General features: G+C 44.8%; 1 protein-coding gene across 4 annotated transcripts; it reads left to right on the top strand.

Moving 5' to 3' along the window:
* The first annotated feature begins 40077 nt into the window (after window positions 1-40077).
* Window positions 40078-45035, top strand: Myc (MYC proto-oncogene, bHLH transcription factor). 4 transcript variants are annotated; one of them, XM_006989008.3, is made up of 3 exons: window positions 40078-40593; window positions 42171-42939; window positions 43985-45035. In XM_006989008.3, the coding sequence occupies exons 2-3, from the start codon at window positions 42183-42185 to the stop codon at window positions 44542-44544; spliced, it is 1317 nt and encodes a 438-aa protein (XP_006989070.1). In that variant the 5' UTR covers window positions 40078-40593; window positions 42171-42182; the 3' UTR covers window positions 44545-45035. The 4 variants fall into 4 exon arrangements, with proteins under 4 accessions (XP_006989070.1, XP_006989069.1, XP_042120832.1 ...); XM_006989007.3 differs by having other exon boundaries at window positions 40081-40593; window positions 42168-42939; XM_042264898.2 differs by lacking the exon at window positions 40078-40593 and adding an exon at window positions 41822-41945.
* The last annotated feature ends 27054 nt before the right edge of the window (window positions 45036-72089 follow it).

Here is a 72089-nt window from a genome sequence, read left to right as displayed (position 1 = left end):
ACTAATTGCATTTCAGAATTCATATATGCACTCACTATCTCATTTAATCTTAACCTCTGTCATACAGGTTCATACTGGAAACCACCCCCAAATCCTCACTTCACATGAAGATTGCAGAGGCTGAGAGATAGCCCAGCATAGTCTCCCTTGTTCGAGGCTGGGTCTGAGTCCATACTCAGCGCTTTGGGACTCTCTCTAAAGAGTCACGGTACCTACCACCTGATATCTGCTTGTGGTTTGAATTCTGTGCATCTGCACCTGAGAGGACACATCAAGGTTGACTGAGTCCGTGGGTGTCTGAAGAGGCTTCTTCCTAGCTGCTTGTTAATTCCCCTTAGATGTTTCCTCCCCCCATTAAAAGGATGGTGGGTTCCTGGAGTGATGAGACAGTATCTCATGAATGTGTGCTAAATTGCCATGCAATTTCTATAGAATTAAATTATACATTCAACGAATAAGCAAATAATTCATCAAGACTAATGTTACTTCTGTGAATGCCAAGGTGAGATGGGGCCCTTTATTTATCAAATGTTGATTTTAAAAAAGAAAAACTCATCATGAAATAATAAATAAATAAATCAACTCAAAATTTAAGCTCAATCAGGAAACCATGCACAGTTCTAACTCTTTCCTTAGACATTTTTTTCCATATAAGATGATGCTCAGGAAAATAAGCCCATGCATACTGAAGTACATACACTTACATTATATAGAAATTCTCTCTCCTTCACATATGCACATACAGAGAGAGGGGGAAAGAGAGAGAAAGGGAAATATAACATCTGTACTACACTATGCTAAACATCTGCAAGGGCAGGAAAAACATTGAAAATTGTACAGACCCTGCCTGGCTGAGTGCCAGTACCTGCGGATAAGGGTCACCCCAGTGCTCTGGGGCCCTGCAGCTTTGGCATCACCAGAGAACCTGCTAGAAAGCTCTTCTCAGCGCCCCATCCCCTGTCAAGAACTGCTGACTTAGAGACTCTGGGGCCAAGGTGGTTTTTTCTAGGTGATTCTGATACTGCTAATGTTTGAGTCATTCTTAGACGTGAAAAAGAGGCAAGGATGTCTCTTGTACAAACGAAAATTTTAATGGATAAACCTCAGTTCAAGGCCCCTGGGCCAATTATTTAATTTCTCTGAGCCTAAATTTCATTACCTGTTTTTGAAAGATGAGTGGTATTGATTTCAAAAGAAACAAAAACAAAAAAATAGCTAGGAGTTTCTCAAGATAACCTGGGTATGCCACCACAGTAGTGACCCACAGAGACCTCACTGGACAGTTGGTAGTGCATCCGCCATCTCTCCCACTGTCTGCTTACTTCATAGAACTCATTCTTCATGATCTTCTTCTGTGGGCGATTGCTCATCAGGATCTGGCACACAGAAGTAATGGTGTTCTGGATTACAGGTGGATGCCAGCTAGCCCATGAGATTCAAAACAGTTCCGGGAAGGGCTCCTCAGATAGCTGGGATGCCCTCTGAGAGAGAGTCGGGAGGAGATAGTAAGAGAAAGTGTGAGAACCACTGTGCCTGCCTGCAGGCAAGAAAACCAGGCCACTATCCCTGACCTTCAGCTCTCCCCAAAAGCCCTACATGGCCTTAATCCTTTTGGATATGTCTGCTGTTCATTGTTTGGCATGGTAGCAAATGCCTACAGTTTTAGTGTTTCGAAGGCTGTAGTAGCATCAAAGCAAAGACAGCCTGGATATGAGAAGAGGTTCAAGACCAGACTGGGCTATGTAGGGAGAGCATATCTCAAAAACAAATAACCATATAATTAATAATAAATAAATAGACCATGCCTGAATCTCTAGAATCCATGAAGTAGCTTCTAGTCTCCAAGTAGACCCTGACTTTGCATATCTACTCACCTCCTTTATTCAGAGACTCTGGCTCCCACAACAAAGAGAAAGATTCTAATTCCTCCAAGTCTGGTTGAAGGCCCTGGTGCCCAAGCCTCTCCCTTCAAAACACCAGTGTACTCACCGTCAGGTTTCATACTCACCCATGACCCACTTCGGGGGTTCTAAATGACTGCTTGAAGATATGCCGCACTTCTCCGGGTGATTTTTGCTTTGTTGCAAGCCACCTGCCCACATGGAAACCAATCATCATATTTTATGCAAATCAATGGGAAAAATGATTCAATTAACAGAAAATTACTTAACAGTCATCATGCATCGGCTTGTTTTTTATTTGAATTTTAATGTTTCTATAATGTCACATAAGCCGTTTTTCTCCTCTCTTCTAGAAAATGACTAAACATAAAAGAGAAAATAATAATGAAACTCAAACAGGTAAAGCATTTACTGTGCTTCAAAGTCCTCTGATACTTTATCTCAGGTCAACAGATATTCTCAGACTCATTCAGATGAGGAGAGCAAGGCAGAGCATGTTCACACATGTACAGGGTCACACAAGCCGTTAGAGAAAAGCTGTAACTGGTACCAGATCCTTCCAAATGCACCCACCAAGAAATCTTTTCCTTTTTGGATAGAAGTCTGTGATTAAATGTTTAATAAATGATCTAATCCTCACAAGTAAATTCCTTACTAGCAGAATTAGGTCACTGCTACAAATGTGGGCCCCCCCTCCTTTTTCCATGCCTTCCTCACACCACCCTCTCTCTCTTTCCCTCTAAAATAGAGAAACTGTTTTTGGAACTTTACCCACTCAAATCTGAACAGGGATTTGAATTATTTGGTGAGAAGCTTTTCCAAGAGCATGGGTAGGTTTCCAGACTTCTGCTTTCTAATGAATATTCCTACTATTTCTGATTTCTCTTTTTTTTCCCCAAGGCCATGACTACCCAACCTGGCTTGGATATCATTTCACTAAATCAACTGAGCTCTGCCATGCGGCTTTCTCAGAAGCGATTCACGGAGATACTATTATTCCCGGGATATAGAGGAGGGAAGTGTCTTAGACCAAGACACTGGTCCCATTGACTTCCAAAGTTTGGTAAAGAAAACATATACATAATGAACGATGGCAACAGAAGCCAGCATTCATTCTAATGAGGTATTAGGAAAAGGCACAAAAATTAAAAATTGAAAAGGGTAGCAAAGATCTGTATCACCTTTTCTAAATCTTTCATGCTACTTTTTGGTTTTTTGTTTTTTCTTTTCTTTCTTTTTTCATTTTTGAGACAAGTTCTCAAATAGACCAGAATGGCCTCTGACTTGCTCTGTAGCCAATGATCGTCTGGAACTCCTGTCCTCTTGAATTCCTCCATGCTTGGCTCATGTCAAGTGTGGGTGTGTCTGTCTGACTGTCTGTGTCTGTGTGACCCAAGTGAGCACAGATGTATGTAGGGGTTCGGGAGTGTTATGTACCAATCTCCCCTACAATTAAAGCATTCCATCCTGCAGGGAGGTGAACAACAAAATAACAACAACAACAACACAAATAGCTTCAAGAACTCCTTGAAACTGACTGGACACACTAGAACCTTCCCTGCCAGAGGAAGCAGAGCCCAGCTGCAAAGAAGACTCTGAGATTAGACCAGAAGTCTGGAAGAAGCAGAAACCAGCTGAGCTGCCTACAAGAGATTTAGACTAACTGAGGCACCTGCAAAGGACATTCTCTGACCTACTGAGCTGCCTGAAAGCTGAACAGTGCTGCTCCAGGTTTCCTAACTTTCGTGAGTTGTCACCCGTGCTGGGGTGGGCCTTGATGATGCAGTTGTCTTTGAGTCATTTCTGCTCCTGTAAGTAATCCCTCCCTCCTATTCTTATAAGTCACCCCATCACCCATATTCCTGTAAGTAACCCCAATAAAATTCATCGGTTCACTAAGTGGGATTTGAGTGGTTATCCATATGGTGATCTATCATGGGTTCCCTATCTGGGGTGAGTTCCCTATCTGGTGTGTTTCATGTCCCCAAGAAAAGTTTTGTTATACAATAAGGGGGTGCACTTCCATTCAGAAGCCAGAGGATCACGCCAGGTGTCACACCTCAAGAGACATCTACGCCGGGCGGTGGTGGCGCACGCCTTTAATCCCAGCACTCGGGAGGCAGAGCCAGGCGGATCTCTGTGAGTTTGAGGCCAGCCTGGGCTACCAAGTGAGCTCCAGGAAAGGCGCAAAGCTATGCAGAGAAACCCTGTCTCGAAAAACCAAAAAAAAAAAAAAGAGACATCTACTTTGTATTTTGGAAATAATGGTCTCTCATTAGATTGGCACTCACTGATTGGGCCAGGCTCACAGGCCAGTGAGCCCCAAGGATTCTCCTCATCTCCACCCCTCTGACACTGGGATTACAAGTACAAGACACCAAACTAGGTCTTTTTTTATGTAGGTTCTGGGGATGGTCCTTGGGGCCTCATGCTTGCAGGACAAGCACATTATCACCAGAGCTAACTCCCTAGCCCCATCATGCTAATTTTTATTCCTACAAATTGCAGAAATAAAAAGAGGGATCAGCCGGGCTGTGGTGCCGCACACCTTTAATCCCAGCACTCGGGAGGCAGAGGCAGTCGGATCTCTGTGAGTTTGAGGCCAGCCTGGTCTACAGAGTGAGATCCAGGAAAGGCGTAAAGCTACACAGAGAAACCCTGTCTTGAAAAACCGAAAAAAAAGGGGGGGGGGGTCAACAATACCCATACCCAGAAATCGGCAGCTTTTCTTTTCTTGGGTTAGTTGATTCCTCCAAGAAGAAGCCTTTTTGATCATGACCCACATGAGGAAGTTTTCTCCAAGTGCTGGCAACACACATCTGGTCCATGGCAAGTATGGAAATCAAGTGAGGATGTTTTGATTTCTTTAGAAAGAGTTGTTCCCCCATCCAAAAGAAGATATTTTCTCTTCTCTTTTTTTTTCTTTTATGCCATTCCTTTCTTCTTTTGTTTTGGTTTTTGAGATAGATCTCACCATGATATCCTCAAGCCAAAGGTATCCTCAAACTCAAAAACTTTCTGCCTCCACCTCCTGGGAGCTGGGAGTTACAGGCCTGTGTCAGCACACTCAGCCAGACAGGCTTGCTTTGTGAACCTTACTCATTATCCTTTTGATTCATAACATATTGCAACAATCACAGAGTATCGCATCCCATTACAACTGAGAGACTCAGACTAACAGCCACTATATGCAGTGGTTTTCAACCTGTGGGTCATGGCCCCTTTGAGTCCTGGATATCCTACATATCAGATACCTACTTTCCAATTCCTAACAGTAGCAAAATTACAGTTATGAAGTAGAATCAAAATAATGTTATGATTGGGGGTCACCACAACATGAGGAACTGTATTAAAGAGTCACAGCATTAGGAAGGGAGAGAACCACTGCTCTGGCAGCTTATGGCTTTGTGCCTATGGAATTAGGATTGGCTCCTCTGGCCAGCTCTGGCTTAGGATCTCATTAAAGGCTACAGTCAAACGTCTTCCAGGACCACGGTTATCATAATGCCTGACTTTGGCTGGAAAATCTATGCCAAAGAGGACTGTGTACATATGTGGCAAGTTGCTGCTGACTTTGGCCAGTTCTGTATAATGTGGTCTCTCAAGGGCTCCTTGCGTATCCTGATAACGTGGCAGCTGGCTTCCCCAGAGCAAGAAAACCCAGAGACCAAAGCCAGACAGTCACAGTGGTGCATGCCTTTAGTCCCAGCACTTCAGAGGTAGAAGCATGCTGATCTCTGTGAGTTTTAGGCCAGCCTGGTCTGTATAGCGATTTCCAGGACAGCCAGAGCATAAGGAGAGAGAGAGAGAGAGAGAGACTAAGTTATAGTATTTTACCTTTCCTGAGAAGCCACACTCTGTCATTCTGTAGCGCTCCAGATAATCAACCCTGATTCTCCACTTGAAATCATACAGGACCAGATTATTCAATTCCTTTGCTGAGATTCTACTTAATATTAAAAATGAAAAGAACTAAAAAGCATTGGGGTCTCCTTAAGATTTTTTTCCCCTAGGGCCATGCAAACTAGTAGACCTCCAGAGTGTAGAGTTACAAAAGATATCAAAACTTGCTATGAACACCTGTGTTGACTATATATATATATTGCTTTTGGCCATATCACTGTAAGAGTGAGTGATGAACTACTTTCAAAATAAAAATAGCATTAGTGCTCATGTTAAGGTAACGGGGAAGGAAAGAACAACTTTCTTGAGGTTGACAGCCATCTTTAGGTTGTGTGGTCATGTCCAACAGAAATTAAGGAGAGATAATGTCCCCACAGCGGTGGTGTCTGATCTCGTCTTTCTGTAGTCATTAACCCAAGCCTACTGTGCTGGATACAGAAGGCAAGGCAGCAAACAAGACACATGCCCTGTCTCCAAAGAAACTGCCGCCTAACTGAAATTGCTCATTCAAATTCTAATTGTTTCTCTTATTTAAAAAAAATTATCAGGACCAGGGACATGACTGAGCAGGTAGAAGTGCTAGCCAGACACACAAGCCTGACCCCCAAGTCTGATCCTGGAAATCCCCATAAAAAGCTTGCTATGGTAGCATGCACCTGAAATCCCAGGATTCCTGGTGTGAGGAGTAAGGCAGAGACAGCAGAATCAGCCAGAGGCATACGGAACAAGCGAACCTAGGGTATACAGCACAGCAGAGAAAAATGTGAAGATAGACTCTACCTCACAATAAGGTAGAAGTTGAGAACTGGCTCCCAAAAGTTGTCCTCTTACCTACACACACACACACACACACACACTTAGCTGCCATATACCCAAGTCAAAGTTCACACCAAGATTTATCACACTGCCCCCTTTGCCAAGGAGATGTGTTTAAGTGAAAACTAATGATGGCATGAATTCTCAGGAGAAAGAGGCAAGGCTTCCTGAAGTTGTATCCACTGTAGTTGGTGGAAGATGCCCCACCCACAGTCTTCAGTAGCTTTATGGTACAAAGTATTCAGTACTTCAGGAGGATTTCTGAAATATAGAATGAAAAAAAAAATGGGTGACAAGTTGTAACCCGTTACCCACACTTGACTTAAGTAAAAACACACTCATCCCTTGCCCTGCTCACTCAACCAGGACAAGCCTCTCCATGGTGTGACTACATTCTCTCTCTCTCTCTCTCTCTCTCTCTCTCTCTCTCTCTCTCTCTCTCTCTCTCTCTCTCTCTGCTATGAGTCTAAAGCTGATGTGCATGTTTTCAAAGAGTAAGTTGGCAATGTGCCCATCTCAATGTAAATATCTTTTATTAAGTATAAACTATGCAGGATCTCAAAATGTATCTAAATGTGCTCCTACAGATACTAGACCAGTTTTTAAAAATTCCCAAATCAAAGCAGCTACCCACTTCTAGAAGGCCAAGGAGAGGACTATCAGGCGAGGTTTCCGTTCAATAGCCGGTATCTGCACAGGGCATCTTACTGTGGGTATTGGCATAATTCGAGGAGAGCGGTGCTCTTCTGATTTTTATTTTTGGTTCACTCAAAAGGAAAACATTACTTTTAGCCTTAAGTTTCTCTGCCCTGGTCTCTAGTCTGAAGACCACATCCTCTTTGAGGACTTGGAGAGTTTCTGTGGAGCCATGTTTAAATTGAGTGAGTGAAAATCTAACTGCCTTTCATAAAAGTAGCATTGTTTTGCAGTCAGGTAATTCCAAGCCGGTTCAGCTTTTACTTTCCATGGGAATAGTCATTGAAGGAAAAAAGGACCTTTGTTGAATTTTGTTTTGTTTTGAGACTAGTCAATTGGTTCTTTCTACCTTTCATTTGGGGGTGCCAATCTTTCTGAAAACAACCACAAAATTCAGGCAGAAGTACTGAAAATGGAAAGAAAGACAGAATCTGTACACAAATCCAATTTGTCATTATCTGGAATTGATTTGTGTTTCCTGCCCCCAAACCTAGTATATAGTGGGATCCTGCCCAAGTTCTTATTTTATACGTTCTCAGTGATCTGGATGCAGGGGAGCACTGAGGGAGCCGTGGTGCCAAAGTCCTCTTTCCCAGCAGACACTGGGAACTCTGCTCCCTGGATTTCTTCTCAGGTGACTTCTTACCTGCAGACTTTCTGTGCCTATTCCTGTTTGGTTTCAGATAAGCCACTGAGGTGGCGATTGCTCTCAATTGGTCTGTTTATCAGTGCAGCTGTTTCAGCTTTCTGTAAGACACAGGGTAGGTTCTCCGTTTATCTGTATATTGGAGTGTGTTCTTCAGGTGTGGACTTAACTTTGCCCTCCATTTCTGGCAGCAGATCACCTTCCTTAACTTGGGTGTACATTGTTTGAGCCTGCTCTCTCTCTCTCTCTCTCTCTCTCACACACACACACACACACACACACACACAGAGAGAGAGAGAGAGAGAGAGAGAGAGAGAGAGAGAGAGAGAGAGAGAGAAGGGGAGAGAGAGAGGTGCTCTCTCAGAGCTCAGCTTCAAAGTTTCTCTTTTCCCAGCTCACAAGCTCAACCACAGAAAGAGTTTAGGTTCCCTTAAAAGGAAAGGCATCCTAGACTGAGTACAGTCTGGGGAAGGAAAAGGCAAGGAATAAAGACAGAGAGACAGTGAGAATAGGGGAGCTCAGTAAATCAGAGAGACAAACAAGGAACTGAGTGAATGACCACAGTGGTCCAGCGTAGGGCTTTGCTCTTCCATCAGCCATTTACCTTCAAAGTCCAGTGGCACTTGAGAGCAACGGTTGTTGGTCTATCTGCCTCAAAAGACAGCCTCCAGTTTTCCTTCAGTCTGAAGTGCAAGGATTCCAGAAGACAGCTTGGCATCAAGTGACTAAAATAACACGTGCTGTAAATAAATAGTATTGCCATTAGTGAATAAAAGCTGCAATTGAAGACAAAGTGAGCCTGACGGTGGTGGTGCACACCTTTAATCCCAGCACTCAGGAGGCAGAGGCAGGCCAATCTCTGTGAGTTTGAGGCCGTCTGGGCTACAAAAGTGAGTTCCAGGAAAGGCTCCGAAGCTACACAGAGGAAACCCTGTCTCGAAAAAAAAAAAAATAAGTGAACAAATATTGATACGTAATCCCTACAGGAATGTCAAGATGTTTAAGGATAAATATATAAAGTCTGGGCATTAATTGTCAGAGGAGTTGTTTCTGTCTTCAGGAATTGATATTCACTCTCCTAAGAGACTCTTAATTAAAGCAACATATAGAAACACAAAATAAGTAAAAATGAAATATTAAAAAAAAAGGAAATGCATAAATAAAGACAGAGTATGTGCTGTAAAATAAATTCTCTTACTTTCCCAAGTGTGGGATATGGGGAACGTTATTTTCTCTTCCTAACTGGAGAGGAGATTGGCATTTGGACAATGAAGAGCTTGCTTAAAATTATATGAGTGTTTAGTAATAGATTCTCTTGTGACACCCACTCACTTTTCAATTAAAAAAAATGTTTTCATGTGATTGTTATCACCATGGTGCGCAGGTGAAGAACAGATTTGTGTACTCAGTTCTCTCCATCACCTTTACACTGCTTCCCAGAACCAAACTCAGACTGTCATTCGCACACAGCAAGTATCTTTACCGACGGAGCCATCTCGCTGGCCCCGTTTGCCATTTCTTCCAAATGAATGGGAATCGGACACTGTAGAGCAACTCCCTCCAGGCTAGTGAGTGAACTAGTAGCAGAACTCTCTGACTCAAGCGACGCCCGTTGTGCCAAAATGATTTCATGGCTGCACTGAAAACTCAGAAGTCAAAAGATAAATAAATGCATAGAATGAGATGATCATGTCTTCATTTAAACACATCTAGGCCATCAGCCATGCAAGTCCTCAAGTGCAAAGGAAATACACATTTCTATTAGCCCAGGTAAGCCAAACTCTGCAGCAGCACTAAATACATTGAGATCTCCATGGCTTCACACAAATTCTTGATTCTTATTGACAAAACATAAATTGGAGGCCAAGCAACTCTAAACAATAGTTTTATTTGGTAGCTAGAGATCCTCCCATCCTTGGAATGAGTTCATGTTGAACCTAAATATGAAGAGAACAGAGGAAGGCCTGTGCTTTTCTTTACCTGGACTTGGAAATGGCCTGCTGGCCAAGGCTAATCGCTGGCCCCTGCCTTTCTGTGAGGGAAATTGGAGCACATGCAAAGCCTCAAATACCAGCTGAGAAGGAATGCTCTCTGTGTTGTATTCTGGCTTTCCTTTCCATCACTGTTAAACATTTAGTATCTGTGAAAAATGGACACTATGGAATTCCCTAGTAGCCACTGGGAGGGACCACTGCTAAACCAGTTACAAACACTTTCCACAGCTCAGATTCGTCACATAGGAATGATTCGTCACATCTACAGAGCCTGCAGGGTCACCATTGCAACCTCAGAGATAAGGAAATGCAGGGCTTCCCATCACATTTTGTTTTGTTTTTCAAGACAAGGTTTCTCTCTTGACTGCCCTGGAACTTGCTTTGCAGCCCAGGCTGGCCTCAAACTTTCAGAGATCTCCCTGCCTTTGCCTCCTGAGTGCTGGGTTTACAGGCATGGGTCACCACACTCAGTTTCCCTCTCTACTCAGAAAAAGTGATCACATCTGCCTTTTCAATCCATTGTACCTGATGATTCCCAGACAGGAAAATTCTCATTTAAATTGTTTTAAAACTTTTTACTACTAATATTTTCAATTCCCAGTCACCTACCTTCCTTTGTCAAGTCAGATATGCCCAGGGAGGGTCTCCAAGAATATTTTTCATGTATTCATTGATAATTTCATACATGTATGCAATGTATCTCAGTCATATCTAAGACAAGGCACCCACTCTCACTCTGCGATTTTCTGCAATGTCTCCTCCTCCCAGAGAAGGATCTTAGTAAGTCCTTGGGATGATGTGTATCCAGTTTCAAGGGTCAAGCCACTGTAGAGGGTAGTACTTCTCTGCCTTGCTGACTTGATGCTCTGGAGATTCATAAGGGACTTGTAAAAGCCCTCTGGAAACCATGACAGATGAGCACAAGCTGCTAGCACAGAAAACACACCCACACTGTCATGAGAAGACATGAAGAAGGGGTCTTAGAAGAAATAATTTCAAGAGTAACAGCTTGAAGCCATTTGGCTCTGCATTAAAAAAGATGAGCCCCCAAGACTGGAGAGATAGCTCAGTGTTTAAAGCACTTGTCATCTAAGAGTGAAGGAGAATTCAGATTCCCAGAATCCATGTCAAACATGCTAGATGGGTGTGGCAGCCCACCTGTACTTCTAGCCTCAGAAAACAGAGACAGAAGGTCCTCAGAACAAGCTGACTAGTGGGATGAGCCATCCTGGTGAGCTCTGGGTTAGATTAAGAGACCTGCCTCAATGAATAAGATGAAAGAAATTGAGGATGATTCCGAACATCAACCTCTGGCTTCCACAAGCACACTCACATATAGGCATGTGCACCTACATATGCATGTGTTCATGCAAACATACACACACACACACACACACACACACACACACACACACATGAAAATGGAAAAAGAAAATAATGAGGCACCCCTTCCCAACAAAACATGAAACAAACAGAAAGAAGAAAGAATATGTAAGTGAACATGTGAATGGATTTGGGGACTCCTTAAGACAGAATTCACAGATGGTTCACAATGGAGCAATGACAACAGACAGACAGGAAATAAGGGAAGAAACTGCAGTTGCTTTAAAGAAAGTCAGGTGGAAGGAAGATGATTGTAAAGAAAACTGGGATGGTAAGTTTCCATTGTGGAAACCTGGCCATGGAATTGCTGATTGGCTAGCTGATCTTGAAAATCAGGATACAGCACTGGAGTGTGTCACTTACCAGTGTGGGTCCACAGAGCATGAGACAACCAGGTGCAGAGCTAAGGGAGCCCCAGCTCTTGGAGGATTTCCTTTTACAGACGTTTTGTGTGTGGGAGATGAGAGATTGTTTCACACCCTGTCCCGGTAACCCTGAGAGCGTTTATGCTGGTGGTGGCGGTTCTGTGGAATAGTTTAAGACAGATTATCCTGGAGATAGAATTCAGATACAGTGGTCACAGTTGGCCACTTGGCAAAGGGAATGCACTAAGAAAAGAAAGAAATTTTGGATGGGCTTACACTGCAGAAACTTAATGCAAAAGATCCCCAAAGATGTTCATTGTTTACAATGGTAGTACTATTGCTAACTACAAACTCATTGTTCCTTTCCAAAATAGACCACCTCTACAAGATGGAGCTGAGCTTAGAGACAAGACTGTGGTGTATATTCTGCTCTGATGCTGGCGGAAAAATTCAGGCTCCTACATTCTATCAAGGAGAACTTTACCACTGTTTGGAGGAAAGTATGGGATGATTCAACTGCACTCTCTAGAAAAACATTTTATTTGGGGGCATTCTCCATATATCATTCAGTCTGACTTCAAACTCACAGTCCTTCTGCCTCAGGCTCCTAGGTGCTGAGATTATAGGCATGTATTTCTGTTTTTATTTCCTTTCTAATATTGTCATAGAATGGTCTGACCAAAACATACTTGGGGAGGGAAAGACTTATTTGACTCACAATTCAAAGTCACGATCCATCATTAAGGGAAATCAGGGAAGGAACCTGGAAGCAAGAACCACAAAGGAATTCTGATTGCTGGATCACTCTTTGGCTCACTTAAAGGCTCATACTGAGCTAGTGTTCTAATATAGCCTAGGATTCCCCTGTTTAGGGATGGTGCTGCCCACAATGGGCTGAGCCCTCCTAGTATGTTAATAATCAACATAATCCCACATAGACAAGGCCACATCTCAGGCTGATCTAGGCAATTTTTTCATCAAAGTTTTCTCACTAAATGACTATAGGCTATTTCAGTCTGCCAAAGCTAACCAAAACAACCTCCACGCCTGTCTAAAAATATAATTTATGGGTGGCAAGCTATCTCAGTGAATAAAGGCCCTTGCCTTCAAGACTGACAGCTTAATTTTGATTCCCTGAACCCACACTGTAGAAAGTGAGAACCAGCTCAAGTTGGAGAACCACATCCACTTGTACACTATGGCACATGCCCACAAACACACGCAGACAGACACACACACATACACACACACACACACACAAATATATAAACATGTCATCTTTTTAAAAGTCAAATTATGTCTTGAAGTGTACTATCCCTAAACAAAGCATGCAGTTTTGCATTTATAGGTATAAATTTGCATTTATAATTTATTATTAAAGTGTATTTGGTTATATTGCTTTCTTGATCAGAGTATCAATTTACTATAACAGAAATATATTTATAAGTTGCTACAAAATCTGCAATTTTTAAATTACATTTTCTATTTTCTTTTTATTTATATATTTTCATTACCTGAATTGGTGTTTTGCCATGGGGGTTGGGTCCCCTGGAACTGAAATTACAGAGAGTTGTGAGCTGCCATGTGGGCTCTGGGACTTGAACCCGGTCCTCTGGAAGAGCAGTCAGTGCTCTTAACCACTGAGTCATCTCTCCAGCCTCCTACATTTGCTATTTTCTTATTTTTCCAGAAAAGGTAAGTCCTTAGACCAGGGCTTCAGGGTCAAGTGGTCAGTGATGAAGAAAAGCAGAAGATGAAGAATTGCCTCCCACCCCCGGAAGCTTCACCATTTTCATTTACCCACATATAGCCAGGCTCCAGTTAGGAGAGAGACCTCCAGTACTATTTCATTGTTTGCAGGCAACAAAATGCTCCAACTGGCTTTAACTATTTTGGCTCAGGTAACCAGAAACAACCACATAAGAAGAGTTTGTCTAGGGAGGAGGCCAACTCACAGGTCTGGGAGGAGAGGCAGAGTTTTGATGAGCTGACCACACACCTTGATCCATCTGTGCCTGAAGGAAATATATGATTGTGTGAGCAATGAATCCGAAGGCTTTTTAGTGTGTTGTATCATGTGCTGTTTGCTTGGACAAGCTAGATGTTAGTTTCTATTGTTTACAGCTAAAAGAACCCTGGCCAGCCATAGACTGAAGTGTTTCTGCTTGGCTTACAGGCCAGGAGGAGCCATGGAAAAACAAGACTCTGAACCAAAGAAGGACAAAATCAAATGTTCCCATTAAAGCATCAGGGTTCTTGGTTTCTTGGTCTTTCTGAAATGGCATTCGTTTATTTATTCCACTAATATGCGCCATCTACTACATTAGTGGGGTCAGGTGGAGACACTTGAGAAGCAACAGTCAGGAAAGGTCTCTGTAGTGAGGTTTATATTTTAGGGTGGGAAATAAAGACATTAGGGTTGGGGAGGTGGTTCAATGGGGAAGAGTGCTTACTGCACAAGCGTAAAGACCTAAGTTCAAATTCCTGAAATCTGCATAAAATAAAAGGTCAGGCAAGCCTTCGACCTCGGTGCTGGGGGAGGCAGAGACAAGAGGATCCCTGGGGCTTGCTTGACCATTAGCCCAACTTCAGATTCCATGAGAGACCCTGCCTCAAGGGAATGAGGTAGACAGTAACAGAACACCACACCTGACATCCTCTTCTGGTCTCTATGCCTGTATGCCCACATGAGCACCCACATATATACATGCTCATACACCACACATACGTAACACCACACACACACACACACACACACACACACACACCACAGAGAAAGGGGGGGGGAGGGAGGGAGAGCAGTCAAATTATAAGAAGTCTGAACATTGACCAAATGAGAAAGTTTGGTGAGTACAACTCCAACTTTCCAGGGGAAACCAGTTAGCTCCATAGTGATAAACCCTGAAAGAGAATCAAGCTCTTCCTGGATGCTATCTGTTTTCCTAGCACCAGTCCTGAAGGAGTGAATTTCCACTTGCCATTGAGGTAGGTACGCCATTGATTTTCATTAGCTAAGACATCAATAGACAGACTGAAAAGAGCTGAAGGAAAGATGGAGTTCCAGCTCTACCACCACTGAACTACTCACCCCTCAGTGCTCCTGAGTCATAATACTTCAACAACAGAAGGGGTTAGACAAGCAACACCTGCTTTCAGTGACTCCAAGAGCAACCAAGAGCATCATCCAGGTCTCCACTGTAGACACTGACCACAATTTCTCTCTCTCTCTCTCTCTCTCTCTCTCTCTCTCTCTCTCTCTCTCTCTCTCTCTCTCTCTCTCTCTGTGTGTGTGTGTGTGTGTGTGTGTGTGTGCTGAATTTGTTCTTGACTAATTCCATAGCTAAGATTTGTGAAACAATTCCAATCCATGAATATAGTTCTATCACATGAATATGCTCATCAGAGAAGAAGGTATTTCTTTTTTACTATTAGGCTTACTATTCATTTCCCCCGGCTAGATTATAGAGAACAGGGGTTCTATCTGGTCCATCTCCTGGCCCAGGGTCTTGAAAATAGTCAGGCTCTTAGTTAGTGCTCAGTAAAATGAAGAATGAATAAATGGATTTCTAAAGTGTGTACAGGGGAATCCAGGTAAAGTTATTAAAAACAGACATTTGATCAGAACTCAAGTGGGTTCTAAGAACTACAAAAATGGCATTAGAACAGCACAATTTGTATGGATTGGTGATGGATTGTCAAAGTAAGAGACTGCAGTCAGAAGAGAAACGGAGAACCAGATTTAAGGCAGCATGGGAACACTCCAGAATAACCATCTAACAAGACGGTTGCCACCAAGCCTGATGATGGAATTTCAGTCCTTAGACCCCACATGGAGGAAGCAAAGAGTTGACACCTGCAAGCTGTCCTCTGACAACCAGCCAATCCACCAGTCTAAAAAATAGTCATTAAAATCATCTGCAGTCGGCAGTGGTGCACGCCTTTAATCCCAGCACTAGGGGGGGCAGAGCCAGGCGGATCTTTGAGAGTTTGAGGCCAGCCTGGGCTACAGAGCAAGATCCAGCAAAGGCACCAAAACTAAACAGAGAAACCCTGTCTCAAAAAAAAAAAAAAAATCATCTACTGTACACGGCATCCCATCCCCAAGCACAGGGTTCTGGAGAAATGCAACACAGGACAAACCAGACAAGCACTTCTCTAACCAGGTGTTCAAACTCAGCATCATCAGACACAAGTGCACTCAGGTGTATGAGAACAGAACTTCATATCCACAGTGTATTTTCCAAAACCTCACTATTGCACTTTAATTGTGGGGAAAAAAGAAACATAAGAGTGGTGGGAAACTCTACAAAGTACTCCTTGAAACTAAAATTCACTTAAAAAAAAAAAAAAACTGAAACATGGCAGTTGAAGACATTGTAGTATTTTGACCTGAACTCTGGAAAAGCAAAGGGACACTAATGGAAGGCCATTAGATCCTAGAACTCATGTGCAGTTTAATTAATAAGTGATGTACCAAGGCTGGTCTCTTCGATTTGGCAACTATACCACAGCAGCCTTATGGAGAATGAAAACAGGACCGGAAGTACATTAATTTTCCAACTTTTCCAACATTTTAAATTATTTTGGAATAATTTAAAATTTATTTTAATTAATTTCTTTAGAAAGCCGGGTGTAGTGACACACATCTGTAATCTCAGCTCTAGTGTGCTCCCCAGGCAAGGTGCAGAGCCCACTCTCCCATGCACTTCAGCCAGTGAAGGGCAGGGCTAGCTTTCCCATTCTCAGGACCCTGGAGCCAACAGGTAGCAAGCGGGAGGGGGCGGGTGGGGGGGTAGGGCATCTTTCCCTTACTCATGCCACCACATGGCAGATGGGGGAGGAGGGGCAGGACCAGCTCTCCTGCACTCACTCACTCCTGGCTGGCTCACCCGCACCCCTGCCAAGAGGGTCAGCTCTACTGTGCTGCCTGGGGGGAGGGGCAGGGCTAGTTTCCCCACTCTCAAACCCTCAGGGCCAGTTCTCCCATCCGCCACAGACAACAATGAAGGGACAGGAGAAGGGGGAGGTCTTGTCTTCCCAGCCCACTCCACAATATGGCAGATGAGGGATGGGGCCAGATCTCTAACACGGTTTCATGGGTGCCATCAATCAAGTCAGCTGTCGTGTGCAGCCAGGGTGAGGTGCAGACTTTCTCTTCTGAGTGCTGCAGCCAGTGAGGGTCAGGGTCAGCTCTCCTACTCTTGGGACTTCATGGCCAGCCTTGGCGAGGGACAAGCGAGGAGGGGGGGGTCTCTCTCCCTCGCCCACACCACCGCATGACAGACAGTAGAACTAGCTCTCCCACTCTCATGGCTTCACTCACGCCTTCCCCCCCCACGCCCCCCCCCCCCCCGCCCCGCACCCAGCCAACAGGGGCAACTCTACTGTCCTGAAGGAACAATTTTTACACAGGAAGTTTACCGCTCTCTCAGATATCACAGACCTGCTGGCAAGGTCAACTCAGAGCAGGTTTGGTCCCAGTGGGGCTCCTGAAAGGCAAAGTCATTTGTTCTCTGAACAGTCTGAACGGGAAAGCACGTCTAGCATCAGCCTTCCTCTTTTCTTAAACCGCTCATTAGGAGGCTGTTGCCATGCAAACTTCATGGAGAGCTGGACTAGGGAGCAAAGGGTCACAAAGTACCTCAGTGAGAAAACGGTGATGGGAACCTCATTGCTGGATCCTTGGAATAATCTTTTTAAGTTTAAGAATAAAAATACGCACCCATAAATCTCTTCTTCGGAACTCAGCTTTCTCATCTATCCAATGGAGGTGGGGAGGGGCTACAGGACACTGTCCTGTCCTTTATAATGCCATCTCCGTCACCCACTCCCCAATTAATAACAGACTCAACTCTCAAACATTGCATCCTTGGCATGGACTTGGTGCCCCAGGGACAAATTCTGCTGCTTCGGTCACTAAGGTTCTAAATTTAAAACTCCAGGTACCTCTCACCCTCCCCAGTGGAACTATTCCAGCACTGTTGTTCACACTACCCGCCTCCCTCAAGAACTATAGTTGTTTAGAAGCAAATCACTAGGGAGCAAGATAATGAGACTTTGAAATTACCAACATTACTCAAGCTCAAAGCTCAGATGGCTGCATTCAGAGCCTCCCACTATGGAATGAGAGCGGCATGGAGATGCCAAATGCTACACTTCCAGGGCTGGAAGGAGGGAAGGGCAGCTGGACCATTGCTGTCACCACACAGATAGAAGAGAAGACAGCAGGCAAAGTGGGCGTGTCTACAGAGCCGTGCCGAAAAGGGAGCAACCCCTGAATCCTTTGTGTTCCTTACCTACCTGCACCCCAGTGAGAACTCTGTGAGGCCATAGAACACAGGTTGTTGTTTTAGAAAGAGAGGCTGAGTCTGTAGATTGTGGACACCCGGAGTGTGGGTACTAAAGAGCCTGGTGTGTCACCCAGAAGGAGAAAGTCTTGTGTCACCCAATTGAACTCCAGCTCTTGAATGGGTGTCTAGAGGCAAATCAGAACTTCTCTGCACTTCAGTTTTCTCCTCTACAAAATGGCTGCAAGGTAATATAGAAAAGGGATTTTTCCTCAGTCTCCACCACAAAGAAATAACAAATGCAAGGATGATAATGACACGATGTATATATGTGTGTATGTGTTTGAGTATACATGTGTATATGTGCATGCATTCGTGTGTATGTGTGCTTGTCTCTATATATATTTATACATGTGTCTGCATATATATGTTTGTACCCAAATACATATGTGCACGTGTGTGCTTATATATTTGTATATGTCTTTGTGTATGTGTGTATATATATATACGTATGTGCATATGTGTATACATATGTCTTTGTGTATATTCATGTGTCTTTGTGTGTCTGTGTGTATATGTATATATGAGTGTATGTATGTGGAGGCCAGAGTAGAACTTGGTATCTTTTTCTATCACTCTACTTTATTATCCTAAGAAAGGAACCCTCACTAGGGCAGATGCTCACCATTTTTGGCTAGGCTAGCTGGCCACAATTTACCTATCTCTACCCTGAGATGCTAGCCTTGGGCAGCTTGGGATGCTGGAGATTTGAACTGAGGTTCTCATGCTTACAGGACAAGTGTTCTTCCCCACTGTGCCACTTTCCCAGCCCATTACTACCTGCAATTGGGTCAATGTACAATGTATTCTTGCAGCTGGGCATGGCGGCGCAATTCCAACACTGGGAAGGCCAAGTTGGGTGGATCTCTGAATTCCAAGCCAACCTGGTCTACAGAGAGAGTTTCTGGACAGCCAAGTCTACACAGAGAAATCCTGTCTCAAATAGTTTAAAAAAAAAAAAAAAACAGTGTATACTTGAATCAAAACATCAGACTGGATCTCCAAAACCTATACATAACCAAGTGTCAAATAAGTAAAAAGGGAACTGTGTATGGACATGGTGCCGGATCATGACACAGAGCAGCCTACAGGTGAAATGAAAGAAGACATCAGGCTCTTGACACAGACCATGCCTTTGAGTACATGTGCACTGAAAGCTGCGTCAGGGACTGACTTCCATTCTGCTCCAATATTTGACTTAAAAATTTCTCAGTAGCCACCCTGGAGCACTAACAGCTCTTGCTTGACTCCCTGATTTCTGGGCAACTCCCATCCTCCTCCTTCCTTTCATTGTCTATTTTCTTTCCTTCCTTCTTTTTTCATCACAGGAAAAGTGTCAGGGTGTCACTTCAGACACACAACACTTCTGTGTGAGCAGCAAAGAAACCCATAGATGATTTGCTCCCAGAAGGTGACCTGTTAACTCAGGCACCTTGCTTTATGACCTATTCTTTACAGCTCATTCGGCTTAGCTTTACTCAATCCCCAGAGACAAGACCCAAATGCTGAGGGTGGGTGGGACTGTTTTTCCTTTAGGACAGAGATCCTCATGTTGATCTGAAATGGCAAAGAAATGGTAACATCCTAGTATAAACCGGTAGGGTGATGGCAGATGTCTGGTTTTGCTGTGCTTCATTTATTATAGGCAATACTAAAGAACCTAATTCATTCTCCCAGCCAGAAAGACTTCATTTTGTTTTTCAAATTTCTATTACATGTAGTGTGTTGTGTGTGTGTGTGTGTGTATGTGTGCGCGTGCGCGCGCGTGCCTTCAGACACATGCATGTAGGCTATGGCATGAGTGTGGAGGCCAGAAGAGAGGTGTATGGAGTTGTCTCCCTCCTTCCATCCTGTGGGTCCTGGGGACTAACTCAACACCTTTTTGGATACTATTTATTCTCTTTTCCCAGTGAATCCCTTTCCCCTGAGTCCAATAAGCCACATAGTTACACTATTCCATCTCTCAAGACTTTGTTTGGGGTGGGGGGCACCGATGATTCCACTATATACACCAAGCTGGCATCAAATTCAGAGACCCACCTATCTCTGCTTCTTTGGCCCTCCACACCTGGCTTCTCTAGTGTTGTTATCCATAAACGTGTTTGATGGCAAGAAGGCTTTGTAACTACAAACTCCAGCTGTGCATTTTATTTTATCCTTTTGCTGGGTCATCCAAAGACATGTCTACTGGCCTGTTAGGGTACAGATGGGATTAAGGAGACAACTATTGAAAGAAACATGGAAGCATGTAAGTAGTAAGAAGTAATGTTTATTGAACACTTACTATGTAGCAAACAATGTAAGAATGTCACGGGAGTTATTATCTCAGCCAGTTCTCTCAAGAATTCTACAAGCTAGTGATGGAGTATGCCTTTAATCCCAGCACTCAGAAGGCACATGTATCTCTGTGAGTTTCAGCCCAGCCTGGTCTACAGAGAGAGTTCCAGGACAGCCAGGGCTACACAGAGAAACCCTTTCTTGAGAACAAAACAAAACAAAAATGACAGTCCACAATCTTACAAGATCGATAGATAAATACTGCTGTTGTCTTCCCTCTAGGGAAGCTCAAGCTTCTCCTGAAGCTCTGTGTTAAAGTCCTACCACTGCACTGTCTGACTGTCATCCATTACAGATGTTCACAGTACCCGCTGAATGGGCTGCTAACAGCAGTGTCCTGTGGATTCCTGCATATCCTGTCTCTTACAAGAACAAGTGAGAGTCTCCTATTCTGCCTTACCATCCACCTCCTCTGCCTGCTCCAAATGCTGTGCTTCATTTCAGGAAATCGGGGCTAGTTACTAGATATGCTCATCTTTTAAGAGAAATTCTGGTTTAAAAAAGAAAAGTAAGACTGAGCCAAGTGTGGTAGCACACAGCTGGTAATTCCAGCACTTGGGAGGCTGAGGCAGATGGATAACTACATAGAGGTGTCTAAGATAGTTTAGAGCATATAAAAGGACATTGTCTCAAGGTAGGGGAGGAAATGAGCCACATTTCATCAGTGACTATCCCATAACCATGCTTCATGCTCTCCTTCCTACCCTCTTGGGATCTCCATTTACCATGTATTTGATGCTAGGCAAGTTCTTTTCTGTTTTGTTTTTGTTATTTGAAAAACAAAGTCTTTCTATGTAGCCCTGGCTGTCCTGGAACTATGTAGACCAGGCTGGCCTTGAATTTACAAAGATCCACCTGCCTCTGCCTCCCAAGTGCTAAATAAGATTAAAGGCTTGTGCCACCATACCCACCCACTAGGTGAGTTCTTAAACATACCCAGGCTGTGCTTAACTCCTTGAAAACACACAAAGAAGAATGCAATTCTTCTGAGAAATAGATGAGATCTACATGAGCAAACTGTGGGTAAGGGGGTGGTAATGGTGGGCAAGGGATGGGGATGAGAACATAAGGGAATGGGAGGTTTGAGGTGGGACAGGGACAGAGTGAGAGAGCAAAGAAAGAGACACCATGATAAATGAAGACATCATGGGGATAAGGGAGAAACAAGGTGCTAGGGAAGTTCCCAGGAATCCACAAGGATGACCCCAGCTTAGATTACTAGCAATAGTTGAGAGGGTGCCTGAACTGGCCTACTCTGGTGATCAGATTGGTCAATACCCTAACTCCCATCATAGAGCCTTCATCTAGCAATTGATGGAAGCAGATGCAGAGATCCACGGCCAGGCGCCAGGCCAAGCTCCAGGAGTCCAATCGATGAGAGAGAGGAAGGATTCTATGAGCAAGGACATCAAGATCATTATGGGAAAGTGTACAGAGACAGCCAGCCAAACTAGGGGAAACACATGAACTGAGGACCAATAGTTGAGGAGCCCCCATTGTACTGGACTAGGCCCTTTGGATAGGCAAGGCAGTTGTTTAGCTTGAACTGTTTAGGGGGCCCCCAGGCAGAGGGATTGGGATCTGTCCCTGGTGCATGAGCGGGCTTTTTGGAACCCAGTGCCTATGAGGAGACACCTTTGTGCAGCCTTGGTGCAGGGAGGAGGGGCTTGGATCTGCCTCAACTGAATGTACCAGGCTCTGCTGACTACTCATGGGAGACCTTGCCTTGGAGGAGGAGGGAATGGGCAGGGGGGGGGTTGAGGGGAAAGGCTGGAAGGCGGGAGGAGAGAGGAGAGGGGGATCTGTGGTTGGTATGTAAAATGAATAGACAATTTCTAAATATTATAAATAAATAAATAATAAAAAAAATGTGATCCTTCTGATTAACACATCTAAGTGTGTGGACAGATGGAAAATGCTGGGAATCTTTCTGACCTCACAGCATGTCTCTGGGTCTGAATTTATGCCATAACCAGTATTTCAAGACCCTTTGCACATGAAAGAATAGACCCCATCACTCTCCTGCTTCTCGAGACATTCCACGCAGCGGGTTCTAACATAACGTCTTATACAGAGAAGAAAGTCTACCCGTAAACTAAGCTGAAATAAACATCTGGAACAACTAGTCCCCCAGCAGTTCCCAAGGCTTCTTTAACAGCAGCTTTCATTAGCTTAGGTCCTACGTTGCATGGACCAGGAATGAGCTGTCTCTGCAGCCCTTTTGATTATATTGCCAGCTCTAACCATCATTTACAGGGGGGTGGTCCCTGTTCTGACAATGCATAAGGAGGGGGAGGGCTAAGAATTGATAGTCTTAGCATATGACAATGGGAAATCTGCAAATCTTATGCTTTTACTCAATCTTTCTTGAGATCCTTTAGAAAAATGCACTCATAATGTAGCATCTATTTTTGGCTAGTGTATCGATTAAGTTTTATTTCCACTCTTCATGTAATTATTATAGTTGTACTCACCACCAATCAAAAAATACTTTAAAAAGTGAAGTGTATGTTTTAGAATGATAGTAAGCCCAGTGCTGAGAGGGGTCTGGCTAACCTCTTGTATGTCCCAGAGACAAAGCACATACCTACATCTTCCTTCCCTCTAACATTAACACTGTGTATCAGAGCCTTGCTAATGTTTTTGACTTAGTTATTCTACTTTTTGGGCGGGAGGGGGGGATTTGAGACAGGGTTTCTCTGTGTTGTTTTAGTGCCTGTCCTTGATTTTGCTCTGTAGACCAGGCTGGCCTCGAACTCACAGAGATCTGCCTGGCTCTGCCTCCCGAGTGCCGGGATTAAAGGCGTGCACCACCCAGCGGTTATTGTACTTTCAATGCTACTCTATGATTCAAGCAGAATCCCCAAATACTGAAGAAAAAATTTTGTGCTTGAAGATGTTTGTGCCAGTATTATTTACCAAAGCAAATCTACACAGATTTGCTTTGGTAAATAATACTGGCACACTACTTTTTTTGACCAATTTCAGTTTATGTGCTTCTGAAATGAGCACTAAATATTACTTTTTAAAATAAAGTGGTTACATGAGTTATTTTCAATTGCCATTAAATAATTTCATAGCCATTTAAAATTTTGTCTTCAATTATACCAACAAATTTTATAGTAGTGTTAAATGGGGGGGGGAGGATATAAATGTGTATGTGTAGGACAATTATCACTACTTTAAAATCACAAATTAGAAGAAAATTTAAAAAACACAAACCCATGCTGTTTTGGAAAGTATAGAGTTGTTCTGATATAAGCAGGTAGGTCTGGAAAGCCTCTCAGAAAATTCAGAAAATGAAAAAAGTGTCACTGTAGGGGTTGCATTGAGGTCTCCTATACTCAAGCTATTCCCAGTGTCACAGTTCACTTGCTGTTGCCCATGGGTTAAGATGTAACTCGCCGGGCAGTGGTGGCACACGCCTTTAATCCCAGTACTTGGGGGGGAAGGCAGAGCCAGGCAGATCTCTGTGAGTTCAAGGCCAGCCTGGTCTACAGAGTGAGTTCCAGGAAGGCACCAAAACTACACAGAGAAACCCTGTCTCAAAAAAAAAAAAAAAAAAGAAGTAGAACTCTTAGCTCATTCTCCAGCACCATGCCTGCCTGCATGCCACCATGATGATAATGGACTAAACTTCTGAAACTGTAAGCCATCCCAATTAGTTGAAATTTACAGGTAAATGGACAGAACTAGGAAAAAATGAGGTAACCCAGACTCGGAGAGACAAATATAGTATGTATTCGCTTATATATAGACATTAGAACTTAAGTCAATGATAACCAAGCTACAATCTGTAGAGCTGTAAAGGTTAGGTATAGAGTAAGGAATGGGGGAGGGCAGATACATATCCCTAGGAAAGGGAAATAGAATAGATAATTATGGGTAGGTGTGGGGGGGTGGTCTGGAATAAGAAGATCAAATGAGAAGTGGGAGGAAAGGGGGGAACGAAGGAGGAAATATAAAGAGGGATGGTTAAAATTAAGGGCCATTCGAGGGCTAGTATGAGAACCTAATACAGTACAAGCTTTCTAAAAAGAAGATCTACATGAAGGTGATCTAAATGAAATTACCAAATAATGGAGGAGACAAAGCCCCAAAGCTGGCCATCTCTTGTAACCAAATGAAGCTTCTAGTACTGAGATTGGGTTGTATCTAAATGAGAGGATGGCCAAAGGTAGTTCCATGGGACGCCCCCCCCCCACACACACACACCCAAACAACTAAGACTATTGCCAAGACTATAGGTTGCTCCCCACACACTGTCAGCAAGGCCTCATTGCTGAAGACAACACCTATACAACTCATTGAGCATAGAGAAATTGAACTGGTGTCTACATAGAGTCTTCGCCCCATGTGCTAACTTCTTTGTTACAGTAACTCTGCATGGTACCAAAGGAGAAACTCAAACATCCAGTCACCAACCTGTTGGTCTGCAATGGTGTCCTGGCTGCAAGATATGCTATAGCAAAACCACCCAATGTCTGGTTTGATTTAAAACCTACTCTGCAAGACAGAATCCATACCCAACATTGCTTGGGTAACCAAGAATATAAAACTAGATAGCCCAGAAACCTAGGGAAGAACCAAATACTACTGTTCTAAAACAAACAAACAGACATAGCAATAAAATGGCTCTGAATGACATTCAACTGTATTCATCTATCAGTGATTTGCTCAGCCGTCATCAGAGAAGCTTCCTCCTCCAGCAAATGCTAACAAATACAGAAACCAACAGCCAGACATTATACAGAGAGTGAGAGACCTTGGAACACTCATCCCTAAATGGTATATGTCCATCAAATCCTTCCCTTCGGGCTCAGGAGACCTCACAGAAGAGGAGGCAAGAAAAGTGTAAGAGCCAAAGATGATGAAGGACAGCAGGAAAACAAGGTCCTCTAAATCACCAAGATGGATGCACACAGGAGCTCACGGAGACGGTCAGTGGCATTGCACAGGGCCTGCCCAGGTCCGTACCAAATGGGGTCCTAGAGTTCAGAGAAGTGGACACAAGTCCTCACCCCTAACCCAGAAGTAATCTCAAATTGATAACTACTTGCGAATGAAAATATCATTTTTTCCAAGGGAGTCTCACTGGGAAAACAAACTACTCTAAAGGGTAGGCCCCTTGGCCAGCAGTTGATGGCCAATAGAAAATGAAATCAATAGCATCTTTGGTTTGTCTCATACTGTCATGACAGAGCTTTTTTTTAATTATTTTACCTTTTTTTTAATTTATATACTTTTCTTTCTTCCCTCTTTTTACCCCGCAGGTCCTTTGCATACATATTGTGAATTCCAGTTTAGTGTTTTTATGGGATTCCTGGGTTTGTGAGCAAGTGGGTGTAGCTAGAGTTTTCTCCAGTCCCACCCAGGGCCCCGCAGCCACTCAGACCCAAATAAACACACAGACACTTATATTATTTAAACTGTTTGGCCTAGTGGTTCAGGCTTCTTGCTATCTAGTTCTCACATCTTAAATTAACCCATTTCTATAAACCTGTACCTGGCCACATGGCTAGTGGCTTACCGGTACTTTACATCTTGTTTCTCATGGCCAATGGCAGCTGACAGCGTCTCCTGACTCAGCCTTCCACTTCCCAGAATTCTTCTCTCTCTTTGTCCTGCCTATTCTTCCTGCCTGGCTACCGGCCAATGAGCACTTTAGTTATTAACCAATCAGAGCAACACATTCACAGCATACAGATGTCCACAGCAAATGGGTCTTGGTTTCTTGTGCCTTCTTTTGGGCTTTTGTCCTTTTGTGTGTTTGTCTTGTCCATTTCCAATGTGTTAGTGTTTGTTTGATCATATTATATTTTATTTTATTATCATCCCTCAGGAGCCTATTAGCGTTCTAAGGAGAGACAGAAAGGGGTGGATCTGGATGGGAGGGGATGAGGAGGAACTAGGAGAAGTAGACAGAGGCAAATTGAAATCAGGATATATTATGTGAGAAAAGAAATTCTATTTTCAATAAAAGGAAAAAACTTTAAAAAAACAGATTCTTTCTTCAAAGAACAAATTTAATTTACAATTTTATATCTCTCGTGAAGTTAATTTTTCATCATTTCCAACATGTGGGTCTACTGGCCAGAACTCCAATATGTTCTTATTTAGTGTTTAATCCTCTAACACAATCCAATTAGTTACTTCAGTTTTATGGCAAACTGTCTTCGGCCAGCATCCAAGCCTGGACGGACATTCCATGCCTCTTCTCCTCCCAGTCTGCTCCTGAGCTCGGGTGGTGTCCATGTAATTACTGAAGGAGCTAGAAAGGTAAAAGCCAGGGAGGAGGAAGGAAATGGCCCTTGCAATACTGTGCCATGTTTCACCAGTGCCATTCCTTATATAAATTATTATTTATCCTGAAAGGGAATTCCCCTGTGCCTATTACTAAATCAACCCCTTTTAAAAAATTCCTTGTTGGGCCTGTGAAGTCAGTCCCTTGACCACTTTCTAACCTCCACTCCCTCACCCCACAGCCTACCCAGCAGAACTACAGTGTGAATTCAACGAGAGCCCACAGGTCACAGGCAAAGAGTCCCAAAGGTATCCAAGTTCAAAATATAGCTCCAGAAAGAAGCACCCAAGTGTTCTGTTTCTTATGCTGACTGGAGGCTGAATGCAATGACCATGTGGTCACACAGCTAGCTAGCATCCTTGCCCCATTTGTGCCCTCAAATGTAATACTCTCCAGGCTGGCAAGACCAAGCCATAGCCATATGATCTAGGTTTGGTGGCACACATCTTTGATCCCAGCACTTGGTAGGCAGAGGCAGGTGGATCTCTGTGTGTTCTAGACCAGCCTGATCTACATAGAGAGTTCCAGGACAGCCAAAACTACATAGAGAGACCCTTTAAAAATAATAATCTCTGTGAGTTTGAGGCCAGCCTGGTCTACAAAGTGAGTTCCAGGAAAGGCACAAAACTACACAGAGAAACCCTGTCTCAAAAAACCATTAATTAATTAATGGTTGGGTGGTATAGGTACCTGCTGCCAAAGCTGATGGCCTGAGTCCAATGCCTGGGACTTACAAAGTGGGAGGAGAAAGCCCAATCCAGGAGAGTTATCTTTTAAACACACACACACACACACACACACACACACACACACACACACACACACAGAAAGAGAGAGAGAGAGAGAGAGAGAGAGAGAGAGAGAGAGAGAGAGAGAGAGAGAGGAGAATCAGTAAGTATATAAATAAATAAATGTAATTTTAAATTAGAAATAGCTAAATAAGAAAAAGTACTCAAACATAACTAACCTACAATAGGCTTTCATATTTTTCATGTCCCTCCATCTATGAAGACACTGACTGTAACTTGTAACGTTGATTTCATGACCTACTAACATGTCATACCTCTCTCCTGGGAAACTGATAGTGTGAAGTTCAGCCTAGCTTTTACTGTGGCATTCCCAAAGCCCCCTTCCCTCTTTGGCTGTACTAGGATTCTCTTCTGGTGACCTGCAGTAGACAGTGTTCTCAGATATTGCTGAATGTGGACTGGTATCTTCTTTGTTGCACTTGTGTTCAGATGAATGAGTCCAACACCATCCCTCTAGAGCAATGATTTTCAACCTGTTGGTTGTGACTCCTTTGGGGGTTACATGTCAAATATCATGCATATGAGATATTTACATTATGATTCATAGCAGGAACAAAATTGCAGTCATGAGGTAGCAATGAAATAATTTCATGGTTGGGGGTCACTGCTGGTATTAGACCATCGCAGCATTAGGAAGGTTGAGAACCACTGCCCTAGAGACTGTCTCACCTACATCCCTTTCACATCAAGTGTTTTGGTACCCAGGTTTGTTATCTGACACTTATAAATAAGGTCTCCCGATGGGCAGCAACAGGGGATGTGTACTTTGGCACATTCCTTGACAAAAGCAAGGAGTCCTTCTTAGACCTTCCTTCTCTCTTGATAGAAACTCATCTGGCATTCTTGTAGTCCCCCATCTAATGTCACCCATTCTGAGATGGTGATTGGTTGAACATTCTATCAGGCTCTAGACCAGGCACCCTGCAAATGGCACCCTGGGATTATATAACACAGGGACTCTCCTCACAGGTAAGAACAGAAATGACATGATTGAAGCCAGCCTCAGAAGATGCTGAAGGTATAAGAATTAAAACCCACAAAGGCGCCGGGCAGTGGTGGTGCACGCCTTTAATCCCAGCACTCTGAAGACGGAGCCAGGGAAATCTCTGTGAGCTTAAGTCCAGCCTGGTCTACAAAGTGAGATCCAGGACAGGCTCCAAAGCTACACCGAGAAACCCTGTCTCAAAAAAACAAAAAAAAAAAAAAACAAAAAAAAAACAACAACAAAACACACACACACACACACACACACACACACACACACACACACAAAGGCAGCAAACTGTTAACACTGAAAGTGTGAGTGAGAAAATACTTAATCTTCTCAGAAGTGAAGCAACATGGAAGACTACAGAAATACACATCGCCTGAGCCATGGATGGAGGCTTGGAAGGGGGCCTCTCAAGCCACACCTGCTGCTGACTCCTTTGACTTCTCCAAGTGAATGATTTTTATTAGTCACCCACATTTTAAAACCTGGATTTCCACATTCCCTGGAAAGCATGAAAGTGCTGCTACCAGTGGGCCTAGGTTGCAGGGCCACCAACAACCAGGTTCTGAGCCACAGGTACCAACTATGGCCAAGCAAATGGTCCCCACTGTGCTATAGTCCCCTGTGTTCTGGAGAGTTCCTCAGCTGCACTTCTTTCCAAACCCATGAGGGTATCTGAGTATGCAATCATTGATCTATAATGGTAATGGAACTGTGGGTTAGAAGCTAGAGATACTGAAGGTGGGTGTTTAGCTAGATTAGAAGGGAATAGATTGCCGGGCGGTGGTGGCGCACGCCTTTAATCCCAGCACTCGGGAGGCAGAGCCAGGTGGATCTCTGTGAGTTCGAGGCCAGCCTGGACTACCAAGTGAGTCCCAGGAAAGGCGCAAAGCTACACAGAGAAACCCTGTCTCGAAAAACCAAAAAAAAAAAAAAAAAAAAAAAAAAAGAAGGGAATAGATTTTCCCAACGTGTATATCATTTTACCCTTCTCAGGGTAAAAAGGCAGAGACCAGCCAGGTGGTGGTGGCACACGCCTTTAATCCCAGCAGTGTAGAGGCAGGCAGATCTCAGTGAGTTCAAGGCCAGCCTGGTCCACAGAGTGAGTTCCAGGACAGGCCCCAATGCTACACATGGAAACCCTGTCTCAAAAAAAAAAAAAAAAAAAAAAAAAAAAAAAAAAAAACTCAGAGACAAGTACCAGGGAAAACTGGTCAAATATGAAACCAAGAGGCTGTCCTGTGCCACAGCCCTGAGTCCACACCCTTGTAGGGTAGCCCCAGACTTGTCAACTCAGTTAAAGCAGGGAAGCCCTAATGACATGTCTTGATTCACACTTAGGGGCAATGACGACCTCCGCTTTCCAAAACGTCCAGAATGTAACTGACCCTCAGAGGAGCAAGCTACATCAAGCCACTGAAGACAGTAGTGAGCCTGATAGGGTCAGATATTGTATAACTAAGAATCTGGGATTTTCTGCCTTGGTTTCTCATCTGGCCCAATTTTTATCAAGAGAGAAGGAAGCTCTAAGAAGGACTCCTTGTTTTTGTCAAAGAGTGTGCTAAAACACACATTCCCATTACTGCCCATAGGGAGAACTCATTCATATGTCTCCCAATAACATCCAGTGGTATGTGCCTGTTCATGATTTTTTAAAATAATTCAAGACTATTTTTTATGTACATGTTTTACCTGAAGAATGTATGTGTACTGTTTTCCCCATGCATGAGTCCCCCAGAGATCAACACGAGTCCAAGCTAGTATGCAAAAGCAAAGAGTCTTTACTGCAAGATCGAGCTTGGGCTTCCCATCTGTTCTGACACAGCGGTTGGATCAGGGAGAGCCTTGAACTTAGTTATGGCAGGGTTTTTAAGGAGTAAAGGCATGGGGGTGGAGGTGGGGGTAGAGGAATTCCAGATTCAGATGGGAGTTGAACTCCTGATTGGGCAGGAATGAGGTAACAGAAGTCTTGTCAAACAAGGACTGGTCCTGGCATTGCCGCAAGGAAATTGGCAACCTATATAGAAGTTATGTAAGCTATCCTTTATGTCTTGGGCCATCTAGTATTTGTTTGTCTCAATTCTGATTGGTTCCCCTGCAGGGTAGAGTTTGTAACTTTTTCTGGTTATTGTAATGGTGAGGCCTAGTCCCAGTGTTGTTAGCCTGCAGCTGTCATGGCTGCACTAATGTTAAATTAGGCTTCTTCGTGTACTAAGTGTGTGCCTGTGCCTGATGAGGTCAGAAAAAGGTGCCCTATTCCTGGAATGATAGTTGTGAACCACCATGTGGATGCTGTGAACCAAAGCAAGGTCATCCACAAGAGCAAAAGGTGCTGTTAACTGCCATGCCATCTCTCCAGCTCTTACTCAGAACTTTTCATACTTAAAGGAGTGATGACTAAGCAAGACCGCGGTGGTGCACACTGTTAATCCCAGCACTCAGGAGGCAGAGGTAGGCGCATCTCTGTGAGTTCAAGGCCAGCCTGGTCTACAGAGTGAGTGTTCAGGGCAGCCAGAACTGCTCAGAGAAACCCTGTCTCAAAAAAAAGAACAAAACAAAACAAAACAAAACAAAAAAAAAAAAAAAAAAAAAAAAAAACCAACAACAGAAAGATGGCAGACACAAATTTAAAATAACCCAACACTCACTTTTTCTGCAAAGTCTGTGACCCATACTAACAATACTGAGAATATGCTGGGTGGTGGTGGTGCACACCTTTAATCCCAGCACTTGAGAGGCAGAGGCAAGCAAATCTCTGAGTTCGAGGCCAGCCTGGTGTACAGAATGAGTTCCAGGACGACCAGAGCTGCACAGAGAAACCCTGTCTCAGATAGATAGATAAATAGATTAGATAGATAGATAGATAGATAGATAGATAGATAGATAGATAGATAGATAGATAGATAGATAGATAGATAGATTGATAGATAGATAAACAGACAGACAGAGCCTGTCATGGATTTTTCATATTAAAGTCTACTTTAGTCAAAAATTCTCTGGATCCCGAACTGACAACGCACATCTTTATTTCAGAATGGTTTAGTTAGAAGTTTCTTCTAACTTCCTCAGCCTCCGTAATTTTATGTTACCTTAAAGAAAAAAAAAGTCTCCCCAGAGAAAAGGAAGGTTTAGTCTCACAGAGAAGAAGCAACACTTAATCAGGGAGAGGCTGGGAAGCTGGGAAACTGAACCAAAGTGCTGAGATGGGAACTGGCATGTCCCTCAGAGTGACTGAAAATAGACCTGTGTCTCTAAGTGTAGAGTTGCTGGGAAATAGGGGGAGATAAGGTGGAGACCAGATGCACTGGAGCTTGAATTCCAGGCTCATGAGGTAGGACCTCATCCGGGGCCATTGGGAGCCACAGAAGAATTTTAAAGGAAGAGGCAAGTGTGTCTGGATGCAAGCTTAGTGTAAATGGGGTGGCAGAGGCTGGAGACAGCAGGAAGTCCTGCAGCATGGCTTAGGCGTCTCCCTAAGGGGAGACGCCAGTAGCCAAACCAGCCTGACAAACAGCTAGCTCAGAGTCCATAACACAGCAGCGGAACCGTGGGGGAACTGTCCCCAACAACAAGACGGAAGAAGAGAAGCTACTCCTGAACGCTGTCATCTGCTCTCCACATCTGCACACGCGCTGGCACACACCGGGGCACGCTGGCACACACTGGTGCACACACACACACACACCTAAATAATACGTTTTAAAGAAATAAGGATTGCATGATGATTGCAGCAACTACAGGCCATGGGAAAAAAGGAAAGAAACAGTGGAGCCAAGAGAAGAGCAAGCTGCACACACAGGAGGAAAATGTAGAGTCACCCAAGTGTTCTCAACCTCCGCACGTTGGCATCCAGGGCCCAACACCCTAAGGGTATTGGCAGCATCCCTGACCTCGACTCACTAAATGCCAGTAGCAAGCCTCAAACCCCACCACTTATAACAAACCCCAAATGTCTCCACACACTGCCAAATGTCACGTGGAAGTGAAATGACCTCTGATTGAGAGTCACTGACATCTAGCATCAGAAAGCTTGATTATTTCCAGAAGCATAATAGCAGGCAGCAAAGTCAAAGGGGGGATGGTCACAAGGCCATTGGTGGTGGTGAAGGCAGTCTCTGAGCATCTCAGGAAGGCTCACTCAATAATGAAATCCAGGTACAGGAGTCATGAAGGAAACAGGCAATGTGAAGCGAAGGGCGAGCAAGGCTGAGCTGCCCGAGAAAGTCTGCCTGCAGAAGTGGAGTCCTAACCCATAGTTTGGGGTCTGGGTTGGCCAATAAGAGGCACAGGCTTCTAAGTGGAAATCAAAGTTTAAGAAGCAAAAATGTCCCTTCACGTGTCTCCTCCTCAGGCACCTTTACCCCCTACTCAGCAAGGGTCCATCGTAGAGACAGATGCTGCCCAAAAGGACCATAACAAAGACGGGGGCCAGTGACCAAAAGTGTGAGATTGACTTGGGTTTGGCATTTGCAGAACAATAAACGAAGCCTTTGAAGCACTGTTAAACAAAAGCGCCATTTGTCTATGCTGGCAGCTACAAAGAAAAACAGGACTGCAGCAGAGGACTAAGAAAGAGAAAATGCCAAACTGGGGTATGCCTAGGGTGTCCCCGGGTCCTGCCTGAGACCTTATGCCAGGATCCAAGGTCTAAAAGCCAGTGGGTAAGAAAACAATCAAAATGTATTTGATGCGGCACAGGAAATGTAGGCCCTTGGGTATTGTGTTTAAAATAACTATTCATTTTTTCCCCTTGTCAGCTCCTTTAAGTTATGCAGTATGGGGAGGGACCGCATTAACAACAACTACAACAAAAGACTGTGCGTTTTTAAATGCACAGAGATTGTATTCACTGCCTGCTCTGTCTCTATGCCTACGGATTAGGGGTGCTAAATTTTATTTATCTCACTTTCTTGTTTGTAGGGGGGCATGACTATGTTCCTTGAGGCGGCAGTGTGCCTGACATTATTAACATGCTTGTGAGACCTTCGTTTCCTTTAGCATTCCGTGGCTAGCTTGCTTTTTAATCTAACAGCCCTTCTTTCAAAATGATCTCTCTGCTGCAGATAGATATTTATCATTCTCTCTCACTGCTCTCGTCACTCCCTGACAGGACTCACGGGAACTGCAGCCATTTGGAAAACCCAGCGCGGCCTTAGGGCCTGCTGCTTCTCTCCCACTGTTGGAGCTGGGTTTTGGATCACCTAGGTCCAGTTTCTTTGGATGTTAGTAACTGTTCTCAGACATAGAGGGTGAGCTCAGCGGGGGGTGGGGGGTGGGGGGGTGGCTTTTGAAAGGGTGGCAGACTTGCTGTGGCAAGAGGAACTTGAGGGAAGAGTTTACTTTGGCTCACAGTTTGAGGGGAAAGTGTCATGGTAGAAGTCACAGTGAGAAGAGCAGCTGGAGGCTTTGGCATCTGGAGCCTGCAAAAGCCTGGTTACACTGTAGCCAAAGTCAGGAAGGAAAGAGAGGGAAAGAGAGACAGAGATAGAGATAGAGAGGGAGAGAATACTGAAGTCTAGCTCTTTTTCTGGTTTCGACCTTATTACCCACATTGCAACTCGATCTAGTCCATTGGTTGACACTGACCACATTAAGGAATGTCTTCCTTCCCGATTCAAACCTCTCCAGTAATATACACACAGATAAAACAGATGTGTGTCTCCTAAGTGATTCCAAGTCCCATCAAACTGAGAATCAAAATGAATCATCACGCCAGGCAGTGGTGGCACACGCCTTCAATCCAGGCACTCAGGAAGCAAAGGCAGCAGATCTCTGAGTTCGAGGCCAGCCTGGTCTACAGAGCAAATTCCAGGATGGCCAGGACTACAACACAGAGAAACCTATCAAAAAAAAAAAAAAAAAAAAAGAAAAAAGAAAAAAGAAAAAAAAATCCAACAACAACAACAACAAAAAATTAACCATCACAATGAGACAGCTCCTGGTAATTTATTCGAGCCATTTATTTGGAACTCTTCTCCTGTGTCTTTGCAAAAAAAAAAGAGAGAGAGAGAGAGAGAGAGAGAGAGAGAGAGAGAGAGAGAGAGAGAGAGAGAGAGAAAAGTTGAGTTAACTAGTTCATTCTAGTTGGGGGTATACAGCTCAGTGATAGAATGTGTGCTAACCATGTAGGAGTCCCCGTGTCAATACCCAGCACACCTTCCTCCCCCTCCCAAGAACTGCTCCTTCTCTCTGAAGGTCCTCCTTCCTTCCAGGGCTGCTAGTGTGAGACAGTGTGGGACAGGCACTGTGATTCTCAGAGTGTTTCACTGTAGGAGGGCGTGTACTCTCTGCCACAGGGTAAAGGTATGGAGCTGCCTACCGGAAGTCTCACCTCCAGGGACAATAGCAGGGTCTTCTGGAGGCCTGCCTATTTTTGACACTCAACTCACACCCAGCAGCATCTCTCATAAGAGAACCTTAGAGTCACAATGTTCCAGAGGGACAAACCATTGTACCATCTTCCACTATCTTCCAAAATGAAACTTCACAGCAGAACCAGCAATTGCTTCCTTTCATAGGCATATAGAGTGATGCATGTCTGTCTTCCCAGCACTCCAGAGCCTGAGGCAAGAGGCTGGCAAGTTCAAAACCAGATTGAGCTGCTTAGTGAGGCCCTTATATCAAAACACCACAGGCTAAGGATATAGCTCGCTGATAAAGCACTTGTCTAGTATTTGAAAGGTCCTGGGTTCTATTCTCAACAACAACAACAACACACACACACACACACACACACACACACACACACACACACACACACCACACACGAAACTCTAATTCCAACAGTAAGGAGCCTGAAGCAGGATGATCTTTTAGTTAGAAACCATCCCAGACTACATTCTCAACAACAAGAAATTCCAACAACCACACCTCGTTGCCAAGATTAGAAACTTGTGGGTTTTTTGTCTCTCTCTCTCTCTCTCTTTTTTTATTTTTCAAAACTTATTTTACAATGAATAGGGTACCTATTTGTTTCCTAATATGTAAAATGGGGGTGGCCCCTACCTTCCTGTTACTTGAAAGTGACACCACAGCTGATGTCACCAGGCTCAGATATAGTTTGGGTAAGTCCCCAAACCACAGGCTATTCTGCTATCTGGGTTCACACACCTACACTACAATGGCATGATTTGGGAGTAAGACCTTAAAATAGGCCATAATTATTCATTTTTAAAAAGTACCTTCTGAGGGTCAGCTATACTCACTCTTGTATTTGTTGGTAGTATCTTGTGTTTGGGGAGAAGAAGAGGGTGGCTTCTGACAGAATAATGCAAAAGATGTCAAACCCTAGGAAACGTGCCCAAGAGTCTTCCTCCAGGAGAAGGCCACCCCTGTCACTTACGCTGAGGACCTTGTCTGTTGATCGGAAGCCATTAAGAATTTTCTGCGTGGCCAGGAAGTGGTGGTACATGCCTTTAATCCCAGTACTCTGAGAGGCAGAAGTAGGTGGATCTCTGTGAGTTTGAGGTCAGCCTGGTCTACAGAGTGAGTTCCAGGACAGCCAAGGCTGTTACATGGAGAAACCTTGTCTCTAAAAACTGGGGGGGGGGGGGGGGGGATTTTCTGTGTGATGCTAAGACATTCACAACCACTGAAGGTTGTACACAATTTCTTTGCATAATACCCTTCTTCTTCTTCCTCTCCTCCTTCTCTTTCTTGACAGAATCTCACTATGTAGCTCTGTCTTATTTCTTGAACTAAGAAATCCACCCTCCTCTGCCTCCCAAGTGCGGGGATTAAATGTGTACACCACCATGCCCAACTTATACCCCATTTTTTAAATGAGTAATTTGTTTTCTTTATATCTAGTTTTTCAGTTCCTTACATTTTAGATAGTAGCTCTTTTTTTTTTTTCCCCAGAGCTGAGGACCGAACCCAGGGCTTTGTGCTTGCTAGGCAAGTGCTCTACCACTGAGCTAAATCCCCAACCCCTAGATAGTAGCTCTTTTTTTTTTTTTTTTTTTTTTTTTTTGGTTTTTTGAGACAGGGTTTCTCTGTGTAGCTTTGCGCCTTTCCTGGAGCTCACTTGGTAGCCCAGGCTGGCCTCGAACTCACAGAGATCCGCCTGGCTCTGCCTCCCGAGTGCTGGGATTAAAGGCGTGCGCCACCAACGCCCGGCTGATAGTAGCTCTTGATCAGATGCGTAGTTGGTAAAAAATCTTTTTCCATTCTGTAGACTGCTACTTTGTCCTAATGATGCCATCCTTTGCCATCCAGAAGCTTTTGTGTTTCCTGAGGTCCCATTTATTGATCTGCATGCCCCTGCCTCTCAAGCACTGGGATGAAAGACATGGACCACCACACCTTACCTGGCCCAGAACTTCCTTCCATACAACAGACTAACCTAGACCTCAGAGATCCTCTTGCCTCTGCCTCCCAGAATTGGGATTAGAGGCACTCATCCCCATACCTGGCTAAAATTTCAACCTTTTAATAAATTGATCCTCTAAAATACTTTGGCAGTCACTGGGCGTGGTGGTGCATGCCTTTAATCCTAGCACTTGAAGGCAGAGAGAGGCAGAAGGATCTCTGTGAGTTCAAGGCTGGCCTGGTCTACAGAGTGAGTTCCAGGATAGCCAGTGCTGTTACATAGAGAAACTGTCTGGGAAAATAAAAATACAAACAAAACAAAACAAAATTTGGCAGAGGATTCTCAGTCTTCTTCTGCACTAACAAAACGTCAGGCCATTGGTCACCCACCCCATTTATTACAAGTAATAAGCACGGAGCTGAGGATCAGCTCACAAAGAACATAAAAGCAGGGTGTGGGGGCTCAAGATTTAGTTCAGTTGCTAGAGAGCGTACATAATATGCCCCACCTGGATTCCATCCTCACTCATCATGGCATAAAAATCCCGGTGCGGTGGAATATATCCTGAGGGTTGGGAATTTTGCTCAGTGGTGGAGTGCTTGCCTAGCAAGCGCAAGGCCCTGGGTTCGATCCTCAGCTCCAAGAGAAAAAAAAATGTATCATATCCTGCAATACTGAGGACTTGTGTGAAGAAGGAGGAGGAAGAGGAAGAAGAAGGAGAAAAACTGGGTGAGTTTCCGGCTAGCAAAGGTAGTGAGACCCTGTCTCAAAAAGAAACAAAAAAATAATGATGATAATGAAACGAGGAGCTGATAAACTCGCCTTGCACTCTGCCTTCCCTTGCACAATAAAATATAGTGTCCTGCTTTGACACTAGCAGTTTAGAATATGACAAAGATGTGAGACACAGGGTCTAAAGGTTGTACTAGTGCTTTTTGGTTCTGTTAGGATTTTTTTTTCACATGTTTACCTGTGAATTATTCACTTTTCCCATTCACAACTAGGGCTTTCCCTTGGGTGACTGTAGTAATGATGGGTTCGTTTTCGACACCTCAATGCAATTGAGTAGCTACCTCTGAACCACTTTTTCCTTAGTAATTTCTCTTCCTTTGGCTCTTTTGCAGTCTCAAAGAGTCGTTAAAAGGTGCCCTGGAAACTTATCTGAGACAGCGGAGCGCCTAGCCTGGAAACCCCGCGGGCAAAAGCCCTGCCCCCACCCGCCCTCCGCCCTCCTTGGCTTCCCAAAGCCCGGATCTCAGTGGCCAGTAGAGGGCACACTTACTTTACTTTCGCAAACCAGAAAGCCCGTGCAGCCCGGGGGAGAGGACAGGGAAAGAGTCTTTGCAGCTAAATGCAGCCTAGGGATTGGCGGCTCTTGGCGTTTGAGGCAAAATCCTAGAGGCTGTAGTCATTTTGCAATCCTTAAAGCCGAATTGTGCAATGAGCTCGATCTGGAGGAAGATACTATCATTTAACAGCTGAACCCTGAGTTGCAAACTCAATGGATAATGACTACCTTGAACAATGTGCACACTATACACTCTATACAGTAGTTTTTTTCTTCTTCTTTTTTAAGGGGATATCAGTGGGAGGTTTCTTAAAATGCCTTGGAGTGAAGAGTCATGAATGAGATTACTTCGGGTTTTGATGCTGTGGGATAAGAAAATCCCAAGGGAATTTTTCATTATATAGTAAACCTAGAGCAGAGTAAAAGACTCATGTTTCAAATTGGTTAATAGACTAGGTTATCATATATATGCATATGCATATATATCAAGTGTGTATGTTTGAGGATTGTATGTAATGCACAGCAATGTATTCAGGGGAAAAGTAAACTGGGAAATTAATGTATAAATTAAGTCAGCTTTTAATTAGCTAAAGCCACACACAGACATAAATAAAAACTCAAAAACGCAACATTTCTTTGATCAGATCGGCGCCGGCTTTCTTTTTTTAAGTGCCTAATTACAATTCCAGTAATAAAGAGAAAAGAAAGACTTGGGTTTGTTCGGGGAGGAAGGGGTTAACGGTTTCCTTTATATTAGGGTCTTCGCAGGCTCCCCAGATCCAGATCCGACTTGGCAAGTTCTACTCCTCCCCCTTTCTGGGAAGTCCGGGTGTCCCTCCTAGCCACCCACCCACTGTGTATTCTCGCGTCTAGCGCCTTGATTTCCCCCAACCTCTAAGCGCGGAGTCTGGTGCAACTTGGCTCCACAGGGGCAAAGAGGATTTGCCTCTTGTGAAAGCTGGCTGTGGAATAGGAACTCTGAGTGAGCGCGGGTGGGATGGGGTGCAGGCCGGTAGAGACTCGACCTAGAGGATCCGGGTGGAGAGCACCCACCACCGCTCCCCTACTGTACTCCAGCTCTGGAATGCGCAGGGAGACCTACATGGTTAGATTGTCATGGGGAAACAGCCGCCTCCCACCCCTCTGCCTGCTGGAAGTCGGAGCCAGAGGTGCTGAAGTGAGTGTGTGTGTGTGTGTGTGTGTGTGTGTGTGTGTGTGTGCGTGCGTGTGCTTTTTAACAGCAAATTGGGAGATCCATTATGGAACGAATGGACCAAGTCAACATAGCTGTACGTCCAAAATGCATAATGCCCTCCCCAAAAGATGCAGTGGGTGTTTATTTATAAGTGGCTCTCCAAGTATACGTGGCAGTGCGTTGCTGGGCAATTTTAATAATTCCGGGCATCGTTTTCCTCTGTAGACCTTGTCTGTCATTGAAACCCATCTAACACTGCACACACTGAACAGGGGCTCATAGATAACCCATTCTTTCTTCCTTCCCTTTTCTAAATTCTGGTTTCCCAACCTTAAGAGAGGCGCCTGGCCGCCTGGGACGTGCGTGAGGCGGCCCAGGGTACAAGACGTATTGTGCGGAGCTAGGCAGCTGTTCCACCTGCGGTGACTGAAACACGCAGGACAAAAACATAGTTCACCCGATAGCTGCGCCCAAAGAACAGTACGGAAAGGGAAAGGACGGGCGCGCCAGCAAGAGAAAATGGTCGGGCGCGCTGTTAATTCATGCTGCGCTTTACTGTTTACTCCCCAGGAACTGGAGTACTGGGCTGCGGGGCTGAGGCTCCTCCTCTTTCCCTGGCTCCCCACTAGCGCCCCTCTCGGGTTCCCAAAGCAGAGAGCGGGGGTGGGAGGGAGAGAGAGATTCTTTGGCAAATCCCCGCCCACCAGCCCTTTATAATCCCGGGGTCTACGCGGCCGAGGACCCCCGGGCTGCCCTGCTCTCGGCCGCCGCCGCGCCCCACTCTGCTCCCCCCCTCCTGCTTCTAGAAGGGCTGGGCTTCACCGAGGCTTGGCGGGAAAAAGAGCCGAGTGGGAGGGATTCTGAGAGTCGCAGTATAAAAGAAGCTTTTCGGGGCGTTTTTTCTGACTCGCTGTAGTAATTCCAGCGAGAGACAGAGGGAGTGAGCGGGCGGGTTGGAAGAGCACAGTGTGCAGAGCCGCGCTCCGGGCGTCCTGGGAAGGCAGCTTGGGGAGTGAGAGGGGCTTTGCCTTCGGGCCTGCCGCCCCCCACCCCAACCCTCCAGCTGACCTAGCACCAGAGATCGCAACCCTCGCCCCATCTGGGAAACTTTGCCCATTGCAGCGGGCGGACACTTTTGCACTGGAACTTACAATCTGCGAGTGAGGATAGGACTCCCCAGGCGCCGGGGAGAAATTTTTTGTCTATTTGGGGACAGTGTTCTCTGCCTCTGCCCGCGATCTGCTCCCCTGAAAGGAGCTCCTAGCGCTCTTTGAAGGCTGGATATCCTTTGGGCGGTGGAAAACCCGGTAAGCACAGATCTGCTGGTCTTCTCATGTATTTTCTCTGCGTCTTGAATGCAGCGACTGGTCAGGGTAGTCTTTCTTCCATTCCTGTGCTTTTGACACTTTTCGCAGAGTAGTTGGGGTAGGCCGGGGTGGAGCTGGGGTGAATCCGAGTCTGGGTAGAGAGGCTTGTCAAGATGACAGAGGAAAGGGGAAAGGAAAAACCGGGGTGCCTTTTGAAATTGGGTTCCAGAGGTTACTCTTGGTTGACGCTGACCCTGTCCTGTTGGACATTCTTGCTTTACTACATTAATTGCTATTTGTGTCCTTTGGGGGGTTGGACCCGGAGGTCGCTTCTCCCTGGACAGAAAGTCCTTCGAATCCTGAGGTCTTTGGAGAAGGCTTTACCTTTTGCGTGTGGGATAGAGAAGGCTCGGCAGCCTCTGACTTTTCCCAGTCTCTGGGAAGGCATTTAAATTTCGGCTTAGTCCATTTCTGACAGCCGGAGACCGACTCAGATGTTCGTCCCGCCCGCCAATCCCCGGCGGCGATTCCAACTTGCCCCTGTTCCTTTTAAGAAGTTGCCATTTGGCTTTAAAAATGGTGATAATAGTAAAATTTAAACCTGACCTCCACGGTATTAGGACTTGGTGCTGGGCTAGCGCAGTGACGGAAGGCAAAACTGGGGCAAGGATGTGACCGATTCGTTGGGGGAAACCAGGGGGAATCCTCACATTCCGGATTGGGATCCGCGGGTATCCCCGCGCCCCTGAATTGCTAGGAAGACTGCGGTGAATCGTGATCTGGGGCTGTTCCGTAACAGCTGCTACCCTCGGCGGGAGAGGGAAGACGCCCCGCTCAGGGTGCTGAATCGCTGCGGGGTCTCTGGCGCAGTGGCGTCGCGGTATAGAGTGTAGAAGGGAGGTGTCCCTGTTATTATTTGACACCCCCTCCCCTTTTATTTGGCCAGGCTTGTTAAAGCGGGAGGGTGAGCTCGCCCCTCTAAGCCAGCAATCGGAAAGGAAAGCCGGCAGAGGAAGGAAGGGGGGCGCGCTGGGGGTGGAGAAAGAGGAGGGCGGAGAGGGGCGGCGGCGCCGGCTGGGTAGGAGCGCGGCGACGGCGCAAGTGGGGACCCAGACCGGGTTGGCGGCGCAGAGAGCTGGTGCGGGAGGGAGCCTAGCACCACCGCGGCGCCTCTCGCCTTTCTCCTTCAGGTGGCGCAAAACTTTGCGCCTTGGCTTTTGGCAGGCTGTATTCCCTACAGTCGCCTCCCTCAGCCTCTGAAGGAGGCCAAGGCCTATGGCGATTCCTGGGCGTCTGCAGGGCTAAGTCCCTGCTCCAAGGAGGCGGGGACTCGGAGCAGCTGCTAGTCCGATGTGCGTCGAGATAGTAGGGAGTGAAAGAGCGCTTCCCCCCCAACACACATACACACACGCATACACACACACACACACACACACACACACACACACACACTTGGAAGGACAGCACACTGGAAGGGGAGTGGTTCAAGATTGGGGTACGCGCTGCGCCGGGTTTCTGCATCAACCAGAGCTGGGTAACTCTAACCTTGCTTCCCCCTACTGTACCCCCTCTAGCAGACAGCCGCCACGATGCCCCTCAACGTGAGCTTCGCCAACAGGAACTATGACCTCGACTACGACTCGGTGCAGCCCTATTTCATCTGCGACGAGGAAGAGAATTTCTATCACCAGCAACAGCAGAGCGAGCTGCAGCCGCCCGCGCCCAGCGAGGATATCTGGAAGAAATTCGAGCTGCTGCCCACCCCGCCCCTGTCCCCCAGCCGCCGCTCGGGGCTCTGCTCTCCATCCTATGTTGCGGTCGCTGCGTCCTTCTCCCCAAGGGAGGACGACGACGGTGGCGGCGGCAACTTCTCCACCGCCGATCAGCTGGAGATGGTGACCGAGCTGCTTGGAGGAGACATGGTGAACCAGAGCTTCATCTGCGATCCTGACGACGAGACCTTCATCAAGAACATCATCATCCAGGACTGTATGTGGAGCGGCTTCTCCGCCGCCGCCAAGCTGGTCTCAGAGAAGCTGGCTTCCTACCAGGCTGCGCGCAAAGACAGCGCCAGCCCGAGCCCCGCCCGCGGGCACAGCGGCTGCTCCACCTCTAGCCTGTACCTGCAGGACCTCACCGCCGCAGCGTCCGAGTGCATTGACCCTTCGGTGGTCTTCCCCTACCCGCTCAACGACAGCAGCTCGCCCAAGTCCTGTACCTCGTCCGACTCCACAGCCTTCTCTCCTTCCTCGGACTCGCTGCTGTCCTCCGAGTCCTCCCCACAGGCTAGCCCGGAGCCCCTAGTGCTGCATGAGGAGACACCGCCCACCACCAGCAGCGACTCTGGTAAGCGGGGGGGCCCCCTTCCGAGAAGGTTGGATGGACCTCCTTCTCCACTGCTCCTTGGCATTAATTCAATTGACCCCTGGGCTCACCCCGTCTTTCCCTTCTCTGTCTAAGGGCTCTTCATCCCTGGATTCCTGTGCTTCAGAGATTCCCTCCCTCCCCTTCCCCCCAGACCGCCCTGGTTGTCAGCCTCCCCCCCCCCCTCGCCCTTCCCACCCCTCAGGAATTTCATTTGGGTTTTTAAATCTTCAGGCTTATCTTTCAACTCAATCCACTCCCTTTTACCTCTCCTAAGCATTTTAATTACCCTGGGAAGGGTGTGAATGAGGATAAAAGAGAATTACCTGCTTCTTCTCTTGACTTCCGGAAAAATATTTGAATTTTAATGGATAAGTTTATACAAGACCCAAGAGAAGCCACAGCTGAAGCTGGACACCCTTTAGCCTCAGTGCCAGGCGCTGGTGAAAGTTCCTAAAGAGTTGAGATGGTCAGGTTTTTTTTTTTTTTTTTTTTTTTTTTTTCCTCATCCTGTTTTGAATACTTCAAAGCCAATCCTGCCCGATTTGGATTTCTTTTTTTTTTTTCTCCCCCCTCCCACACCCCTACCAGGACGTTTGGCAAAGCTACAAGACTTTTTTTTATTATTGCTCTGACAGTAAAATAGGGAGTTGCTAAAGTCATACCAAGAGATTTGCAGCTCTCACTCACAACACCTGAAGGGTTCTTGGTAAAGTCCCTTAAAAATAGGAGGTGCTTGGGAATATGCTTTGCTTTGGGTGTGTCTGAAGCCTCATTAAGTCTTAGGTAAGAATTGGCATGGATGCCATATCCTGGTACATGATAATTTTCTCACCTGTGCCCTAACCCTGTTCTCCTTCCTTTCTGGGGAGAAGGGGTAATGGTGTCTAGATCTGGGTTCTTATTTTCTTTAGCATCTTTTGTGACATATCAGTATTTGGTGTTTGCATAGCATTGGTGAAATCCTATAGAGTGGCTGGGTTTAAGGAGGCATTACTAACAGTGTTCTTCCACTTCCTTCCTTCAGAGGAAGAACAAGAAGATGAAGAAATTGATGTGGTGTCTGTGGAAAAGAGGCAGCCCCCTGCCAAGAGGTCCGAATCAGGGTCATCCCCATCAGGAGGCCACAGCAAACCTCCACACAGCCCACTGGTCCTCAAGAGGTGCCATGTCTCCACTCATCAGCACAATTATGCAGCGCCCCCCTCCACGAGGAAGGACTATCCAGCTGCCAAGAGGGCCAAGTTGGACAGTGGCAGGGTCCTGAAACAGATCAGCAACAACCGCAAATGTGCCAGCCCTAGGTCCTCAGACACCGAGGAGAACGACAAGAGGCGGACACACAACGTCTTGGAACGTCAGCGGAGAAACGAGCTCAAGCGCAGCTTTTTTGCCCTGCGTGACCAGATCCCGGAGTTGGAAAACAATGAAAAGGCCCCCAAGGTAGTTATCCTCAAAAAAGCCACCGCCTACATCCTGTCCATCCAAGCGGAGGAACACAAGCTCATCTCAGAAAAGGACTTACTGAGGAAGCGGCGAGAACAGTTGAAACACAAACTCGAGCAGCTTCGAAACTCTGGTGCGTGAACTGACCTCGCGTGCGCGAGGAGGAGCTGGGATCGCTCGTGTATTCTCACTCCTTACTCAGGGAGAGTAAGGAGAACGGTTCCTTCTCTTAGAACTGATGCGCTGGACTTGAAATGCATGCTCAAAGCCTAACCTCACAACCTTGGCTGGGGCTTTGGGACTGTAAGCTTCAGCCATAATGTTAACTGCCTCAAACTCTAGGCATAAAAGAACTTTTTTTTATGCTTCCCATCTTTTTTCTTTTCCTTTAACAGATTTGTATTTAATTGTTTTTAAGAAAAAAAAATCTTAAAGTTTACCCACTTTTCCCATGTAAATAGGACCCTTAAATGTAAATAACTTTAATAAAACGTTTATAACAGTTATACAAGATTTTAAGACATGTATTATAAACCATAATTTTTTTTATTTAAATACATTTTCATTTTTAAAGTTGATTTTTTTCTATTGTTTTTAGAAAAAAATAAAATAATTGGAAAAAATATAACTGAGCCAACTCCTACGTTGTGTTTTGTTTCCTCTCCCTCTCCATTTTCTCTTCCTCAACTACAGATTGACAGAATTCGACCATTTTCACAAGGTGGGTTGACAAAGCTGGGAAGAGTAAGAAAGGCAAGGGGGTTTCATTGTTAAAATGGGGTTGGGGGCCTCGAGGCCTTTAAATTCTCGGGGTTAGGAGACACTTCCTGCAAATGGTGATAAGAACCAGAGTTGATAGTTAGGAAAGGGCAAAAGGCGGGGGAGAAGGTTAGATGCAGGAGAAAGAGAAGCAAGAGGTTAAAAGATAACAGTTAAATATACAGAGAGGGAAGGGATGGCAAAATCCCCTGCAGTTAACTGAAGACATTCCCCCTGTTCACTTCAAGCCAGGGACTCTGCCCTGCAGAGGAGCTGATGGGGGAAGGGAGGGAGCCCCCTCTTATTCTTCCCCTATGGCTCCCAGGTTGCGGCAGTCCCTTCGCCTCACTTATCTCCTAAGCCTCCGAAGAACCTGAGGAAGAATACTACCACTGCCTGGTTTCCAGAACAAAGTATAAAGGTCCAGAGAAGGTTGTCGAACTCAATTCGTGATGACCCAGAACAAAAATCAGAAGGCAGGCTGCCATGCCTTGGCTCATCTGGGTGTCCTCAGCTGGGGAAAGCTGCTGGTTAGGGGCCTGAGAAGGAACTCCACTTGGGCCATGCACTGTTCTGAGAAGTCTAAGGCAGTGCCAAGAGGTACTGGGATTTGCTCATACTATACAGATAAAAACAGACATGAAATGACCCATCTGTGCACCCAAGGGATTCAGCATCAATTAACACTTAGTTTATCCAGTAAGACTAACCCTGCTACCTATGAGAACAGGAGTCATTTAAGTTTCAGTATTCAGACCTACTCAGGCATCAGTTCCCCTCTTTTTGCTGGTGGGTTTTCTGAGGTTTTGTGGGGATTTTGGGGTGTGGGGGTTATGTTGTTGACTGTTGCTTAGTCTTTTACTCTGAGAAGCACATAGCTCATTCACCTCGGTCTTACCCATTTTTTTTTTTTTTTTACACATCAGATTCCTGCTTGCCCCTGGGAAGAAGCCAGTTTGGAAAGGCTACTGTTCAGATCATAAAATAAAACATACTTAGGCTTTGTCATGTGAGTCATTATTTTAGAAATTGCAAGCTCTCCTTCCTCCCAAGCACTTTCACACACTCATGACACATGCTCATCATTAGTCCATGAGAAGGCATTTTTGAATGGGTGTCTTATTAATTATAAGTCTCTGAAAACCCACAGACCAAGCCAGAAACTGGAACACATCAGACGAGGCCACAGGAAGGTACCCTAAGCATTCTAAATGACTTCGTTGTCTCAGAGAAGGTCTCTAGCATCCTGGAGTGTCTTTGGGACTTGAATCTACCATCACTCATAAACCAATAAGTAATCCTGTCTTTGGCCTCCTAAAATAAATTGATTCAAGCAAGCATTTAACGTTCAGTTTTTGATCTTTTCTTTTGGGCTCTTTTAGACCCACCCTCAACTTCAAACTGTCACACCCTCTATCCTAAATTCAAAGGAAAAGACAAAACCCAGACACTGAATAGTTCAAAGGGTAACGAAAGGGGGGGGGTTGCTCTTAAACAGTTCCCTCTTTGCCCCTTTGTGGCCCTAGGCTGGAGTGTAGCCCTGGCATGACTCACTGGAGCATTGGGAAGATGGTAGGTGAATCACTATGTCCAGGCAAGCCCAAGGAATGGGAGAGCAGTCCTCGTTAGGAAAACAACTCCCTGTTCCAAATGATCAGGAAACAAGCTTAAGGATTTAGAGTTTGCCTGTGGGGGATGGAAGGGAAGTATCCCAGGTGCCTATCAGGGTACCTCTCAGCTTTACCATGCCAGGGAATGAGCTGAAAACAGGACATCAGCCAGCTTCCTTCCAGAAAGTCAGGAAAGTTCTCATAGCCAGTCTGGATTCCCAGGGGTCTGGGACATTGTGCAATCAAATTAGTACGTAGTAATCAAGATGAGGGGTGAAGGGGGAGGAGCTTTTGATGCAGCCTGGATTATGCAAAATTTAGCTAATCTCAATCATTTAGCCATGACATTGGGACTGGGGGCTCCCCCAGAGGATTCCCAGGATGGTGTTGTTCAGGGATAGGCTGGACAAGGAAGAAGGAAGGGCTATTTCATGCTGCCATTTGGGGGCAACATTGGAGACCAACATTAGAGAGCAGTCAATCCAACTAGAAGATGAACAAAGTTTTCACAACCACAGAACAGTACTTGGATCATTCCAAGCTTGGATATGTAAGCAGAGTCCTCTGCTGGTCTTTAAGACAAACTTTGGCACCAAGTTTGGAAAAGAGGACAAAAAAAAAAAAGTGAGGGGATTTTCTGTGGCTTGTTTACAATAACTGATGACTCATTCAGTTAATAATTATTTTTTAGCATGACTGTTAAGGGACCCTGAAGCATTTCTTCCCTACAAAAACTAATCCTTAGGTTATAACATGCTGGAAGATGGTCCTCAAGCCTGTCTGTAAATATACCACTAGGTACCTTCAGGGAACAAACGTTTCATTTAAGGTTAGAGAGCACTCTAGGTCTATTTCAAAGGAGGGGGATGTAGAAACCAAGTCTCAAACAGGACAAGAGCAGGGGCTTTGTGGGGGAGGAGCTGAGGATCGAACCCAGGGCCTTGTGCTTGCTAGGCAAGTGCTCTACCACTGAGCTAAATCCCCAACCCCACAGGGGCTTATTTTAAACAATGAAGCCTGGACTGTGGTTGTCTTTCATTGAAAGGACACTTGCTTGGCATGTATAAGGACCCATGCTTGATCCCCAACACTACAAAAATAAATAAAACTAGACTAAAAGGATACCCCTACTCATTACCAAATTCTTAGCAAACTTTTGTTGTTGTTGTTTGATCTCTTTATGGAGAAATGCAACAAACTGCCAATTTAGGGAGAACACCCAGTGACCGAGGCTTTGCCAAGCTGGTGTAAGTTGACTAAATGACTGAGTGGATTTCCCTTTTGAGATTTATTTCACTCACTCTTAGGCTACACTAAGCTCTTTAGGAAGACAGGGTTGAGGGGAACAAGTGTTAATGGGATGTAGATCTTCTGAGGCCGAAAGGAATGTCCTTTGTTCCTAAACAATGCCTAGGGGCTCCACCACAACCCCCAACACTCTCTTCCAGTTGTCCCCACAACATCCCATTAAAGGCTGAACACCACAGTGCAGCCAGAGGTCTGTAGAGTTGGTGATCAGGAGCTCTGGGGAAAGCTATGTTAGAATACACCTGCTATCTGCAGGACCCCCACAACCAACTCAGCTGGAGGACAGTTGTTGAATGTGACAATACTGAAGTTTATACACAGACATGTTAAATTGCTAGCCCAAAGTCACATAATCACTAACAATAATAGCAGTCAATGTTTACTGTGTGCTAAAAATTTGACAGACATTATCTCATTTTATTTCTAAAGCATCTCTTTTTGTTGTTGTTGTTTTTGGTTTTTGTTCGTTTGGTTGGTTGGGTTTTGGTTTTTTGAGACAAGGTTTTTCTGTGTATCCCTGGCTGTCTTGGAACTTGCTCTGTAGACAAGGCTGGCCTCGAACTCAGTGAACTTCTGTCTCACAAGTGCTGGGATTAAAAGCATGCTCTATTATGCCCAGTTTATCTCAAAGCAACACTTAGGAAGTAAACTCTCTTTCTTTCTTTCTTTCTTTCTTTCTTTGGGGGGAAAGGGTCTTACTATGTAGCCCTGACTGGTCTAGAACTGAGAGAGCTACCTGCCTCTCCCTACTGAGTACTGGGTTTAAAGGTGTATGCCTCCCGACCCAGCAGTGAATTCTATTTGTAATGTCCTTGTTGTACACAAGACCAAGACCGGGAGCTGTTGATTTGCCTGCATTCACAAAACTGAAAAACAATGAGAGCAGATATTATTTAGATTATTTATTCGATCGTACATATTTGAGTCCCTACTATGCATTCATACTGTGCATGTGTGTGTACTGAGGGATGGGGGGGGGGGATAATAATAAATAAGCCATAGCAGATCCCGCCCCGGGTATTTGTAATCTGGCTGTGAACAAAGAAAGCAACAAACACTGAGGCACTAAGTCAGTTTATTGCCTTTTTCAATATGCTATTTTTAATTTATTGCACTGGGAATAGACTCCAGGGCCTCGTGCATGCTAGGTAAGTGCTCTATGATGAGTAACATCTCCAGAGACTGTGGGATTTTTTTTATTAAAAGTTTCAGGGCACTTCAATGGAGTAGGTGGGAGTTCAAGCCCTGGGAACATAGAACGAGGACAGAGTCTGGGAAGTTTTGAGAAAGAAGCTAAAGCAAAGGCATCAAGAGCAGATTGCAGAAAGCCCAAATGAGGGAGAGCGAATGCCAGAAGGAGGCTTTGCTATTTGAACTGTATCTAAGGCAGCAAGAGGTAAGGCAAGGACCCACTGGGTTAGGCAAGAGGAAGCTTCTCCAGGCCACACCTTCTGTCTCCATTCACCCACCCACTATCCTCCTGCTCCTTCATCTGCTTGAGACCACGGCCTGTAGTTAGGTAATTAGCTGTCCCAGCACCCAGCCCTCCTGCAGTACTTTGGTTTTTTGTTTGTTTGTTTTTGAAGCAGGATCTCACTATGCAGGCCAGGCTGGCCTCAAACTCTAGAACCTCCTGCCTCAGCCCATTGAGTGCTGGGATTGGTTTCAGTATTTTCTCCAGGAATTCCCACTGTATGGTTCTCAGATGCAAAGACATTCATATTCTCAGTTAAAATGCTATTTTTGCTTTGTTTTGTCTTGTCGTGTTTTGGTATGTGGTTTTGTTTTTGTTTTGAGATAGAGTATCCTATTGCCAAGGAATTGAACTCACTGTGTGAACGAGGAGAAATTCAAACAGCAGGAGCTTCTACCATCTCCCAAGTGCTAGGATTACAGACATTCCACGCCAACTCTCACAGAAAATGTTCTAACAAGCCCTGGGACTTGATGAAGTCTGAGAACAACTGTCTCTTCCACCACAGCGAACCCGGCCATCTTTTTAAATCCCAGATACACCAGGCCCTTGCTTATCATAAAATTCTTTAGTGGATTCCTGCTACCTACTGGATTAAGTCTAAAGCCACCCTCCCATCCTCTCTGGTACTAACATTCATCACCTACCCATCCACAATCATGGCAGCCGGTCAGCCTGACACACCCTTAATTCAGCCTTCTATGTTCACCTTTAGTATCATTGAGACAAGGCCAGTTTGGGGATTCTACTTCCATCCTTCCAGATCACATGTCCTGCTCATCAGGTCAGTTCATTGACAAATAGAACCTCATTGGTCTTACTCAACAGTGCCTGGCATGAAAATGCAATTCAGTAATTCTTTAAATGGCTGAGTGAAGGGTTTTTTGATGGCTTGATGACGCATCTGACCTGAGCAGGAGGTGAAGGGGAAGCAAAGTTGTTTTAAGGTGCATAGCTAGAAAGGTAAGGGAAGAGATGGGTGCATTGGGCGAAGGAAAGGATTTTGATTAGGCATGCTTTGCTTGATGTGATGTTGAGCTGATAAGACAGAGGCATAATTGGTTTGCATGATGGTAGGCTAGACTGGAGAGGAAAAGAATTGCAAACAGAAAAGAAAAGGAATCCAAGTGGCCAGTCCTAGGTGAGTAACTGGAGGTAGCTTTGCTTTGCTCGCTCAATGTCAGGAGCTCTTTCTTAGCTGTGTGTAGAATATGACTGACCAAGCGCAAATGCTTTCCTCCCCTCTACGTAAGGATTCTTCCAGGTGGTGACCTCACTGGCCAGGCTATTCTCCTTGGGATCCCACAGCTCTCTACCTGCACCAGTTGCCATGTCTGTCTTTAGAGAAATACATGTTTAAACCTCTTTCCCCCTTCCCCCCAGCCCCCACCCCCCCACATACACACCTTTTGAGATAGGATCTCTCCATTTTGTAGCTTTGACTGTCCTGCAACTCACTGTGCAGACCAAACTTCCCTTGAACTCAAAGATCTGCCTACCTTTGTGCTGGGATTAAAGATGTGCACCACCACATACCCAATGGAGCAGTGGCAATCTCCCTCCCCCAACCTAACTCTTGGAACTTAGCCGCCTCCTCTCTTCCTATTAAGTCTGAGAGGGAAGAGCTAGGTTATGGAGGGAAGGGTTTGGCCAGAAGTGGGAAGGAATAGCCAAGTGCCCCAGACCTCTCATTCCCCTCCATCCTGCTTTCCACCTCCCTTGGGTACTCACACACAGCCTTCTGGGAACAGCCGGGACTGGGTCACCTATGAGCTGATTCAGCCTCTCCTCCTGAGTCCCAGGGCCCCTGCAGTTCCCAGCCTCTTCTGTCCCGCGGCCTCTTGCCCTCTGGTTCCACTTTATATTCACCTTTTCCTTTTGTTCAATTTTTATTTTTATTTTTTTATTATTAAATGATGTGGTCTTAAAAAAAAAAAAAAAAAAGATGTGCACCACCACATCTAGCCTTGCTAGAATTTTTAAGAATAGGGAGGGAGGGAAGGAGGGAGGGAGGGAGGGAGGGAGGGACAGATGTTAGTTTATGCGACTGAGACATGACTGTATCCAAAGCTCAAACACGAACTTCAGTATCCTCTCTGTAGCTTCGTCTCAAACACAATTGGCCCACAGCTGCCAGCAGCTATAGGCTGCTGTGGATTCCTTAAAAGATTAAATTTTATTTTTCAAATTTTTATTTGAGTTTTTTTGGGGGGTGGGGGTGGGGGAGATGGAAGAGTTGAGACTGAGTCTCACTCTGTAACGCAAACCGCCTGCAACAGTTCCGTTTCAGCTTCCGAAATGGTGTTGTGCTGACTCTGGCTTTTGAAGAATGAAATACCCTCCCTTCCAGCCGGAAGAAAGCAGCAGTAAGGATTATGATTGGTCTTCTGGAGCCACGTGCCCACCTTTAAACCAGCTAATAGATCTGGTTGCCAGTGTCCCGCCCCTCCTGTGATCGAGTTGGGATCCTATGATTGTCCGCCTCTGAAGCAAAAGGAAGCTCTTTCCAGGACTTAAAAGTCAATATAAGAAAAGGAGGAGCTGGCCGGTGGTGGTGGTGCACGCCGGTAGGATTTGCTGAAGGAGGCGGAGGCAGGAGGATCACAAGTTCGAGGCCAGCCTGGGCTACACACTTTAAAGAAAAAAGAAAGAAAGAAAGAAAATTTTTTAAAAAAAATTAAGAAAAGGAGAAGCTGGACAGTGGTGGTGCACACCTTTTACCCCCACACTCAACAAGCAGCGCCAGGCCGATCTCTTAGAGTTCGAGGCCAGCCTGGTCTACAGACACAGAGGAACCAAAAATAGAAAAGAAGGACTGTCCTCTAGTTGGATTCTAGGTAATTATGGTTCTTGATGCTCAGATATATAAGGAAGAACACGTTGTTTAAAACCCTGATTCTTTACATCCGGAGAACTTTGTGTAAAAGAGAGACTTTCATTGTTCATCTTAGAGCTACCGAAACAGTCTGAAGGGTGAGGCCTAGAGGCCTGTGTTTTTCCCAAGTTCTGTGAGTGAGAGGTTTAAGAACAAATATAGCTAAAGTCCTGGGTCGATTCAGTTGTGGCCACAACTAGCTGCCTGACCCATACAATCACTATTATTTTGAGCCAACCCAGCCCTGGTATAATTTGCAGTGGGGTGGGGATTTAAGAGACAACCAGGGAACTGCAGAAGGTACACCCCACCATGAGGGATTTGCAGAAAATTAAGATTTGAGACCCATTTCAGCCATAGTTCAGTAAGGGAGAGTTTTGTTACCTCTCCTCACTTCCGCCCTATATGTAACCCATCATTAAGTCCCTCCTGGCTGTCAGCCTAAATGCTCGTACTTCTTAGCTCTAGCCACATGTCTCCTTGCCCATCTTGTTTCTGTCTCTTGATATTTTCAGTCTGGGACTCTATAGTTGATTCCACTTGCCTGTCTCTCATTTGATTTCCTCAAAGGCAGAGGAGTGGTCTTCACTGCCTGGCATAGGAAAATTTAGTGGTTCTCATGCTCTGCCTATAAAATATAAATTTGTGGTACTGGTGGTACAGATGTGTAATCCCAGCTACTCGGGAAGCTGAGGTATATGGACTCCAAGTTCAAGGTCTACCTGGGCGACGGTGAGTGCTGGGAAAGTCTGTAAAAACTATCTCAAAATAAATGCATTCTTAAAAATGGTCCAGGGAGCTGGAGAGATGGCTCAGTGATGAAGAGCACTTGCTGCTCTTGCATAGGACCCAGATTCAGTTCCCAGCACCTGCATGGTGGCTTGTAAGCATCTGTAACTCTAGTTATGATCCCCTCTTTTGAACTTCTCAGCCCCAGGCATGCACATGGTACACATACATACATGCCAGCAAAATACTCATGCACATCATGCACACACAATTAAAAATAGATAAATCTTTGTGGGGAGGGGGGAGAACAGCCAGGATATAACTTAAAGAGAGAGTGCTTGCATGGGATGCTAACAACCCTGGTCTCCAGCTCCATACCACAAAAACAAATAAATTAGAAATGTCTTTGAACCCGTCCATGAGCCACCCCTCAGATACATGTTCACCCTTACCCCTGCCACAACACTCCTCTGATCTACAGTCATTAAGGCATTCCCAATTTCTCTGAAATGCCAGGCAGGTTCTATCCTTGATCTCTAATCTGAATCCCCCATCTGTCTTCATCCTTCCTGCCTTATTTCACAGAAGGTCTCTCGCATCTTGCTTGGTACCCCTTCTCCACTTACATCCTGCTCCCGATGCGAGTGAATAATTACCCACCATGTCACCCATCTCATTTGCCAGAATCTTCATTTGTCGTACTATTAGCTGTACCCTTCTCCCATGAGATGATGGCACACATGTGCACACATGACTTTACATGTCAGGATACTGGGAGCAAGAGTCAGCGGGTAGCTTTCTCAACTTCATCTAAACAGGGTGGTTTGTTAGCAGGGAGAGCATCTAGGGTCTTTCTCGTTGCCACCCAGCATCTGCACTTCCTGCTGCCTCTCTACAACCCCACTATATTGAAATTACCTTCTTCCCTCTCTTGCTTCCCCATTGGAACCGAGGCTTAATGGAGCTGGCTACATGACCTGATTACCTCCCATCACATGAATGACTTGCTCTCATGCTGTGACATCTCCAGTGTTTACCAAGACAGGACATACAGTTAAATAAGTGTACTCTACAACCATGACCAGAAGAGCTGGCACATTATCTACTCAACGCAATTTTATCTGCCCTCCTCTTAAAGGTTGAACCATGCAACATGCAACTGGGACAATCTTGGCCTCAGTTTTTCAAGTGAATCTTCTAGAGAAGTAGCAGTTTTCCTGGCCTGGAGATATGACATAGCATTCATGAAGCCAACATATAGCACTCCAGAGATCTCTCTACTTATTTGTAGCACAACTGTTTTAAGATATTGGGTATTCTAGGAGATAAGATCTGTTCCCTTACTTTTCTGAAACCCAAAACATAGCACTTCCAAACTGATCCAGACTCTGGCTCTGTACAGATCTTGTCTTCATATCCAAGAACTCACCAGTCAGTGGATTATGCACAAATGCTTCATTGTGGAATAGCCATACTCCACCACTTAGCAGGCAAGGCATACACTGAACAAGTATTTACACAAATAATTAACCAGATTATTTTCAGAACACAAAGTAATGGGACAAGGACAAGGCATGGCATATCAAGTTGCTATGGGACTAAGCTCTTCCCCTTGTATTAAGGCTGGGCAAGGCAACCCAGTATGAGGAATAGGTTCCCAAAAGCCAGCCAAAGTGTTAGAGACAGGTCTTGCTCCCATTATTAGGAGTCCCACAAGTAGACCGAGCTACACAACTGTCACACATACGTAAAGGGGCTAGGTCAGTTCCATGCAGGCTCCCTGGTTGTCAGTTCAGATTCTGTAAACTAACAGAACATCTGATAGCCTTAAGGTTCAAGGAAAGTGTTCAGCCAAGACACCGAGGATGACTGTAAATCAACCATGCTAAATATCTTGAGGCCCTGCTATGAGAAAGAGTGAGACTTTCTAGGGGAACAGAAAGCAAGCAAGGATGTAAGGAGTAGGAAGAACAAAGGGAATCCCACCTTTGGATGAGACACAGAGTGATCCCAAACCTTGCAGGGACTTGGACCATTGTTTAAAAATGAAATCCAGAACGGGGACGTTCACATCACTCCCCTGGAGTCTTCTGGGCCAGGAGGGTACGCTGGCAACCTACCCGCAGTCGTGGGTGTGTGATGCAGTGGGAAGCCAAGACGCTGAAAGCCAAGACACTGTGTTGCCTGTGCTGCTGTCTCCTTCCCCAGACCCCAGTGCCCTATCTGTAACCAGGGTCAAGCACAGATAAGCCAATCATAAACACTGGGGGGCATATAACCATGGAAACAGAAACACTAGCCCTGACATTTGCAGAGTGTTTTTTTAGTGCGATGCTAAGCACTTCACATGGATTTCCTCACCAATTCTTCTTTTTTTTTCTTTTCTTTTCTTTTTTTTTTTTTTTTTTTTTTTTTTTTTTTTTTTTTGAGACACAGTCTTTCTATGTAGTCCACCTGACTGTGTTAGAACTCACTATGTTGACTGGGTTAATCTTGAATTTACAGGTCCTCCTGCATCCCAAGTGCTGAGATTATAGGCATGCACCACCATTCCTGGCTTCTCACCAATTTTTTTTAATTAAATTTATTTAGTTATTTTGCATCCTGAATGTAATTCCCCCTCCCTCCTCTCCTCCCATTCCCTCCCTTTACCATCCCTCTGCTCCCCACCCCCAATCCCCTACTCTTCTATTTGCATTCAGAAAGGGGCAGGCTTCCCATGGGTATCAACAAGGCATGGCATATAAAGTTGCTGTGGGGCTAAGCTCCTCCCCTTGTTTTAAGGCTGGGCAAGGCAACCCAGTATGAGGAATAGGTTCCCAAAAGCCAACCAAAGTGTTTGGGACAGCCCTGCTCCCATTGTTAGGAATCCCACAAGTAGACCAAGCTACACAACTGTCACTTATATGCAGGGGGACTAGTTCAGTCCCATGCAGACACACTGAGATTCTTGACAAAGTCGTGGCAGCTTGTATCAGCCTAACCGTTTGTTTGTTTGTTTGTTTGTTTGTTTGTTTGTTTGTTTTGAGATAGTGATTCTCTGTATAATGCTAGTTGTCCTGGAACTCACTCTGTAGACCACGCTGGCTTCAAACTCAGAGATCTGCCTGCCTCTGCCTCCCAAGGGCTACAGCCTATCGTTCTGGAAAGGCACTTTCTCACTGAAAATCCTCAGGCACAAGTCTCCCTCCCAAACCACATTTCCACCACCAGCCTGGAATCTGTCACAGGATGTCTTCCAGATTGGTCTTGGGAACTTGGCCACCAGCATGGCACCTTAGAGAGAGATTTGTCCTCTGTGGGTGGCAGGCCTGGAAAGCCAAATGGATAGAAGTGGGTGGGAGGCCTGTGAGATGATGGCTGTCTGGTTGTCAAGGCGATGGATTTATCCTATAGACGAAAGAAGGCCGGCAGGGCATGGGCCGTGCACGGGGCACACATCTCCAGAGCAGACTGGGACTGTACTTGTGTCCCTCGGGTACACTTGATGTAGCACCCATGATGGCCTACCAGCTCTCTGTCCTCTTCTTTGATGAGGCTTCCATCTTCTTGTGGCTTTCTCCCCCTTTTCCATCCTTTTTGTTTTGTTTTATTTATTTCTGTTTTCTTTTTCTTATTTTTCATCCCTCCCTCCCTCCCTCCCTTCCTTCCTTCTTTCCTTCCTTCTATCTCCCCTTCTCTCTCTCTCTCTCTCTCTCTCTCTCTCTCTCTCTCTCTCTTTCATTTTCTAACAAAGACTCATGTATCTCAGGCTATTCTCAAATTGTCTACATAGTCGAGGAGGACCTTGAACTCCTGTTCTTCCTACCTTCATCTCCTGAGTACTAGGATTACAGGTCAGTGTATAGGCATGCACAACTACAACCAACCCTTCCTGCAGTCCTGAACTTAGAGCATGCTAGCAAGCATTTCACCAGAGTCGCTCCTTTTGGCATTTTTTTCTTGCCCAAGTGGGAGTGGGCTGGGCCAGCCTGAGAAAGCACCATGCCCTCCTTTAGCCCAGCAGACAACAAACTGACTTGAATCTTCACTAGGGTGACCGAGTGCTGAAGATGCCCCTCAGTGATAAAGTCTGTGCTTAGCAAGTTCTAGGTCCTGGATTCAAACCTCAACACACAAAAAAGCAAAAGCACCGCAAGACAAAGACACACCTCCCTGGAGTGAGCCACGGGCAGAACCCAACAGTCCAAATACACCCTTTCTCATGGCTCCCTGGAGACAGCAAATTGTGTAGCTCTCTTAACACCTGGCAATGCCCATTCCAAGCCTGTTCCTCCCTAACTCCCCTGACTCCACAGTTCTGAAAATCACTAGTGCCTTTGAACAAGCTTCTTCCAATACTGAATGAACCAGGGGGACTGTCTGTTCATTCCAACTAAAAAGTCCTGAAGGAGGCAGAATGTTCCTCGCATTTTCTTCTTTTTTTTAATTTATTTATTTTATGTGCATTGGCATTTTGCCCGCATATATGTCTGTGTGAGGATGTCAGATCTTGGAGTGATAGACAGTTGTGAGCTGCCATGTGGGTGCTGGGAATTGAACCTGGGTCCTCTGGAAGAGCAGCCAGTACTCTTAACCACTGAGCCATCTGTCCAGCCCACCCCCTACCTCCCCCCCCCACCTTCCCCATCCCCCCCCCACCACCCCCGTTCCTCACATCTTCACTGCAGTGTCTCACTGTCTTGCTCTGGGACAAGGCAAATGTTTTGAGAGAGGCAGGAATAGGAAAGGTCATGGCACAGCACCGCACATGGGTTCCTGGTCCAAGGCTTGTTTTCAGACAGTGTTGTTCCTCAGCTTGCACAATTTGTTCCTGCGCTGTCTTCAGTTAGAATTCGTGTGTCCTGAAGGTCCTCCCACAGTCACAGCTGATGGTGGGGGGTCTGGCCTGGGTAGTGTCTTGACTTCTACCGCAGAGTTTCTGCTCCCACTGTCTACAAGTTTACTTCAAACCCAAATAAGCTTTGAACAGTTGAAACACAAATTCTTAGAGCCTTTTAGACTACTGCTTGAGAAATCTGCATTTTGTGGCCGATGTTGTTCTAAGGTACTTTTTTGTTGGTTTGTTTGGTTTCAGAGGGGAGGGGGGGTTGGGGGAGTTTGTATGAATCATCATCATCTTAGTAATTCTATGGATTGCACAATATGATTAGTTTAATTGCATTCATAAGAAAAACTGGTCTTCAGAAATAGCGGTTGTTCATCCAATGCCAAGGTCACATTGGTAATGACCTCATACAATCCCAGCATTGGCCAGAGACCTGCTTTCAGATCCCTAGCCTGCACTGCCTGGAAATGTCTCAGTGACACCCAATCCAGATGGTTCTGAAATAACAGAACACCCGGAAATGGGAAGGCTGAAAAGCAAATCTTCCAGGGAAATTATTTTTTGAAATATATAGTTAACATGTTACTATTTCAACTCTAAAATGTAACAAGTCAAAAACCGCCTCACCTATTTTTACTACAAACCAGGACACCTTTGAAAGCGAAAGAGGTCATTTTAAACATCTAAGTCTTCAACTTCCTAGATAAATGAGGATATAGGTTCACCATTTCATGAGGGAAAGGACACAGGCTCAGGAATACACAAACCTCAGGGCAAGCATATGCAAGGTACCGAGACCCTAATAATAGTAACAGTGGGAACCAAGGAGACTTTTCTGACAAGCCTATGTTCTTCCAAATCTTTCAAAACCTTACCAAAGTTCATTTATGCCACTACTAAGCCAACTTTTGAGTAATCTTGGTCTCTTTTACATCTGCTAAGTGGGTTTTTTGTTTGTTTTGATTTGTTGGTTTGTTTGTGAGATAGGCATCTCCTGTCTTTAAGGTTGGCATTGAACTCTCTCTTTAGACACAGATCCTCCTTCCTCTACTTCCCAAGTGCTGAGATTACAGGCTGGGCCACTGTTCCTGGCTTCCCTAAGTCTTCTGACAGAGGATTGTACTGCTCTTCCCTTGGATCCAAACTGCATCTGCCTCTGGATGAATGGGGACTTCACCTCAGTTTCCACAGAATCCTGGCAGATGAGGACGCCATTCAGTTGTGCACACGCCACCATAAGCACAGTGGTAAGAAATAAGGAGTGCCTGGTTCCGTCTTTCCTTTAAGATGGCATATTAATTTCCTAGTATCCCCTCTCTCTTTAGCACATTTCCCACCTTTTGCTGACTTATACCAACAGTGTTTTGTTCATGTAGGTCTAGAGAGCAGAAGTCTGGAATAAAGGTATCAGTTCCAAGGGAGGGTCCTTCCTGCCTCCTGTGGCTTCAGCAGGAGGTCAGCAATCCTCTGCTCTCCTTGCCTAGTGGTTAGAGCACTGAATTCCCTGTTGCCTTGTCCACATCACCTTCTTCCCAGTCTGTGTATGGCCCTACAAGAATAGCCCCTCCTTTTATGTTTAATGTTTATGTATATATGTATATGTGTGTGTGCATATGTATGTTATCATCTGTGTTTGCATTGCATGCTGTGTGTGAGTATGCCTGCATGTGTGTATGTGCACATGGAGACCAGAGGACAAGCTCAGGCATCATCCTCAGGAATGCCATCTTCCTCCTTGGAGACAGGATTCCTCGTTGGCTTAGAGCTCACCAATTAGGATATAATGGCAGACTAGACAGTTCCATGGATCTTCCTGGTTGTGCCTTCCAGTGCTGAGTGAGAAATTGATGACAACACACCCAACATTTTTATAAGTCTTGGGCATAAGGTTCAAGTCCTTACGTTGTGAAGCTTCAAGCACTTTACATACTGACTTGAGCCATTTCCCCAGCTGAGACCCCTCTTTTACTGCAGACTTGGGATCATCAGATTTAGAAACCACCCTCATCTAGTATGACCTCATTTTAACAAATTCTGTCTGCAAAGATGTGGTTTCTAACAATATAGTATTCTGGAGTTCCTGGTAGACATGATTTTAGGAAGACAAGCCCATCCTATGCAGATAGAAGAGCCTCTGGGGCTTAAGTTGAAACTCAGAACAACTCTATAATCAACCTCTAATGGGGAAGTGCACATAGTAGGTGCTCAGTAATCCAGATTGGAAGCTATGAATTCACGCGCGCGCACACACACACACACACACACACACACACACACACACACCTGTAATCCCCACATTTAGAAGCTGGAAGCAGGATGATTGCTGGGAGTTCAAGGTCAGCCTGAATTACATGGTGAGTCCCAGGCCAGTGGGGACTTTGTAACAAGACTCTGGCTCCAAAGCAAATCATCATCATCATCACCACCACCACCACCACCATCATCACCATCCTCATCATCTACGTTAGACTTTTTCATGAGGGTAAAGGAGCTCAGATTGTTGGAAGAAGTTTCCTTCCTGCTTGAGGTCCTTTGCACATCAAACCACACCCAAGCCCCCTTCCTTCCCTTTTTGACTTTGCTTTCTCTTCCCACTCTCTACCCACCAATACCTCCTCTTCTCTTTGGCTCCTTCTAGTAGCCACGAATGTCAGGGCTTGACAGAAGCTCAGATCCTGTGCACCCCCCATCTCTCTCTCTCTCTCTCTCTCTCTCTCTCTCTCTCTCTCTCTCTCTCTCTCTCTCTCTCACTTACTCTTAGTGTGTGTCTGTTTTTCAACTCTCCTCATTCCATCTCTCTGGTCTCCCGAAAGCTGAACTAAATCTGCAACCCTTAGTCAAATATCTTAGCCACATACACTTCAGACTGTGTTCTCCACAAGTCACAAGTGAAAAGGTTCCTCATCTCAGCTCGCTCCCGAGTCTTCCTCTTTTTTGGTTTTTGGATGTCAGCTTACTGCTAATGAAAAACTGGCTGCCACCAGATAGGCTTCTCCTATGTGCCAGGCGTCTGTCTCATGCAAATGTCACCCACTCTTTCTAGGATTCTCTTCATGGTTTGTCAGAGGTCATGAAGCTAATCCAACGTGGAGTCAGACATCAAAGCTGGGTCCATCAGACTCCAGCATACATTTCCTTTACTCTGCCACAGGGTTAGGAAGTTTTGACTCTCGGGGAGTTTTGATTCTTCAACAGACTCCCCAGTTAGCCTTTCCCCAAATACACAAGGCTGTGGGGTATGTTCTGTTATTTTCTCTTCTTCTTTTGAAAAGGCTATTTTAACTTTTCTTTTGTGACAGGATTTCACTGTAACTCATATGCTGGCTGTGAACTCAGGGTAATTCTCCTGTCTGAGCCTCGAAAATGCTGGAATTACTGGGGTAGGCCATCCCACTTGGTTTGCTTTGTTATTTCCTTTAAGCTCAATAGACCCTTTTCCTGAATTCCCCCTGAAATCACTGGGGTGAATATGGTTAGGGACTTCTGATAAAGAGGAAGGTACTGTCACCCTGCCAATCATTTGTAAGATCACTTTGGAGTTTTTTTTTTTGTTATTTTTTTTGTTTTTGTTTTCGTTTTTGTTTTTTATGGTAGTTGCTTTGAATTTCTAGATGCAATCATTGAAGTCTGAAAATACAAACTATTCAAAATTGAAAACTACTCTTCATTGGCACATTTCCATGAAGCTTGATTCAGCATGTTCTGCATGCTAAGGACAAGCTGCAAAATGCCCTCAAAGCAGAGACACAAAATAGCCTCACACACTGGACCCCCGCCCCCAAACTCATGGCAAGCTTCTTGAACTTTCATGAACAAACCTGTTCCTTTCTGCCTCTTTGTACCTGCTGCTATCTCTGCCAGGCACCTCTTAAATGCAACTATTAGCCTGTTAGCGCATTCTCCAAAATATCCTAGCATCAAGGAAGGCACTCTATCCTCCTCTATCCCAGGGGGGCCCATGTGAACCCTAAAGCAGCTCTGGATAGCTCACATAAAAGCAGGGGAGGGGAGGATGTTAAAACCTGGGCCTGGCCCCAAAACGACTAGGTCAAATTCTCTAGGGTGGAGCCTGGGAAAGGCTCATCTTAACAAGTTCCCTGGGTGCTTGGGAAGATCCTGGGCCGAGCTTCCCAGAATTGAGTCATCGCTTCATCTTCACAATTTTATCCTGCGCTTGAAGCCAAGTGAACAAATACTTCAGGGATGCTTACTCTGTGCTCAGCCCTTCGTGTGCAACACACAGTCAGCCCATGCAACGGTTACTGTAACTCAAACAATGTGGAGACTCTTCCTATCACTATGTTGTTGTTAAAGGGGAAACTGAGGCATGGAAAGATTAAGAAACTGGTCCAGGCCAGGCCAGGCAGTGGTGATGCACACTTTTAATCCCAGCACTTGGAAGACAGAGGCAAGGTGGATCTCTGTGAGTTTGAGGTCAGCCTGAACTACAAAGTGAGTTCCAGGACAGGCTCCAAAGCTATGCAGAGAAATCCTGTCTCAAAAAAAGAAAGAAGAAAGGGAGAAAGGAAGGAAGGAAAGAAGGAAGAAAGAAAGAGAGAGAAAGAAAGGAAGGAAGGAAGGAAGGAAGGAAGGAAGGAAGGAAGGAAGAAAGGAAGGAAGAAAGGAAGGAAGGAAGAAAGAAAGAAACTGGTCCAAGGTCACCCTTCCAATAAGAGCTGGCTCCTGATTACCCCCCAATATTTCCCAACTTTGTGATATTTGTGGATTTCTTTCCTTAAAAATCATCTTGCTTTAGCATGTATATAAATTATTTGAATCTAATGCAAAATCTGTGAAAACAGAGACTTTGGGCTCTTTGCCCACTGTTGGATTCCCAGGAACTAGAATAATGTGAGACAGGGTCACAGTCAATACATATATGTGAAATGAATGAACGAACATGTGAACATCCAATATAGAGTCTGGGTGCTGGTTCCATTTATTCCCTCATCCTCACTAAAATTACACTGCCATTAAAACTTAAAAGTGTGTGTGCCACCTGATACCTGTATATCCCAGTTATGAAAACCTCAGACCTGGAATTGACATCTCACTGTGATGACTATGATTAATTGGAAAATTTCTAGCAAGGGTGTTAAGTTCCTGAGAACAGGGACTCGATTGATTCCTCTTGCTATTGGGTAAAAGCCAACTGAGTAAGTCGTGTTCTTCTTGCCTCTTGCCAGAGAGCAGGTTACAGAATTCTTTCAAATGCAAGCTATAGATTGTTCATTCAAAGCCATTGAGATCTAAAAGGTGGTGGCAGAATTTAGTGGATGGTAAAAAATAATGAGGATAAGAGACCTGGATTAGAGCAAAAGGAGGAGTTCTTGGCTTGCCTGTTAGACTGGGGCATCTCAAGCTCTCCTCTGGCTGGTGCTCATGTCTCCTGTGTACTGGTGGCCTTTCTCAAGCTGAAAACTTCTTGCAGAGAAAGGTGATGTCATCATCATTCACCAATGTATCTTTAGGATTTCACTGGTGCCCAGAAGAAAGAAGATGTTCAATAAAAGAAACCGTAGGTTGCTGGGAGTGGTGGTAGCACATGCCTATTGTCCCAGCTATTCTGAAGACTGAAGCAGGAGGATCCTGTGACTCCATGAGTTTGAGATAGCTTGGGCAATATAGCAAAATCACAGTTTCAGTAAGTATATACACATATAATTTTAAATATAGAATTTAGACAGTTTATTTAGAACACTCCTGGGAATGGAAGCAGGCTAGTGAGCTGGGGAAAGGCATACACTCAAATTCCTAATGTTTCGAAGCTGTTGTTTGTAGCCAAAGCTGACCTCAAGCTCATGATCCTCTTGCCTTGACCTCCAGAGTAGCTGGAATTCTAGGCATGTGGTGCTATACCCTGCTTTAAACCCTGCGCCCCCGCCCCCACGTTTTGAAATGCAGTCTTATATAGTCCAGGCTAACTTTATACTTACTATGTAGTTGAAGCTGTCCTTGAACTCCCCATCTGCCTACATCCACCTCCTAAAATTTTAGATTATAGGTACACATCATCATACTTAGTTCTCTGCTCAAGAATTTTAAGAATATATTCACCTACTCACTATTTAAATGCTTTCACTCACTCGTGGTGGGGGTATTTATTACATAGCAATAGAGAATTAATACACTCACTTAAGCATTATTTTATGGAGGCAGCAGTCTCTATGCTATTGGACATGCCTTGCTTGTTTAGGCTCTGGACTTGCTTCCCGAGCACTGTGTTAGATCGTAGAGGACAGGCTGATAGGTAGGTAGGTAAATAATAAGCAGATAGATGATAGATAGATGATAGATAGATAGATGATAGATAGATAGATAGATAGATAGATAGATGATAGATAGATAGATGATAGATAGATAGATAGATAGATAGATAGATAGATAGATAGATAGATAGATAGATAGATAGATGAGAGAGAGGGGGAAAGAATAGATAGCTCCCTAAATATAGTCATGTGGTGTGTACTCTAAATATTCCCAGTTCTTCACACTGTTGGAATGTGGTAGTGTTAACTTGCCTATCCCCCTTCATTAGGCAAGTGCCTGACGTGCCCCTCTGACACGCTTTGGCCAATGAAAGGTGAGGAGACCCGAGATTTGATGTTTGGAGGTAAATGTTTTCAGATGCAGTACATGTACTCCCATGAATGTGCCACTTTATTTCCTGTCTGACAGTCCATGGCAATCCTGGAGCATCATCCCTGTGTCCTGGCTGAAGAGGACACAAAACAGACACATAGTTAGCCCAAGGGAAATACACATGACAAGGAAGAAATGGAACTTTATTGTGTGTCAGGAAGATTTCAGAGTTTTTTGTTACAGTGGCATTGCTTTCCTTGTCTTGACTAATAAAAACCACAATGTCTCTTTGGCTGCTATTATTGCTGTTCTTGTTGTTATCATAGTTCTTGCATTCAAATCCATGACCTTGTGCATGCTGCGTTACATTTCCAGCCCTAATAATTGCAATAAAACTCAAATTGTAATTATTCTCAACCTTTAGCTATCAGCGGAACACATTATCATTTTGTTTTCCTACATTGTTAGTAATTTTTACATATAGTCTAAAATATACCTCCTGCTATATAATGCTGCACAATAAGGATATCATTAAGGACCATCAGTTCATTAAAGTTACCTTTATGGCAATTCATGAGAAAAAAACTTCTTTCTCATTGCCAAATAACTCTGTCTTTGAGCACAGAGGCTGCAATTATTGTATTATTCTTAATACATTGATTTTATTTTAAGCTCTGGAGGTGTTAAGAACAAATAACTGAAAATGTTTTTCTCTTTCCCTAGCAGCTAGAAAGCTCTAAGGCAAATTTCATCCCATCTACAGCAGGCATGTAAGACTTCATGACTCTGTTTTCAGTAATTAATATTGTCCTTAGCTTTCTGGTATTTTCCTTACCTTGATTTCTTATATTAAATAAATTCTTTTACATGTATTTACTTAGTCAGTAGATTGGGTGTGTATATCTGCCATAGCATGTTGTGAAGGTCACAGGAACACTTGCTGGAATGAGTTCTTTCCTTCTACTACATGGGTTCCATGAATCAAATTCAGGTTGTCAGGTTTGATAGCAAGCTCCTTCATCCACAGAGCCATCTCATTGGCCCCTTGGATGACTGAAATGAGAATTACCCCCATAGGCTCATATTCTTGAATGCTTGGTCCCCTGTCAGTGGAACTGTTTGGGAAGGATTAAGAGGTGTGGCCTTGTTGGAGGAGGTGTGACCTTCCTGGAGGTGTGTCACTGGGGTTAGGCTTTAAAGTTTTAAAAGCCCTACCAGTCTTTCTCTCTCTACTTACTGCCTATAGATCAGGATGTAAAGCTTTCACTTACAGCTTCAATGACATGTTTGCTTGCTTCCCATCATGATGATCTTGGACTGACCCTCTAAACAGGAAGCAAGCCTCCAGGTAAATGTTTTCTTTATAAGAGTTACTTTGGTTATGGTGTCTCTTCACAGCAATAGAACAGTGAATAAGATAACCCCTCACTCTGATTTCTTTACTTAAAAGGGAGAACCTCACAGCCATTTTAATAGGAGGAGAAAAGGAAGTTCTAGACCAATACAGTGTCAAAGTACTTTCCAGTATATTATGTTAAGGCCACCAAAATGGCTCGTCCAGTTTTAAGGGCACTTGCTGTAGAGCCTGAAGACCTGAGTATTGGCCCCACCCCACCATAAATAAATAGATTACATGAAATAAAAAAATTATTTATTTATATCATAGATGAGTGCTGGTCTCAGTCCTAACCAGAGGCACTTCTTTTTTCATTGAGGAGAGACTCCTAACTACTCAAAGCCCTGAGAATAATGACTGTTGGGTGCTCAGCATTAAAAATAGGACACCTGTGTCACCCCATTCAAGGCTCAGAGAACATCTGAGTGGGAGCAGAAAGAAAATCGGAGCCAGAGAAAGCAAGGAAGCGTATCATGAAAAGCTGTCTTCTTTTGGACATGACGTGGTCATTGTGCCCATGAGCCCATGATAGCAGTGCCTACCTTCACAGGCATGCCTATCAACATCCTGTCATGGATCATGGAGAAGCTGAGCCCTTTCTCCTCCCGGAGACATTTAATGTTTGCTGGCAGAAAGAGGTGCAGTCATACTTTTCAGTGCTGTGACCATTGGTAAATTGCCCTTGGTTAAGTAAATACCCCTCCTCCCCCCACACACCTCCCCCTGCCCCTCCAGGACAGGATTTCTCTGTGCAGTTTTGGTGCCTGTCCTGGAACTCACTCTATAGACCAGGCTGGCCTCGAACTCACAGAGATCCGCCTGGCTCTGCCTCCCGAGTGCTGGGATTAAAGGCGTGTGCCACCACCACCTGGATAGCACACCTTCTTTAGAGAAAGAATGATACTAGAGGATAGAAAGATAAAGAGGAGGAAGAAGAAAGCAGGGAAGTAGATCTTAATCTCTCAGACCATTGTGGTGCGAGAGAGTCTCCACAAAGAACACTCAATGCAAAGGGCAGAGGGGTCAAGAGGATGAGAGTAATTTGCAGGTCCCAGTACAAAATGGAAACATACAGTTACTTGTTCATCTATTAATAGTTTTCAGGTGGCTACCTGAGAGCATTAAACCAGATGGCAGTCTTTCTGAGTTGGGGTCCTGTGTGACCACCACCCATAACATCCTGCTGGGGACAAGAGCTATGCTGTCATAGACCAGGGGAAGGAAGTTGTCTTTCTCAGGCCACACGCTGAATCATTATGGCTAGCAGGAGCCAGGTGTTTTCTAGTAGCTGAAGCCTGTTTCCCGGAAGTAAACAGAGCCCATTGTGTGCGTTCTTCCAAATCCTGTATTGATACTAAGAAGCTGTGCAAGCTGAGGTGGCTCGGCCCAAGTTCTCAGAAGCCCTGCTGGGGAAAGCTCCTCACAGCTTCAGCAAGCCCTGAACAAAGCCTAGCCTGCTCTCCAAGGGCGGAGAGGCCACAGATCCTCCAAGGATCTTCTTCCTAGTCTGGTCAACGCCGCTTCCGCCCGCGTACCTGGGAACATAGCAATTTGTTATCAGCCCGTAAGTGCTCACTGATCCCATCTCCAGGTAAAACCTACAATTTCCGGGCTGTCTTCGGGGATAAGCTTAATTAGGATGTACATGTTTTGTATCCTGCCGTTGTGATGATCTCAGCCATCAGCTCAACTATAACCTTTTAAACATTTTATTTGTTTGTGTGTTTAATGTGTGTGAGTGTGTGCATACACACTGGCGTGTGTGTGGTCAAAGGACAATTCAAGGCAGTTGGTTCTCTTCTTCCACCTTATGGGTTTCAGGAATCAAACTTAGGTCCTTGGGTTGGCAGAAAGCATCTTTACCCACTTTGCCATCTCACTGGCCCAGCTCAATTACATGTAAACAGCACATGTTTATGGATGGTTACTGGGGAAAACCCTTCTGGGTGTAATTTTACATGTGATGGGAGGGGGTGAACGTGTGTGTGTGTGTGTGTGTGTGTGTGTGTGTGTGTGTGTGTGTGTTCATATGTCTGTGTGCATCTTTTACATGCGTTTGTGTATATGTGTATGCATGTGTATGTATGTATATGTGTGTGTTCTCATGCTCACATACTAGCCCTTTTATGAGAATTGTCCATGTATGAATATGAAAAGGGAAATCACTCCTTTTACTGTCTCTTATACACATCTGGTAATCCCAGACCCCTTGGAAGTTTCTTTCCCCCATAGAAACCAGCCTATTAAACAAGACCTTCTCCTCATGAGAGCCTAAAGGAGAGTCAGGGACTGTGACAGCGTGAAAATGAAGGTGATGAGTCAGTCAACCTGCTGCCATTGCAGGCTGCTTGGAGAGCTCATGACACAGTCACTTCTGGGTATGCTGAGGCTTGTGGAAGACTTGAGCCCTAGCAGCTCCACCCCCTTCTATTGATTTTCAAATGTCAAGAGCCAGCCGCAGCTCAAGAAGGTCAGCAGGGCAAGAGCAACATGAGGAGGGAACTCAGGAGAGTCCTTGACCTTCCTTTGACTGCCTGTCTTTGTGGACATCCTGTAGCTTGTCCTGATACTTGGTACAGCTGAGCAAGCAATGACAGCTGGGTTGGAAGGTCAATTCTGCCATGTATCAGCTGTGGGACTTGGAGCAGAAGTCATTTAAGTTCTCAGAGTCTCACTTTGTAAGTCGCGACAGTGGTCACCAAAGCATTTCCCATGCTTGCTGATGAGAGAATTTTTCAAGGTATAAACTTTGTCTTAACAATTAAACTCAGAGATGTTTATCTAGAGGCACTGTAGACACAATGAAATAAGATGAAAGCATGGTTCCAGTGATATTCTCTGATGGCCACATTATTATAACATCCCAAGCTGGGTGGTAGTGGCACACACATTTAATCCCAGCACTCAGGAGGCAGAGCCAGGAGGATCTGCCTCCTGATGTAAACTCTTTAATCAGAAGCGGATATTATTTTACAACATTAAAATGCATCCATCCTTTAGAAATGAGTCTGAAACCTTCGAACTGACCTTGTAAAAGTGCCCCCCCCCCATTTTTCTCTGTGAGTTCGAGGACAGCCTGGGCTACAGAGTAAGTTCCAGGAAAGGTGCAAAGATACACAGAGAAACCCTGTCTCGAAAAACCAAAGAAAAAAATCACAATTATTTACAATATTGATAAATCTAAAATAACTTAGTGTATGACTGTATGGACTTGTTAGATACTTTTTCATCACTCATGTTGTGATGTGCACAGGCATTTAAAATGGATCAGAAGATCTCTGCTTATTGAGTTTGCCCTTTACCTTCTATGTGATACTAATGGACCATCTCTGGTGACCTGTATTTCAGGGGCTATAGTGATACTGACTATCTTTGGTGTATTTTGAGATTTCTAGCCAGGAGTATTGGTACATGCTTATAATCCCAGAACTTGGTAGTCTGAGGCAGGAGGATTAGTAGTTTAAAGATACAAAGCTAAACTATCTAAAACACAGAGAAGGAAAAGAAAAGTCAAGTTTTTACCTTGTGTTTGGCCTAAGAAATGCTTGATTCTGGCTGGGTGGTGGTGGTGCATGCCTTTAATCCCAGCACTGGGGAGGCAGAGGCAGGTGGATCTCCATGAGTTCAAGGCTAGCCTGGACTGCAGAGCAAGTTCCAGAAAAGGCAAAAAGCTACACAGAGAAACCCTGTCTTAAAAAACCAAAAAAAAAAAAAAGAAAAAAAAGAAAAGAAAAGAAAAGAAAGAAAAGCTTGATTCCTATGAAGCACAGTGACGACCAGCATGGCAACAGTGGCACTCACAGCATGGTGGTAACCAACAGCTTTCTAATTGGACTTAGGGCCCACTTAACAAGAAAGAAATCATGCTGAGTACTGGAAATCCAGCCAGCCACCTGGGGCTAATGAGGTTATGGATCTTAGAGAAGAACCTACCACTGACACTTTACTAAACCAGCATAATTCTTAACTGCATTCTAAAACCTTTCCTAATATCCACGTATGTACATGTAGCTCTCACCCTTCATCAGAGAAGCTTCTCTCTGCAGTAGATGGAGACCACTGCAGAGATCCACCGTTAGTTAAAATCAGATATAACTGATCATGGACTATGCAGCCCCAGTGGATACATCTATGACACAACTATACATAAGGCTCAGAGACCATTACAAGAGAGGGTGAGAAGATTCTAACAGCTAGAGGATCAGGAAGTCATTTGTGAGACTGTAGCTCTTAGAAATGGCAGGAAAGCTGTACCTTTTGATATCTCAACAGCACGGCTACCTAAACAACGATAACACCAACAGACCTGCTAATGTGGAAGAGGGGAATCTCACAGGACCCCACCTTTAGATGATAAACTACAGGCAACTAATGGCTATGGAGAGAGAGAAAATTAGTCTTCCACAGGCATAAGGCTCTAATTGGTTATCTAATACAAAGTGGTCAGTCCTGATATCATACACACAAGCAACACTAAATGGGCTCAGCAGGTTGTATTTATATGTTTATGCATATATACATAAAAAAATCAAAGAAAAAGAGAATATGAATTTGAAAGGGAGTGAAGGGAGGGACATGGGAAAGGTTAGAAAAAAAGACATGGTTAGGGGGCTAGAGGGAGGAAGAAGGAGGAAATGATGCAATTATATTTTAATTCATTTTTTAAAAAATCAAAATGTAAAAGAATTGTTTGGTTACTTAAAATATATAAATATACAAAAAGTACATTATTATATGATTGAAGACATGGCAATGATGGCCTTCATAAAATGACCCCTGACCTCTACCACAGCAAGTAATCTAAGAGATAGTAAGGCAGAAACCACAATACCTTTTCTGACCAAACCCCCAGAAGCCACACTCACCATTTCTGCCATAGGTTGTTGATACATTCACCTTTCCCATCTTGCATGGGAGAGAATACAGAAATGAATGAATACATAAAAGTAACCGTCTTTGGGCTTGTTCTGGACGCTCTAACTATACACATGAAAAGTCTTTTGAAAATCATTGGATATTGTCCAAATGAGAGGGACACTTAAATGTTGCCCTTCCTCTTTCCCAGGGAGCTGCATTCTGAGAGCAATGTCTCTGACAACTTGACCACTCATTGTCTCAGCCTGTGTCTTCAAAGACTCCATGTCCAGCTCTTGCTTCATAGACTTCCCATACTGTGTCCAATGTCAGAGCTTCTCTTACTGGGGTAGTTGGTGGTGTTAGCTTGCCAGGATCTAGACTCACTTAGGAGTTGGGCCTCTGGGCATGCCTGTAAAAAATCATCTTGAATACATTAATTGAGGTGGGAAGACCCAACCACTACGGGTGACGTTATTTCCTGACTGGGTTCCTGGACCGTGTGAATGGAGAAGTAGAACTGAGTATCAGCAAGCATTGATTTTTTTTTTCTCTGCTACCTGAATGTGGATAGAGTATGTGACTGGCTGCTTCACATTCCTTGTGGTTGACTTTCCTCCATGACAGATTGTGAGCTAAATGAGCACTTTCTCTAAGTTGCTTCTGTAGGAGTATTTTTTTTTTTTTTAATTTCAGGGCTGAGGACAAGCACTCTACCACTGAGCTAAATCCCCAACCCCCTGTTGGAGTAGTTTATCACACTAATAGGAAACAAACCCAGACATTTATTTATTTATTATTTATTAGTTCTTTATTATTTTGCATTTGTCTTTAGATGTCTTGGAGTATCCCCAGAAAAAAAGGACAGAGGGCATACCAGACTCACCAATCCAGGAAGTTCTTTAGGCTAGAACCTCTGTGTGTTCTTCGTACCCAAAGGGCTTAAATACTGGCCTGCTAAGCAATTGTTAAATACTTGCTTACTGTCTTCACTGAATACAGGGAAACCATGACATGGAATTGGATTTAAGGCCCATTCCACAAGATGGAACCTATGCCTGACACTTGCTAAAGTGCCAAGAACCTAAGATTACAAAGGTCATGGTCCTAGGGGAAAATGTACTACTGTTATTTTGATAAAGGAACATGGCAATAAAATGACTCCTACTGACTTTTGTTATATCCAGAGTTCAGTGTGCTGTGCAATCCTATTAATGGACTAGACATTGTTAAAGTAATTCTTGACTGTATATATTGTATATACTTATTGT

The sequence above is a fragment of the Peromyscus maniculatus genome, chromosome 20 (genome assembly GCF_049852395.1).
Source record: "Peromyscus maniculatus bairdii isolate BWxNUB_F1_BW_parent chromosome 20, HU_Pman_BW_mat_3.1, whole genome shotgun sequence".
NCBI classification, from domain to species: Eukaryota; Metazoa; Chordata; class Mammalia; order Rodentia; family Cricetidae; genus Peromyscus; species Peromyscus maniculatus.
This window is presented reverse-complemented; position numbering and strand designations above follow the sequence as displayed.

What these genes read in the sequence shown, in the direction of transcription:
- Myc (XM_006989008.3), top strand. Translation starts at nt 42,183, where the DNA reads ATGCCCCTCAACGTGAGCTTCGCCAACAGGAACTATGACCTCGACTAC. An exon ending in CACCACCAGCAGCGACTCTG is followed by an intron (nt 42,940 to 43,984) that starts GTAAGCGGGGGG and finishes TCCTTCCTTCAG; the next exon opens with AGGAAGAACAAGAAGATGAA.